Source organism: Mesoplodon mirus (genome assembly GCF_964341445.2).
Source record: "Mesoplodon mirus genome assembly, chromosome: X".
In the NCBI taxonomy this organism is placed as follows: domain Eukaryota; kingdom Metazoa; phylum Chordata; class Mammalia; order Artiodactyla; family Ziphiidae; genus Mesoplodon; species Mesoplodon mirus.
The window spans coordinates 139,304,422-139,366,593 of NC_138981.1; the positions used below are offsets into that span (position 1 = coordinate 139,304,422).

Consider the following 62,172-nt stretch of genomic DNA (forward strand, 5'->3'; position numbering starts at 1 on the left):
CTCCAAGGTGAAGATGGATTGCCAGGAGTGCCCTGAGGGCTACCGCGTCACCTACACCCCCATGGCACCTGGCAGCTACCTCATCTCCATCAAGTACGGCGGCCCCTACCACATTGGGGGCAGCCCCTTCAAGGCCAGAGTTACAGGTGAGCCTTGTACCAGACTGCCCCTACCCAACCCAGCGCGTGACACTCTGGCCACCTCTTAGCCTCTCGTGCTCTGCCCTGCAGGTCACCGTCTGGTCAGCAACCACAGCCTCCATGAGACATCATCAGTGTTTGTGGACTCCCTGACCAAGACTGCCAGTGCCCCCCAGCATGGGGCCCCAGGCCCAGGTTCCACCGACGCCAGCAAGGTGCTGGCCAAGGGCGTGGGGCTGAGCAAGGCCTACATGGGCCAGAAGAGTAGCTTCACGGTGGACTGCAGCAAAGCAGGTGGGTGTCCAGGCCCTAGCCTGGTTCCAGAAGATGAGGCTAGAAATAAGAGCAGAGAGCCAATGTCTGGGAACATGGGAAGGGGAATGAGGCGGGTCGGAATGCCTTTGGGAGCGGGCCACTTCCAGCCTGGGCCTCCCTGCCATCTCCTCTACCCTTCAGGAAAGTGCCCTGGAGGAGCTGGAGTTTCCTTTGCTGGTCTTGCTGGGGGCGTGGGGGGTTGCTCGCAGCTCTTTAGGAAGGGCTGTCACCCCAAAACAGGCGACGAGGTGGGAAGGGGAGGATACAAGACAGGAGAAGGGAGTCAGCGCAGTCACAGCTGAGGTGGGGGACTTGGGGCCTGGCACTGAGGCCCCTTCCCACCCCCCCAGGCAACAACATGCTGCTGGTGGGGGTACACGGGCCCCGGACACCCTGCGAGGAGATCCTGGTGAAGCACGTGGGCAGCAGGCTCTACAGCGTCTCCTACCTGCTCAAGGACAAGGGGGAGTACACGCTGGTGGTGAAATGGGGGGACGAGCACATCCCAGGCAGCCCCTACCGCGTCCTGGTGCCCTGAGTTCCGTGTCCGAGCCAGCCAGCGGCTCCCAGGATGAGAAGTGCCCCTGCGCCCGCCCTCCGCCACCCGAGCAGCACCCGCCCCAGCCCTGGCCAACCCTGGCCACCCTGTCACCGCAGCCGACCCTGCCCTGTGCTGCGCTCCCCTGCCTCCACTTGGGCAAAGGAGAGGGGCGAGCAGAGGCAGCCTGCCTGTCTTCTTTGCTCCTGGGAGGGGTGAGGGGTGGGGGTCTTGTGCACAACCACCCGCTAGTTCTCTTCTCTAGCCAAGAGGAATAAAGTTCTGCTTCCATTCTCCTGAGGGTGGCTCGAGCTTTCTGGCAAGGGTGCTGACACTGTAGACAGGCTGGATGGAAGCACGGGCCCAGACCACAGGCTGCTGGATCTCCAGGCCCGGCCCCCTCCCACTGCCCTGGCACCCAGGGGGTCCCGACTCGGGTCCCATCTGCACTGGCCTCCTCTCTGCCTCCCTTAGTTCAGACCAATGTGGGGCAAGGGGTGTGTCGTGCCCCCAGAACAGGGCCTGATGCTAGTGTGCTTATCCCAGACCCCACCAGCAACGGATGCTGTCCTGGGGGAAGGCCAGGCCATGGCCAGGCTACAGGAGGTAAAGTGCTGGGTGGGAGGACCAGATAAGCAGGACCTGAAATCACAGCAAGCCCTGGCCATCCCGCAGACAGCTTAAACGTGCCACCATCCCCTGAGGAGGGACTGTCACCAGGCCCCCCGCCCTGGGGGGGCAGGCTGTGGGTCTCCAGGCCCCTCAGTGGGCAGGTGGCAGCAGGTGGACGCATTCAAGGCATTGGCCACAGAGTCTGCCCCATCCCCACTCCACCTCCCTGCGTGGGCCCTGCCATGGGTCCCTCTTGCCTTCGGCGTGCAAGGGCAATCCCAGCCACTCAGGTCACTGTTGCTCTGCAGCCCTGTTCAGAGCCTCCCTCACCTCTGTGCCCAGTGCCCCACCCCGAGCAATCCACACTTTTCCGCCCTCTGCACACAACTCTGATGTCCCTCCTGCGGCCGCACAGCCACCCTGCTCCTCCCCTGGGTGGCAGCCAGCTTCACCCCCCCGGATGTAGGGAAGGGCCGTAAAGCCAGCCAAGGCTCAAGCTTTCAGGCCTCCTCTCCCAACTGGGCAGCTGAAAACATGCTGGCCATGCCCCCCTTCTGGAAGTACTTTTGGGCCACCATGAGCCCGGATTCAGATGACAGTTGCTTCCCAGCCACAGCCCAGTAAAAAGAGCATGAACTCGGGAAGGGAGAGGAAGAGGAGCAGGCAGGGGCCAGCGGCAGCTCCCCAACGCCCAGACCCAGGGCTCCCCCAGCCCCCAGCCCCTCATCCCCAGCATGCAGGGGGCAGGCAGAGCAGGGGCAGCCACTGATCTGCAGGAAAGGGGCATGGTCCCCACCGTTACTGCCCCTGGGCTGGCCTGCGGCCAGTCCCTGGAGACATCTAGAAGCTGCTCAGGTGGAGAAGGGGCAGATGCAGGCCCAGAGAAGTCCAGCCCCAGTTGGGGGGATAGAGGTCCCCCCAAGGCACCGCCTTCTCCCCTCGGCCCACCAGGCACCCCTCCCGCTGACTCGCCCAGAGCCTCCTGCCTGCTCCCCGTACCAGTCCGCCAGAAGGAGACAGTCCTGTCTCCCATCCTTTCCGAACCCCGCCTGCTGGACGGGCCCCCATGGGAGAATGGCCCCAGAGCCAGGATGAGCTTAACCAGAAGGCTCCGTCCCCGCCCCGGACTCCTCATCACACCCAGGCAGCCATGAGGCACGCTAGGCGGCAGCCCGGGGGAAAAGATGCACCCTGGAAGGGGGAAACAGGACCCTGACGACAGCCCTGAGGACAGAGGCCGCGGGACAGACCAGGCCTGAGCCTGAGGCCCGCCCAGGGAGGGGTCAGGAGGGAGCGAGACGGGGCGCCATCCCTGCCAGGGCTTCTGGGGGGGGGGAACAGGCAGACGGCACCAGGAAAAGGATCACCGAGACCCCATCCTGCTGGGGGCAAATGGCTTGGGACCTGGCCCCATTGAGCAAATCCCCCAGAGGACGCCCCAGCTGCTAGGAGACAGGGAAGTGCGAGGCCTGGGCCTCAGCCAGGTTCACACGCAGGATGTCCAGCCCAGGCCACCCACCCAGAGCCAGCAGGGGTGGTGGCTCAGCTCCAACAGGCCCCACGCCCACACCTGAGCCCCGCTCACCAGCAGGTGCCAGGAGCAGAGGTGAGGTCCCAGCCACACGCCGTCCCCCAGGCTGGCCCCATCTCACCTACTAAGTCTGGGGAGAGGGTGGCTGGTCGCCCCAGTTGGGAGCAGCCCCCCATCCTGCAGGTCCAGCTGCGGGCAGGGCAGGGCAGGGGGATGGTGGAGCTGACCACCCACACCCCACGGCCAGCCTCCACCCCTGCTCTGGCCACACCTCTGCACCCAACCCTCCCTGCTGCCCGCTCCCCCAGGAGGATGGGAGGGACCCGGCTGAGGAAAGGGGAGCACCGGCCCCTCAGGATGGGACTGCCGCCCACCCGACAGTGAGGGAGCCCCAGCACTTCAACAAGGGAGACAGTAGTCTGAAGACCCTTGGAATTCCCGTGCAGGCCCCCAGCACAGGCGGCCTCACCCAACTCCAGGGCACAGGGCCAGGGCGCTTCAGGGCAGCCACCTCCACACCCCCCAGGAACCCTGATGAAGGCAGTGATGGGAGTGTGTGTGTGTGTGTGTGTGTGTGTGTGTGTGTGTGTGTGTGTCTGGAAGGTCCCCACAAGCCCATCGAGGCCTCAGCCAGGGGAGCAGGACTGAGGAAAGCGCTAAACAATGGGCGGAGCTGGGGGACTGCCCTTGGGTCAGAGCACCTACTGAGGACGGGCCAGGTACAGACGCCCGTGCTCAGCGGGGGAGGCACCCAAGTCCTCAGGCGGGGGGCGGAGAGGGTGAGGGCCAAGGATGAGCACTGCAGGTGGCGGGCGGCTGGATGGGGACAGGGCCTGGCTGCTGCCCTGATTATGCCCATCACAGAGCGGGCTGCTAGGAAGAGCTCCCCCGGGCAAGGGAGGACCAGCGCCCACGCAGTGCCCTGGGCCCCCATGGGCAGGCCGCCTCAGAGGGAAGACTGCAGGGAAGCCGGGCCCGCCTTGTCGTGCCTTCTGCCCAGGGCTGAGGGACTGGAAGGTGGCTCTACTTAGGGGGACAGTCAGATGGCTCAGGAGTGTGGGGCTGCAGCGGGCCCGAGCATCTCCCGGAGCCCCAGGACCCTGCGGCCCCACATCCCGGCCCGAGGGTGTCCCCGGCAGCCACCACCACAGCCACGAGGCCGGGCCCAGCAAGCACGGCCTCGGCCTCGGCCTCTGCTCTTGGGACGGAGAAGAGAGCCCGGCTCTCCTGACACCCACGGTCCTGGGGTTCAAGAAGTGCATGGCGGCCTCGGACGGGGCCAGGGAGCTATCGCCAAGGGCCCTGGCGTTGCCCAGCAGCGAGACCCAACAGGAAAGGCACTCACCGCCCCCAGAACCTGCGTGACAACTTCAGAGCCACCAAGTGTGTCATCAGGGAGTCACGTCCGAGTCCCAGGCAAGAAGGATGCGGCGGGCACCTCTCCCTTGGCCACAGTGGGAGCCCCTTCCTGGGACCAAAGGGACACTCGGCTGCCACCCCGGGCTGGCACCTGCCACTGCTGAGCCATCACAGCCCAGCCCGGGGCTACCTGGCATGGTCACTGAGGACAAGGGGCTCGCCAGCCTGCACCCTCACGCACCCTCACAATGGGGCCCACCCCTCTCTGCTCCCTGCCCCTACCCACTTCCCAGCTGCATGGTGGGAGGCTGGTGGGGTGGGGAGGGGAGCGGGGAGAGGAGGGCCTGCACCTATGGCCAGAATATTCGTGTACAGGTTTTCCTGTGGTCAGAAGTTTCCATTTCTTTGGCATGCCTGCCCAACAGTGCAACTGCTGGGTTCTAAGGAGGTGGAAGTTTAGCCTTGGAAGGAACTGCCAATTTGCATTCCACGGTGGCTGGACCATTTTACACGTTAGCAACCCACATATATTTAAAGCACATAACTGAAAATGTTTACAGAACATTATCTTAAGCAAGACTGTTAACAGTTCTGTTTCTCACTTCTAGCTATGTTCTTGTATGCAATCACCAACATGGTTATACTCACACAGTTTTAAAAAACACAAACCCTGTACATTCAATTGTGATTTTCTTTTAACTAGCAATAATATAGCTTCGAAATTCTTCCATGTCAGTACAGAAACATCTAGCTCATTTCTTCTCTGGCCACGCGGTATTTGATAGAGTACACGTCCTATAATTTACATAACAAATCCCCAACTGATAAACTTTTACCTTTTCCCTTCTTCTTCTTCTTCTCCTTTTTCTTTGTTTTTGCTACCTGCTCTGAACATGTGTCAATGTCACCCTAGAATAATTACCTCTAAGTGGACCTGCCAGGTCAAAGCCTATGGGCATTTACAGTTTTAATGGACACTACATAACTGCCTCCCCAAAAGACCCTGCTTGTCATACACTAGGGCTGTTAGTCCTTTGTTCCATGTGTTGTAAATATTTTCCCTCAGTCTGTCTCTTGTCTTGAAAGACTAGGCTGGCTGGTTTGGGCTGTCAAGAAGTGATACAATTTTATATGACCAAATTTATTAAACTCTCAGTTGATGATTTCTGGGTTATGTATCTTGGGCACAAAGGCCTCCTCCCATGTGTGAGGAGAGTGATGCGACTGCCGGGGGGTGGGTGGGGTGGGCGGGGGGGGATTTCTGAGTCCCTACAGCAAATTCCTCATTGACCCTGGCTGGCAGGTCGGCCTGCTGGCCAATCACTCTGGGGGGCGGGGGGGTATGCGCGCGCGCGCGCGCGCGGGGACAAATTGGGGGGAGGTGGTGTTTGTCACATGACCCCACGCTGTGTAGACCGGGATTGGGGACAGTGCCTCTCAGACACCCAGCCCCTGCCCTCCAGGGGTGCCAGTCCACTTGGGGAGAAGACAAGGAAATGTGTAACAAGAAGAGTTTAGCTATATTATTTAAATGCATAGGTGGCCCGCAGGGGAGCGAGGGAGATCCGTGGGGGAAACCGCAAATGGAACCAGTGGGGTGGCTGGGGCCGAGGCTGGGGCTGCAAGAGGAGCTGCGGGCGGGCTTTCCGAGGGACTCAGAGTTAATGGGCCACAGAAGGTGAGACAGCAGAACTGAGAATCCGCCTGAAACCAGCGCTCCTGAAAGGTCACCTGCGCAGTGACAAGGAAGGACAGGGCTGTAAGACGCAGTGGGTCCATCCCAGCACGGGTCTGAGTGAGCAGGAGAGGAGCTCCCTGCCCCCATCATCCACAAGCTGGGGCTGCCTCCCCTTCCCCCGCCGCAGACAGAGGGGCTTCAGAGAACCGCAGGCTGAGAGAGAGGACGCCCACCGCCCCCCATCGTGGTAGTACTGCTGGGCTCCCCGAAGAGCAGCCGCTCCCTGGAAGGGGACACCTCACCCCCGGCTTCCCCCTCGGGACTCCCAGAGGCCCAGCCGAAGATGGGTCTGCCATCTCAAATTGAAGACACCGCCCACCCTCATGAAACATCGGACGACTGGCCCTGTCAACGTCCTGTCCCCAGGGCATCCCTGTCAGAGGCCACGTAATATAGTTTTCGGTGAGGGCTGCGAGTGTCGGCTCCGTGCCTGGACTCGTCCATCCCACCCTCGCGGTGGCCCTAGGAAGTTGGGAGCGTGTCATCCCCATTCTCCAGATGAGCAAATGAGGACAACACGACACAGAAGGGTTGAGTAGCTCGTTCTGAATCACTAGCTAGCAGGTGGCCGAGGCGAGGTGTGGGTCAAGGACACTGGCCTCTAAGGCTGACCTCCTTTTGCGGGCTAGGCGCTACATCTGGATCGCTCCCTCGCAGGGAGGCTCCTGGGCCCTGGTGCGTGTGGCACATCAGCTTGTCCTGAAGGCATCAGAGGTGAGTCCTGGTGACTATCCCCGCTCTGGCCTTGGGCCAGCCCATAAAGGGAGGAGGGTGGGAAAGAGAAACCCCTTATATTCTTGTGCTTAATGCGGGGGGGGGGGGCTTTGAAACACAGACTGACATTACCTTTGGATTCTCCTGAGATCAGAGAGCAGTTCTCATGGGTATTTACAAGTCGGTTGCATTATTGTGCTAGAAGGCTACTCCAGCTCCCCAAATCTTCAGCAGCCTCCAAGACACAAAACAAAGATACCAAGGAAGGAATCACAAAGATAAGACTAATTTTAAAAGCCCAGGCCGATTTGAAAAAGAAAAAGAACTTTAGAAGTTAAAAACAAAGCCACAGTCCTTGAAATAAAAATCTCAACAGATGAATCAAACCACAGATCGGATGCCACCGAAGAAGGAACCAGTGACCTGGAAGATAGGTGGTGCCTCGGAAATCACCTCCTGCCCCTCCTGCGCCGTTCCCCCTCTTAGCCGATGCTGTTGCTTTCTCCTTCCCTGAGAAACTGCAGCAGCCCCTCCTCAGAGATCCAGCCTCTGTTCTTCAAGGCCCCTTATCCTGGCTTCTAGGCTTCAGATGACGTCAACGCCCTCCCTTTTTCCCAGGCTCTGGGGGTGGGGGGCAGCTTCTTCCTGTACCATCTCTGTTCCTCCAGCCCTCCGATCCCTGAGTAACCAAGTGGGGCTCGAGGCACCCGTGACCTGCGGGGGCCTCACCACTCATCAAGCTCTCCCCTGCGGTTGACTGGGATGAAGGGCCAAGTGCAGCAAGTGCCCGGGGGAGCCGCAGCGGCTGCTGCCCTGAACTGTCGTGGAGGGGACGCTGGGGATCAAGGCTGTGCTGTGGGGTGACTCCAGAGTGTCCCCGGGAGTGCACAGAGAAAAAACTGACAAGGTCAGATTCCTTACCTCTCAGCTCAAGGCACAGTACACAGCCAGAGCACTTCCATGGCAGCCCTAAAAATTCTCTTCCTCCTGTACCTGCAGGGCTGACGGTGCTGGAAATCAAACACTACAAACACAGGCAAAACCTGCATCATTGTGCGGGTTGCAGAATCCCAAAGTCACCTGAATTCCCAGCCTCTCCATGTTTCTCGTGTGAAAGGTACGGCCCTGGCTGGAGGAGCGGGACCCTGAAGCCTAGAATCGGGACATCTGGCTGCCCTCGGTGGAGGCTGACAATTGGGAAGCCCCGGTCCCCTAGAACCTCCCTTGCGGGTGGAGGTAGCCTGCCCTCCCATCTCCGGCAGGCAGCTGTTCTCTCCCTTGAGGACTGTGTCATCACCTCACCTGGCACAGATGCCTTGCAAGGGGACACCCGCTGTCCTCCACACCCTCTGCCACCACACCCTGTTGCCATCAGACCCATAACTGAGGCCCAATCACAGCATGATCCGGGGGGACAGACCAAAGCCTGACCCTATAGGAAACAGCTCATACGTCAATAAATATTTTCCATAAGGATATTAAAAAAATATTTTCCAGACTTCACTGATATCTACCAAGTGAACTGTATTTGAACATTTGTGGTAGTAGGTTCTCAGGGTGTGCGACTCAGTAGGTGAGGTGGGCCACTCGATGGGGTGGATTAACTGATAGTGTATTTACTAGAGGTTCCAGATTAAAAGTATTAGGACAGGGACTTCCCTGGTGGCACAGTGGTTAAGAATCTGCCTGCCTAGGGACTTCCCTGGTGGCGCAGTGGTTAAGAGTCCACCTGCCAATGCAGGGGACACGGGTTCAAGCCCCGGTCCGGGAAGATCCCACAGGCCACGGAGCAACTAAGCCCGTGCGCCACAACTACTGAGCCTGAACTCTAGAGCCCGCGGGCCTGCGCTCTAGAGCCCGCGAGCCTGCGCTCTAGAGCCCGCAAACCACCACTACTGAAGCCCGCATGCCTAGAGCCCGTGCTGCGCAACAAGAGAAGCCACCGCAATGAGAGGCCCGTGCACCGCAACAAAGAGTAGCCCCCGCTCGCCGCAACTAGAGAAAGGCCGCGCGCAGCAACGAAGACCCAATGCAGCCAAAAATAAATAAATTAATTAATTAAAAAATAAAAAAGTATTAGGACATACAGCTGGTGTGTAGTCTAGCACCTCACATGCTTGGCTTGGACCTACTACTGACCTGCATTTCATGGGTTTTGATGCCACAAATGCCCTGACAGGAGGTGCAGGACAGAATCCATACGCTTAGGGAGAGAGGAATTTGAGAATAGATTCATCGTATCTAGCCTGAACACTCCATCCCCCAACTGTGTTCCAGGGATCGGTCCAGAAGCAGCTCTTTTCAGCAAGGCGCTGAGAGAGCCATTAGAGCAGGAACACTAGCGTGAGGACTAAGGACCAGCAAAAGCGAAGGCCCCGACCCCAGGAGCAGTCTGGCATGTTCCAGGAAAAGCAAGAATGGTGGGCTGGAGCCAAGTGAGCAAGGCGCAGAAAACGAGCCTCTAGGAGGGAAATCGTTGGGCAGCCTGCTACAGGACTGCTTGATGCGTATAACCCTAAATCCTCTAGTTCTGGGAGCAAAAACCTGACTTGAGTTGCCCCCGTGGAGAGTCACACCTTCTCACCTAGTTTGCAGACCCAGAGCCCCCTGATGGAAGGGGAGGCCGTGTTCCCTGGGAAGGACCTGGTTGCAGCATTGCTGGAAGCGCACACCGCAGATCTTCCCAAGCCTTCCCAAAGGACCCATTCACTAAAGTGAAAGGTCGTCCTGGAGAAGAACAGGTGTGTCACACCTGTCAAGTGACATGGGGAAGACTTTGTTACCTTCTTGCTCTCCCCACCTCTAGAAGCGTGGGCACCTCGGGCGGATACGTAGATCCCTGGTGGTATGGGTACTAGCTCTGGACACTTCTCTGGATGCTATTCTCGGGCGGGCGGGGGAAGGATCCGTGCTCTATCTTAGAACATCTCAGAGACGCACTCAGGAGGCCTGGAATTGAGTGGGCGGGGAAAGAACTGTGTGTGGGGGTGGGTGCCACACTCTGGGCCCTGGGAGGGTGGAAGCTCCCAGGAGTACAGATCAAGGCAGCTCTCAGAGGCCAGGACTGGGGCCCAGCCGGACAAGGAGTGACAGTGCTCGTTTGCCCTCTGGGTGGGGTCGCCACCTTCCTCTTCCCCTTCTCCAAGTCACCCTGGGGAGCACAACGTCTCTTTTCTCTGCCGGGTCAGGGTGGGCCCAACGGTGCTCATGGGATCTCCTGAGCCCTGGATCTTGGGGTCGGCTTTTTCTTGGCCTTTCTTGCGGGAGGGCGCAGACCGCCTGGGGCCGATGCAGGCCCCAGGTCTCCAGGAAAGGGGGACTTCGCGTACAGCTCGCAAACAAGAGGGCTCAGGACTCTTCGGTTACGGCCGGGGGGCTGCGGAGGCGGGACGAGGGTGGGCCTCCCGCTCCGGCCTCCCCGTCGACAAATGAACGCGGGCGGAGCCTCCAGCAGGGCGCTTCCCTGCTGGGCTCTGGAGCGCAGGGGAAGGTACAGAGGGCTTGTCCCGGGCTCCGCCATGCCCGGGAACACGCGCGCGGCCGCCGTAAGCCCCATTCGGCATTTTCCTTCTTTCAACTCTAGGAACATACGTCTTTCATAGTTACGGCAAAGCCTCGGGCAAGAGTTCTACGCCCCAAATCGCCAGCCGGAAGCCGGCTTCTCTCGCCGATGTGGCGAAGCCCCATTCGCCAGCTGGCCGCCTGCGGTAGGGGACCCAGCCGCCTCCCCGCTCTGCGCTTGTGCCCAGCCACTCTTGTACCAGACGCAGAGCGTCGCTGCGACTATGGTCCGGAAGTGTGACTATCTGCCCTCACCCAGACTCTATGGTTCCTACGCATGAAGATACATGGCCTATATAAGGTCTGTGCAGGCGTAAGAGCATCTCTTTCCCTTCGGCGCGGTGAGTAGTCGGTGCTTGCGGCTAGTGCGGTGCACTTGACATTTCTGTCTCCTAGTTCGAGGTCTGTCTTCGATTGCTCTTCCGATCTTGTATGTTTTGTTGCAGCCACTGAAGATCTTGGTGTCGCCATGGGCCGCCGCCCCGCCCGCTGGTGAGTGTCTGTTTCGCTGCTGGGGAAAGGGGGGGGAGAATTGCATTTGGCTGCTAAAAGCAACCGTGGGGTGGGGTCTCCCCAGTGCGGCTTTCCTGTCTTGGGAGCGGCCCCCGCGTATTCCCCAAGAACTTGCAGATCGCTTTAGGTCTTTGTTTGTACCATTTGGTTTTATAAATTCATGCTGGTGTTTACCGCTTCCCCCTTTTTGTTGGAGTGCCGGTTGACCCAGATCTGCATCTGTTAGCCCCAGTTTAGGGCTACAAGCGACGTCCGCCTTGCATCCCGCCTTCAGAGCTGAAAAGTCGCTTGCTTTTCAGGTTCGGCGCCCTCAGGGCCTTTGTGTGCCATCCCCGTCTTATTTCCAGGCGATGTGCCGTGTGGGCTCCTTGGACACCAAGGGCAGTCCCAGAAAAGCGTGTTCAGCTGCCTCGTGTGCCCCGCAGGGGGCGCCCTTCACGAGACTTGGAGGCCAACTTAATGCCACGTGCCCAAAGGACTTTAGGTGGATGGCTTGAAGTGTGTTACTCTTCGCGGTATTTAAATTGAGAAAGTCCGTTTCAGGATGTTAGCCTTATAGGAAGTTGAAAATACAACAGGGCATATAGGGTGGTATTTTTTTTTTTTACTTTTATAATCTAGCATAGGTGTCCTAATTTCTGGCCACATCTTGCTTTAGCACCAATTTCCAGGAATGAAGACCAAGCTTAGAGATGACATGTGTCATCTCCCCCTCTCCCAACGCCCCTTTGCTTGTAGATTGAGGAAGCACTCAAAGTGCCTATTGTGGAGTTCACCTGTGAATCCCTGCTAACTTGGGTTCCTCCCCTTCCCCGCAGTTACCGGTATTGTAAGAACAAGCCATACCCAAAGTCTCGCTTCTGCCGAGGTGTCCCTGGTAAGTGGTGCGAAAGCTCCCAAACTGGTTTGGCTGCACTGACCCAGTTGCTATGGCACAGCCACGCAATAACCAGATTTTTTTTTAGATGCTAAGATCCGCATCTTTGACCTGGGGCGGAAGAAGGCAAAAGTGGATGAGTTCCCACTCTGTGGCCACATGGTGTCGGATGAGTATGAGCAGCTCTCCTCTGAAGGTGAGGCAGGTTTCTTTGTTCACCATTCCTGGTCCCTTGTATGTGCTCCCCCAGCCAGACCTAGAGCTCACTGCACTGGAATTATCAGGTCATTAATCACGAGCACCCAATCATGAGCCTCTTTACTAAGCTCACCCAGCCAATACAGATGTTCCCAGAGAGCCATGGTAAGTGCTGCTGTGCCATTTTGTCTCACTCTGCTGCCTCCCCCACCCCAATAGCCCTGGAGGCTGCCCGTATTTGTGCCAACAAGTACATGGTGAAAAGCTGTGGCAAAGATGGTTTTCACATCCGAGTGCGGCTCCACCCCTTCCACGTCATCCGCATCAACAAGATGTTGTCCTGTGCTGGAGCTGATAGGTGAGCTGGGTCCTGAGACTCCTGGCCTTTTCAGATGTTCTCCCATATCTTAAAGCCTGGGCTTGATTAGTTTTTTCATCAGTTAGGGCAAAGAGGTGGCCTCACAAAGACTCAACCACCCATAGCAAAGCCATACCAAAGGGCTAACAAGTGGACTTCAGTGGACAACCCAGAGTCCCAGAGACAAACACAAAAGGCACCATGGCTCTGGGAACAGGTAGAGGGAGGGGCTTCTGTCGGGGTAGCTCCGCTTTGAGCCTAATGACATAACCTGCAGGCAGGCAGGTTGCTGGCGTGGTCACAGGTTGGATGGCTTTCAGATGAGCCCAATAGCGCCTTGCAGGGATTCTAGCTAGTCTGTTTTGGGGTTCTCTGTTCTTTGCAGCCAGTTAAGCCGACTGTGCTCTTTTCCCCATGGGGGCCCAGTGTGCAATGGCTGCAAACAGCAGCCTCCTCGGTAGTGTATGCAGCCTGTTGCCTGTATGGGTTGCCCTAAGGGACCTTGGAGACAGCCCTTTCCAGTGGACATTAATGACTGGCATGCTGTCCCCAATCTAGGCTCCAGACAGGTATGCGTGGTGCCTTTGGAAAGCCCCAGGGCACAGTGGCCAGGGTCCACATTGGCCAGGTCATAATGTCCATCCGCACCAAGCTGCAGAACAAGGAGCATGTGATTGAGGCCCTCCGCAGGGCCAAGTTCAAGTTCCCTGGCCGCCAGAAGGTATGTAGTGCTGCAGCCTTGGTCTCACCTTTCCCTGCTCTTGTCCCCAGGCCTCCTGACTCAGCTGTTTGTCTCTCTCTAGATCCATATCTCCAAGAAGTGGGGATTTACTAAGTTTAATGCAGATGAATTTGAAAACATGGTGGCAGAAAAGCGGCTCATTCCAGATGGCTGTGGGGTCAAGTACATCCCTAATCGTGGCCCCCTGGACAAGTGGCGGGCCCTGCACTCCTGAGAGCCTTGGCGCTGCCCCCTCCCTACCCACGCCCACCAATAAACTCTACTTTCTTTTCCCTGTCTTTGCATCTGGATTCATGGGGGGTGGGGAGCCTCTGGGAGTCCTAGGGTTGCTGTCCCTTCTCTTCAGAAAAAGGCTGACAACTAAGCTGGCCAGTTGGTACTTAGCAGGGCCAGCACCAGGACTAGCACTTGGACCTGCCTTAGATCCCAGGCGGTAGGTTCACAAGTCCCCCTGCATGTGCGTGGAGCACTTCCTTAGTAAAGTACCCACCCTGGGTGATGGAAAAGGGCCTCAGGCAGCTGTGGAAGCTCTTCCCCAAGGGTTCCAGACCAGGACGGGAACATTGTTGGACACTGGGAGGAAGGAACCAGACCAGACATGGTTCTGGCTGTATTTTCACCAGTTACCCCTGGAGTAAACATTTGTCCTGGGCCTGACCACATTTCCCTGTCTACAGAGTTGAGAAATATCATCACCCCACCCCATCCTAAGCCTAACCCACTACCCCTTACAGGGCCTCACTCCCAGGGCCCTTTACTTCTGATATCAAGCTCCTATGGCTGAGATAGGGCTTGGCGACAAGAGACCTTTGGGCAAATAGTGTGCAGTGCCCTCTTTGGCCCAGGGGATCCTGGTGTGCTATCTGACACCAACTGCCAGGGCCACCCTGCTGTAAGACCAGCTGAGTCCCAGAGCTCTGCTAGGTGGGGTGGCCTGAGGCTGTGAGCCCAGGAGAAGAGGACCCTAAAGGGATTCGGTTCCAGAGCCCAGCATAGTAGCCGGAGAGCCTTGCTGCAGTCTGGCTGTGACTGCATGCAGCACTCGGCCCCTGAGAGGCCTCTGGCATTTTGTAATCCTTAGCAACTGCCATTTCTAAAGTTTAAAACTACCTTTTAACCTAAAGTTGATGCTTCTAAATCATAAAAACATAACTTGCACTTAAACGGCTCTGATGTCCTAGCCGTCTGACAGCATCCTGGGTGGTGGGGGCAAGACTGCATGGTGGTTCTGAACATGGACTTGACCAGAGGTGCCAGGGCAGCTAGCTGGGTTACAATGAACTTAAACCATTTCCTGTTGAGCGCGCGCGCGTGTGTGTGTGTGTGTGTGTGTGTGTGTGTGTGTGTGTGTGAGAACTGCTTATCTCCGTCCTTGTATCTAGTGGGGTCTTGGTTCATATGAGTCCCACATATGATAAAGACCCTTTGCCATGTCTGCTACACATGTGTAATATCCCTGCAATGTAGCTTTCTGTTCTCAGCATGTATGGTCTTGTCATACAATAAAAATTTATTTATTTGGCTGCATCGGGGTCTTAGTTGTGACATGTGGGATCTTCCCTGTGGCATGGGGGATTCCCCGACCCCTCCCCCAGCCCCAGAGCCTGCTTTTTGTCCTCACTTCTTACACTTGCTGGGGGAAGAGTGGCATGGTTCCAGCCTCAGGGCCCCTGCCTTCCTCTTCCACATTCTAACGCCAAGCACAGGCCCAACCAAAGAACACGAGCCAAAGCAAAGGCACGTAGAGGAGTGGCGGGCAGGACAGAAGGGGGGTGGGGGTTTGAGTCCAGAAAACAGCATAGTCCTCGCGTCTGTGGGCAGCTGGTATGCAGTGGCTTCAGGCCACCAGGCCCAGCTGGGGGGACAGGAGCAGCAGCAGTGACAGTAACAGAGTGGCCAGGCTGAGGGGCTGGGCCCCGTGCACCGCACAGCTCAGCTCCACCTCCACAGGGTAGTGATCACTGATGTTGAGGGCCTGGGGGTGGGCAGCGGGACAAAGCATCAGTCTCGGGGCCTAGGGGCTTCCCCGTGAGCCCGTTCCTGCCTCACCCCTTTACCTCCTCCTCGGTGAGCCCAAAGCTCCGGGGGAAGTTGAAGGCTGCTGCGCCGCGCAGCAGGCTCTGGAGATGCTCCCCGTGTAGCACTATGCGGTCGTAGGCGCAGTGGGTGCTGGCCCGCACCGTGGTGTCCACGCCATCAGGGATGGCCCAGTGGAAGCCAGCCTGAGTCCGAAGGACTAGGTCATCCAGGTGCTTTTTGGTCAGCGAAGCACAGTCAGCATTGAAGTCCCCAAGCAGGATCACGTCCTGGAGAGGGAAGCAGCAGTCGGGCCTGGCCACCTGGCCGTCCTGTCCCCCTCCCTCCCATACAATTGGCCCGGCCCTACCTCACTCTGCCAGCGCTGGGAGGCGTCCAGAAACACATGGTACAGGGCGTTCAGCTCCATCTCTACGGCCTTCGGCGTGGTGTGCAGTGGGACCAGCGCCAGGCTGGGAAGGACTGCAAGGCCCCAGGGACAGAGGGCTCCCAGCCACTCCTGGCCCTCCTCTGCCCAGTCCCCCCCAAGGCCCCGTAGAACCCACCAGACCCCCATTCCTGCTCCCTCATAGCGGGCCACCCTTCATCCCTACCTACCCTTGCTGGGCAGAGAGAACCGGCACACAAAGGGCTCCCGGGCAAAGAGGTCATCCTGATCGTCGTACACGTAGGAATCCAGGACCTGCGTCTTGTGTGACCTGGTGGACCACTGGTTTCGGTTTGCAAGTGCCCACATTAGACCTGGCACTCAGGGAGGGGGCCCTCCACCAGCAGCTCCATTTCATGTAAGCACAGCCTGCCTAGCCTTTCTTTCTAGAACTTCTTTTAGATTGAGATATAATTTGCACATCGTAAAACTCACCTGTTTAAAATGCACAATTCAGTGGCGTTCAGTACATTCACAAGGTTGTGCAACCATCACCACAATCCATTTTAGAACATTCTTATAGCCCCAGAGAAACCTCGCCCATGAGCAGTTCCCGTTCCCCTCCCCGCCAGCCCCTGATCTGTCTTCTGTCTCTGTACATTCACCTCTGCTGGACATTTCATGTGAATGGAATCCAATAATACATAGTCTTCTGTGTCTGGTTCTTTCCCTTAGCACATGTTTCAGGTTCATCCAGGCTGCAGCCTGGCTCAGACTTCCTTCCTTCTTAGGCTGAATGATATTCCACTACGTGGAGAGACGGCCTTTTGTTTATCTGTTCATCAGCTGACGGACACTCGGATCATTTCCACTTTGAGATTGTTATGAGCAGTACTGCTGTATGGGCGTGTCTCTGTTCCCCCATCATTTTGGAGTGAATTCTAGACATTATGTAATTTCATCTATATATAGGAACAGGTCTCCTTCCCTGACTGCCACCCTTGCCCTCTCAATCCTGACCCCCGCCCCCCAGGCTATCCTCCCAGGGACTTAGGGCTGTTTCTGGAAACTGGGTCTGCCCAGGACCCACGACAGGCCCCTGGTGAGCCTCTTCCCAGAAACTGCAACCAGTCACTCCCAAAGAGGGAGCCAGCCTCACCCCGAGCCCCTGTGGCTTCCACAGGAGAGAGGCGGGGGGCCCCACATCTGTACTTGCAGAAGGAAGGCCACCTGCTGGAGGGACACATGGGCAGTAAAGCTGTCTGGGGTAGAGGACAAGAAGACCCCAGGGTAAAACCACTGACAAGAAAAAGTGTGATGCGGAGGTGAGGGCCACCCTTGGGGCTATTGTGCCACCGCACACGGGGCCAAGTGTCCAGACCGCCCTGGTCACCATCTGCACTCACCGGTAGATATACACGTATTTCTCCTTGTACGTGCCACGCCCCAGCAGGAGGCTGCTCAGGAAGCTGTAGGGCCCAGAGTCATCAAATCTGCCAGGAAAGGGGAACCTCGGGTCAGCAGCCCTGAGGCTCTGTGGGGCCCCCAGTTTAGACCCACAGAGCCCTCCTCACCGATTGAGTTCTCGAAGCAGGAGCGGGATGGCACTGCCAGTAGAGTCCACTACCTCCTGCAGCACTGTGATGTCACAGCGAGCCAGGATCTGCAGGACACCAGGAAGGCCAGCCCCACTCAGTGCCAGCCACCCTGGGAGAGGGGTGGTATCCCTGGGGACCTGGCACCAGCGCGGCCAAGGGTGGCATGACACGCTGGCTGCAGGCCCAACAGAGCAGCGAGGCTAGAAGGGACCCGGGAGAAGACTGAATGCCATCTCCACCACCACCACACCCACTTTACAGAGGAGGAGACTGAGGCCAGCGACAGGGAAGGAAGGTGCTCCATGTCTCCACACCGTGTCTCCTGATGTCCCCTCTTCTCTGGCACATGCCCCTGGTCAGGTAGGGCTAGGGGCTTTGGGCCATGGTCCTTGGGGGCACAGCTTCTCTGCAGTGATGAACCTACCCGAACTAAGGTGTCCAGCACAGGCTCCCTGGCCACCTTGTTGAGTGTCAGCCGCTGGGTGTTAAAAGCACAGATGTGAAAGGTCTCAGCCCCACCAGCCAGGAGGAGGAGCAGGAGCAGTGCATGGCCGTGTATGGGCTTCTGGAACCCTCCAGAAGAATCCAGGTTGCTCCAGGTTCAGGTCCCAGTTGGGCTCAATTCTGGTTCCAGAAGGACATGGTAATATGCGACAGAGAAAGTGATGCCATCCTGCTGCTGCCCAGCACCAGCCTCCCAGAGCTGCCAGCATCACACATTTCCTGCCTTTCTTCCTTGTGGACACCTTCCAACATCAGCATGTATGGTTCAATCTCGTTCTTTTTAATTGCGGTCAAATACACATAGCATCACGTTCACCATCTTAACCATCTTTAAGTTCAGTGGCATGAAGCCCCTTCACATTGTTGTGCAACCATCCCCACCATCCATCCCCAGAACTTTTCCATCTTCCCAGACTGAAACTCTGCCCCCATTAGACACTAATCCCCACCCCTCCTCCCCCAGCCCGTGCCCCCCCACCCTACTTCCTGTCTCTAGGAATCTGACTGACTCTAAGCAGCTCATACAAGTGGAGCCACACGGTATCTGTCTGTCTGTGACCGTTTGATTTCACTGATCATAATGTGCTCATTTCATCCATGTCAGAATGTCCTTCCCTTTAAATTCTAAATAACATTCCACTGTATGGATGGACCACATTTTGTTCATCTCTTCACCTATCCATGGACACTGGGTTGCTTCCACTTTTTGGCTACTGTCAATAGCGCTACTGTGAACATGAGTGTACAAATATCTCTTCAAGTTCCTGCTTTCAATCCTTTTGGTTAGATACCTAGAAGTGAAATTGCTGGAACATATGGTAATCCTAAATTTAATTTGTTTGAGGAATTGCCATACTATTTTCCACAGTGGCTGCCCCATCTTACATTCCCGCCAGCAGTTCACAAGGGTTCAACCTTAGAGTAGATTCCAACTTTTCACCGCCATTAGCAACTAGAAGGACCATCTTCGTACATCTCTGTCTCCTCACTTGGCAGACATTATGCTTAAGACAAACTCCCAGTAGTATAATTGTTGGATTCAAGGGCGTATGCATTTAGAATGATCTCGGATACACCAACTCACCACACTGCAGTGTGTGATGGAGCCCCTCTCCCCATCCCCTCCACTACTGGTGAGCCCTACTTGTTCATCTTACCAGCTGGAGCCCCCCTCTTCCTGAGTGTCTTTCTCAGTTTATCTTTCTCTCAGGCTCCCAGGCTTTGCCCTGTCTTTTGGGCTCAGGCCTTTGCTCAACTCCCTGTTGGTGTTGCCCTCATACAGCGACGTAAGTCCCTCTACTTCTGTCTGCCTGCTTTTCTCTGTTGCCTTGTCACCTTACCCCTTGGTTTCACTTTCTGCCTGCCTGGGCTCCATGCCTGTTTCTCCCTAGCCACCTGCTCTGTCATTCATGCTACTTTGGGTCCCCTGCCCTGGTATCTATTCTGGGATGTATGTAGGCTTTTAGGCAGCCCTGGGCTGGCAAGGGCAGGCTTGGAGGCTCTGGGGCCAGGGGCTCCCAGGTGGGCGGAGGAAAAGAACTAGAGACTTCCTGGCCTCAGCCCAAAGTCGGTCCGGGCTCCCAACACCAGCCCTTAGCCCCAGCCCTGGGATTCCCTTCCCCTCTCGCCTTCCCTCACAGGCTGGGGGCAACTTCCTCCTTCCCTCTGGCCAGAGGGCTCCCATACCTGCGCAGACCGGGTCGTCTCCACACCACCTTCCTGTGCTGTGAGCGGATCGCGACTCCCCACGGAATCACAGGGTCTGCCTAGGCAGAGACCACAGACGAAAAAAGAGGAACAGGCTCTCAACTCTCCCCACCCGTCCAGGCTGGTTCGGCAGCCCCACCCTTCCAGGTGGGCGGGTCCGACCCTGGCTCCGCCCCGGAGGCCGCAGGGAGGTTGGACAGCTGGCCTGGCGCGGACCTGGCCGCCCACTTTTCCGCCAGACCCCGCCTTCCCCGCCCGGGTGGGACAGGGCGCTAGCGGAGGCGAAGGCGGGGGAGGGTTTGAGCAGATGACCGAGCTGTGAGTCAGAGTTTTTCCAGTGCCCAGGGCGCGCGGCGAGGAGCTGCCGGCGCCCGAGCGCAGACTCTGTTCTGCGCTCTCCCAGGCCCGGCGCTCAGCCCCCGTCCCCGGCCGCCTGCAGGAAGGATACAGTGGGGAAGACTCCAGAGCTGGAGCGCGTGCCCGAAAAAGGGAAGCCCCACGGCGAGCCTGGGCGCCCCCGAGGACAAGAGCCTTCTCTCCAAGTCCTCGGGCCGGGCCCGGTGTGGCTGCGCACTCCTGAGCGTTCTGAATACCCAAAGCGAGCGACAGTCGGCGCAGGAACTGGCCACGGTGGTGGAAGCCGAGGGCGGACTAAAAAACTGTACCTGAGAGATTAGAGCGCTGGCAGCTCAGTGCCCCGTGGGGGTCCTGCACTGTCGCTGCTGGGACAAGTGGGGGACTCAGGCGGTGTCTGCGGGCGGGCGATGGGTCCTTACTGGATGGTTGTAGTGCGGTCTTCGGGGCATTGTCCCCGTTGGCAGGACCTACGTGCTAATGGATTGGGGGTGGTGATGAGCCGAAGATTGGGAATTTTTTTTTTCCGCGTCTTGCTGGATCTTAGTTCCGGACCAGGGATTGAACCCAGGCCCTCGGCAGTGAGAGCACCGAGTCCTAACCACTGGACCGCCGGGGAATTCCCGGGAAAAATAGTTTTAATCAATAAAATTATACTTTGCTTTAAAAATAAAAAATAGACTGCTTAACGACTACAGGGCTTTCTTTTTGGGGTGATGAACATGTTTGGACCTAGTTAGAGGTGGTGGTTGACAACACTGCGGGTGTACTAAACGATATAAAATACTGTAATATATATAGTATTTCCTATTGTATGTTATATGCTGCTATATATTACATATTGCATCACGTTACATTATATTACATACATACATTCGTATAGTACAATTCTGTAATATTGTGATTATATAAAGTTGTAGGGCTTCCCTGGTGGTACAGTGGTTAAGAATCGCCTGCCAATGCAGGGGACATGGGTTCGAGCCCTGGTCCGGGAAGATCTCACATGCTGCGGAGCAACTAAGCCCGTGCACCACAACTACTGAGCCTGCGCTCTAGAGCCCGCGAGCCACAACTACTGAAGCTTGCGTGCCACAATTACTGAAGCCCTAGTGCCTAGAGCCCGCGCTCCGCAACGAAAGAAGCCACCGCAGTGAGAAGCCCGCGCACTGCAACGGAAGAGTAACTCCCGCTCCATGCAACTAGAGAAAGCCCACGCGCAGCAACGAAGATCCAATGCAGCCAAAAATAAATTAATTAATTTTAAAAATTAAATAAGGGCTTCCCTGGTGGCGCAGTGGTTGAGAGTCCGCCTGCCAATGCAGGGGACACGGGCTCGTGCCCCGGTCTGGGAAGATCCCACGTGCCGCGGAGCGGCTAGGCCCGTGAGCCATGGCCGCTGAGTCTGCGCGTCCGGAGCCTGTGCTCCGCAACGGGAGAGGCCGCAACAGTGAGAGGCCCGCATACCGCAAAAATAAATAAATAAATAAATTGTATGTAGCTAATTATGTAAAATTACATAATGTAACATATACAATACATAACATATAACATTACATATGTTACATACATAAAATAATGTATGTAATATAAAATGCTATAAAATACTATAAAATGGTTAATTCCATGTTATATGAAATTAATGAAAACACAGGGGAAAAAAACTAAAGTAAAAGTGCTCTGCCAGCCCCGATCTTTTTTAAAAAATAAATTTATTTTATTTATTTATTTTTGGCTGCATTGGGTCTTCGTTGCTGCGCTCAGTGCACGGTTCTCTCATTGCAGTGGCTTCTGTTGTTGCGGAGCCCGGGCTCTAGGCACGCGGGCTTCAATAGTTGTAGCACGTGGGCTTAGCTGCTCCGCGGCGTGTGGGGTCTTCCCCGACCAGGGCTAAAACCCGTATCCCCTGCATTGGCAAGCAGACTCTTAACCACTGCACCACCAGGGAAGCCAGCCCCGATTTCGCGTGGTGTCAGGTAATCGTGCTGCGCAGCCCATGTTACTCACGGAGACTTCACCGGGGAAGAACTAATGAGACAAAACGTACCTGCAGCCGGCGGGCGGCCTCAAATCCGGGCTGCTCCGCGGTGCTTTGTGACCACCTAGAGGGGTGGGATAGGCAGGGTGGGAGGGAGGAAGACGCAAGAGGGAAGAGATATGGGAACATGTGTATATGTATAACTGATTCACTTTGTTATAAAGCAGAAACTAACACACCATTGTAAAGCAATCATATGCCAATAAAGATGTTAAAAAAAAAAAAACCAGGCTGCTCCGGAGCGGGGCGGGGCCATGCGGCCCGCGGGCCCGCCCCCGCTGCCGTCAAGCGGCCCGAGCACGTTTTGCGACAGACGGCCGTAGAGCCCGGCGCCGTCGCAGGCTCGCTTTCCGGCGGGTGCGGGGGCCTCGCGGCTGCTGCCCCCGTCCGCGCTAGTTCCTCAGTGCGCACCCCGTCTCCTGGGTCCAGGGCGGCTAGTGTGTGGCCAGAGATCGGGGACGGGCCCGGTTCTGGCCTGACCCACTAGGTGACCTTGGTCAAGTCCCCTGTCGCGGCGAGCCGCGGCGCCCGTCTGTGGCGCCGGCCTGTTAGGGACCCATCCCCCGAGCGGTTGAGGATACAGACCTAGATTAGCCCCACAGCCTGCCCCAGGGCAGGGGGAGCGCCGGGCCGCCGGGGGCGGTGGGGGAAGCTCGGTCGGGGGGGAGATGCCCCTACATGTGAAATGGCCGTTCCCCGCCGTGCCGCCGCTCACCTGGACCCTGGCCAGCAGCGTCGTCATGGGCTTGGTGGGCACCTACAGCTGCTTCTGGACCAGTGAGTGGACCCAAAGCCGAGGCAGGGTTGGCCACGGGTCTCCACGCCCAACCAGAGTTGGGGTTCGGGGTTGGGGGCGTTGGCAGGGGCTGGCTTGGCCGGGGGGCGGAGCCCTGGGCTCCCCGGAAAGGAGGCCAAGATCCCGACCCTTCCGCTCTCCCGCCAGAGTATATGAACCACCTCACCGTCCACAACAAGGAGGTGCTGTACGAGCTCATCGAGAACCGAGGCCCAGCCACGCCCCTCATCACGGTGTCCAATCACCAGTCCTGCATGGATGACCCTCACCTCTGGGGTACACGGGCCAGTGTGCTGGGTTTGGGGAAGCAAGGAGGGAACCTGGGACAGGGCCAAACACAAGCAGAACAAACTCACTCCTCACGGGCTGCTTTGCATAGCTCTGGCACTCCTGCCTCTGGGATGTCCTGCCCCAGGGGTGAAAGTTTGATTTGCAGCCCCTTCAGCATCCTCCTAGGGAGTGTAATTTGGAGAGGCCCTCAGATATTTGGACGGAGTGGCCGCAGGGCAAGGCCTGACAGCTTCTTTACTCTGATGTATCAGGCCCAATGTGTCAGACCCTCCATTCTCTAAACTGTTGACGGTTCCAAAGAGCCTTGGGAACAAATCTGAGGACCACAGAGTGTCCTGTCAAGGAAACTCTGGGCTAGGGGCTGGAAGACCTGTGTCCTGTTTCCAGGTTTGCCCCAGGCTGGGTTTGTAGCCTTCCACCAGCCTCGTTTGGGAGCCCGCTTCCCCACCTAGAAGTTCCTGCTCTGCTGACTTCACAGGGAGTGGCTTGGCTCCAGTAACCCAGATGGCTGGGTACAGGGGTGCCCGGGGCTCCCACTGTTGAGCTCAGGAGGTTATAGACTAGGAGGTAGAGCTCGTGGGGAGCCATTTGGTCAAATCAGAGACTTTCTTAGGTCACCCTTGCCGCCGGGCAGAGCACGGCCTGCAGGGTGCCACAGGCAGATTCCAGGAGACCAGGAAGGAGGCTCTAGAGCCATCCAGTAACCTGGACCAGGGTGGTGGCAGTGACAGTGGGGGAATGGGTAGAAGAATAGGCAGCGTCAGAATGTATCGGGGAGGTAGGCAGACCAGCTGTGGTGACTAATAAGACACAGGGGGTGGGAGAGAGGGAGGGGCCAGGGAGAACTTGGGGGTCCAGCCCAAGTGTCGAGAAGATGCCACTTTGGGCCATAGGGAAATGGTAGTGCTGCTGTCCATGTCCCTCATTCCCCGAAACAGGATGACAGAAATCGACGCCCCCTAGGCACAAGGTAAGTTGGGGCATGGAGTCTTTCCTCTCCTTCTCCAGGGATCCTGAAACTCCGCCACATCTGGAACCTGAAGCTGATGCGCTGGTGAGGAGCAGTGGGCCCTGTGGGGGCCGCAGGCTTCACCCACCTCTGCCCAGGTCTGCCCTCCCCCTACTGTGCCCAGGAGGAGCCTCCAGCAGTTCAGGCGGGGCACGAGGTGGGGCCCCGCAGGCCCTCCTGTGCCTCCATTCTGCACTGCCCACGATGTCAGGCGTCATGCTGGGGGCAGGACAGAGAAGCAGGGTGCAGGGGAGGCCGCAGTGACCGCGTCTGTCCCCGCTCCAGGACCCCCGCGGCCGCAGACATCTGCTTCACCAAGGAGCTGCACTCCCACTTCTTCAGCTTGGGCAAGTGCGTGCCCGTGTGCCGAGGTGAGGTGCTTCTGGGGACTTCTCTGGCCTCCCTTGGGGCCGGGAGACTGGTGGCCCATGCCTCTGGCTTGGCAGTGCTGGGAGTAGAGAGGGACCCTGGTGGGACAGGCAGCCAGGGAGCCGGGGGCCGCTGCCTCACCTGCGTGAGGCCCAGCTTCTTCCTGCGGCAGGAGGGGTGGCGGTGGCTTCCTGCAGAACACTCCATTCCCTGCGACTGCCTGAGGATTGTGTGCCTCCGGCTCCGCTGTTAGAAGTGGCCGAGGCGTTATCCACGGTTCCTTCGTTCCTTCCCTTGAGGACGTTGCTGAGAGAGACTCAGTGACGGCAGTGTGGTGTCATCAGCGTGTGATGGTGGTGGCCTGTGCTGTAGGGCGAGGGGTGTGACGTTGAGTGATGACTCAGCACCTCTCGAGAGCCTCCGGAGGTGGGGCCCATGTTCATCCCCCTTCTCCAGAGAAAGGAGCTCAGAGGGATAAAGGTGCTGGCCCAAGGTCACAGGGCAAGAGGTGGCAAAGCCAGGATGCAAATCCAGGTTGCTTTTTCCTCTGGGGAAGCAGGATTTTTCCAGGGAGAGTATGAAAGGAAAGGCATCCTAGACACGGGAAGCATGTAGCAGACACTGGAGAGGTACGTGATGAAGGTAGAAAATGTGCATTGCAGGCTGAAAGTGAAGGTTCTGGAACAATCATGTGAAGAATTTGGGCTCTGCTTTCTCATCTGGGTAGTGACGGGGCTTTCGAGTGTGGTTAGAGAGAGAGCCCCTGGCTGCAGTGTGCCTGGAGGGCAGAAGCGGGGTCGAGGATTGTAGCTGGGCCTCTGGGGGTCACCACGGAGGGCAGAGACGAGACGGCTTTGGGATACGCTCTGGAGGCGGAGTGGACAGGACTTGATAGGTTGGGTTTAGGAGGGGGCGAGGAAAAGAAAGCGCAAAGATGCCACTAGGTGATGTCTGGTAACAATGAGCCACTGGGAGGATGGGACTAGGGGAAGGCAGCATGGTGGTTGAGGGGAGCCTGCCACCTGAGGGGGGAACGGTCCAGAGACAGTGAGATGCGCAGCTCTGGAACTCAAAAGAACGCTTGGGAATAAAGATACCGGGAACTCAACCGCAAACAAAGTCACAAACACAGAAGTGAGGTGGTAGACGGGGAGAACACGGAGAGAGCAGGGGCAGCACCTCAGCACAGAGGGAGACACGAGCCACCAAGACAGCAGAGGGCAGTGGCCAGAGAGGAGAGAAGCAAAGCAGGGCCCCTCGGTACTGTGGAAGCCTCCAGGGACCCTGGAGAAGCCATTTCTCTGGCCTGACAGCCACAGGAGCTTCGGGGCAGGGCATGGGGTAGACAGTGGGGTGGCCACTCCCCCCAGAGGTTGGGTTGTGAAGAGGAAGTAACCAAAGGGCGTTGGAGCTCAGGGAAATCTTATTTCTAGTAGGTGGAAGTAAAACATGGTAAAATCCAATAAAGTAACCTCAAATAACAAACAACATTCTTTAATGAAAAGCTGCAGCACCCACCCTCCAGATCCGCAGACCTAGTTACTCCCCAGAGATAGCCACCTGGAACACTTTCTCTTTTTGCTGCTTTTGGAGGTGGCTTCCTTTCACTAAAACACAAGCAGAGGCTACAGTGTCATGGCAGGTGACCGTGGCATTGTCTATCATGCACTGCTCTGAGAGATGGCGACTCTGCTCATGTACCCCATCCCTGAATCTCAGTTCTTCCTTTCTGCAACCTCAGAGGCCTTCCATGTCCACTTCTAGTCTCAGTCTTCTTTTTGACCCGCATCTAAGTTTTATTGCACAATAAAAGCAGCAAGTGAAATCTTAATCCTAAGCACCTTCTGGTGAGAGAAAGTGGGCAGGGACAAGCTGTTTCTCAAATGCATTTGATGTGCAGCAAAGATCTAACAACACGTATCAAAGCAAAGGAAGTATCTGGCATATGTTGCTTCTGTGTTCCAGAAAATTCCCCTTTCCCCCCAAGCATAGGCCTTGTGATAGGACGTGAAGTGTCAGAGTGATCTTGCACAAGCTATACAAGTGAGTAGAAGTAGCATTTGCAAAAGCTAAACATTAGGAAGTGTTGCTCCCAAAGCACGGTATTTGTAAATTTTGATTCCAAGCTGGATGGCTCGGTTGCACCAGTGGGTTTTTGTAGATCAGGAGCCTGCGCCCCTGCAGCCCACCCCCACCGGCTAATGCGAGCCCAGGTAGGGAAACTGCTGCTCTCAGCCGCGACGCCCTGAGAAACTGCAGTGGGTGACTGCTCCCCAGCTCCAGCCCCTAAGGGAGCTGCCGGGCCGGGTTCCCATTTGGGTTGAGTTGAGACTCCTGGATCCCTATCGAGCACCTTCCAAAGACTCCACCTTGCAGAGAACAGGTTGAAAGTCCATTTCTTTTGTTTTTTGCGGTACGCGGGCCTCTCACTGTTGTGGCCTCTCCCATTGCGGAGCACAGGCTCCGACGCGCAGGCTCAGCAGCCATGGCTCACGGGCCCAGCCGCTCCGCGGCATGTGGGATCTTCCCGGACCGGGGCACGAACCCATGTCCCCTGCATTGGCAGGCGGATGAAAGTCCATTTCTTAGTGCATTGGCCCAAATAGTCCTGGTGTCCATCTGTCTGTATCTCTCCCTCTTTGTGATGCAGCTCTCTATTCCTTACTTGATAACATAAGGATATTTACCCCGCTTCTTCAACCTCCCCCCGTTCTCTGTCTCTGTCTACTCTACGGACAAGGTTGACGAGTGAGGCTCTTAACTGCGCTTGGGTACAGATTGCCCCCATGTGCCTCCAAGTCAAGAGCCAGCACGCGGCATTAGGCATTCATGTCTGTGTTGTTGCTGACCGCTGGGCCACCTGGGTCCAGTGTCGTGGTCTCAGGGCAACTCCAAGGCGAGTGTTGCTCGCATTGGGGGCAGTTCAACCCTGCTGTTTTCCATGTAGCAGGTTTGAGTTTTCCCCAACTCTCAGTGACACTGTGTTCCGTCAAATGTTCTCCCGTTCCCGAGAGGCCTAGCCGAGGGTGAGTCTAGTTTTCACGGGGAGCCCTTCAAGGAAGGGGCCAGCAGGAGGCAGGGCCAGCAGAGGCTGAGGGCTCAGGAAGGGCCGGGGGGCCTGTGAGGAGTGGCTGTGGGAACTGGCCTGGCAGAGACCCCGGGGAAGGGCCGCTGTCCAGAATCTGGGGCCCAAGTGAGGCTGGAAATCACGAACAGACTGGGCCAGAGGCAGCAAATGGTAGGCTCGCCCCAGGGTGGCTCATCCTAAAGCTCCAAGAGCCCAATCAGGGAGGCAGCTGAGCAGGCCCGAGAGGGACCGGCCTTGGAAGGTGAACTTGTGGGACGCCCGCTGGGGGCTGGGGAGCTGCTGCTTCGCGCCCAGGGACGGTGGAGGAGGGGCCCTGGAGGATGGAGACTGAAGGGAGGGACTGTCTCTTGGCAGGAGATGGCGTCTACCAGAAGGGAATGGATTTCATTTTGGAGAAGCTCAACCACGGGGACTGGGTGCACATCTTCCCAGAAGGTCAGTGGGGCTGGCAGGGTCGTGACCCTCTCAAGAATATGGGTGGGACTGCGCCCCTGTCGCCGCCCGGCAGCCCCCAAGCCTCACCTCCATCCTGCCTCTCAACAGGGAAAGTGAACATGAGCTCCGAGTTCCTGCGCTTCAAGTGGGGTAAGAGCCACTGGCCGTCTCCGTTTGGGTTGGACTGTGGCAGGCGGGGCAGAGGAGCGTGTTGGGAGCAGCAGGAAGGGCAGGTGCCGGCCCAGGGCAGCTGCTCTTGACTGGGGGCGGGCAAGAGTGGCCCTGGCCGTAGGCTGGCACCGAAGCTCCACTCATGCCACCATTTCTGCCTCTCCCTGGGGTAGGAATCGGACGCCTGATCGCCGAATGTCATCTCAATCCTGTCATTCTGCCGCTGTGGCATGTCGGTGAGTCAAGGCTGCGGCCCAGGGAAAGGGGCTTCGCTCGGTGGTATTGGTGGGTGGGTCTCCTCTGGGTGGCAGAGAGGGGGTGCCCGAGCTGCCCTGCTCCACCCCACACCTGCTTCCCAGCCTTCTGTCTGCTGTGCTACAGGAATGAACGACGTCCTTCCTAACAGCCCGCCGTACTTCCCCCGCTTTGGACAGGTGGGTAAGGCTGCTGACCTTGTCTGTCTGTCTGTCTGTCTGTCTGCCATCTGCCCCGTGGCTCCCACTCAGCACCACTGAGGCCAGATTCAGGAGGCTGCAGCAGGGGGAACGGAGTGAAGCGGGGCGGGGGGGGGCCTCCTGGCACCAAGGCCGGGGCCGGTGCAGGGGCAGGGGCGGGCCTTGGGATTGGGACAGGACAGGATGGGATGACTAGGGCATGGACCCCGGGACTGGGATGGACCTTGGATGTCACTGAGCCCAACCACCTCGTTTTAAAGAGGTTGGAGTGGACCCGAGGGAGTACTCAGCAAGGTGGGGACAGGATTTGGCCTCTGGCTCCCCAGGGTGCTGGGGCTGTGGGCACCCCCCGCTCCTGTCACCCACTGGTGGCCCGTCTCCACGCAGAAAATCACCGTGCTGATTGGGAAGCCCTTCAGTGCCCTGCCTGTGCTCGAGCGGCTCCGGGCAGAGAACAAGTCAGCTGTGAGTTTCTCCCCCAGGCCATCCCAGCGCTGTCCTAGCCCATCCCAGCGCCCTTGGCCTCCCAGGGACCCTGGGCGAAGCTCCCTGAGGGCTGCAGGCCAGCCCCAGTCCTTCCCCTCAGGTGGAGATTCGCAAAGCCCTGACAGACTTCATCCAGGAGGAATTCCAGCGCCTGAAGAGCCAGGCCGAGCAGCTCCACAACCACCTGCAGGCCGGGAGATAGGCGCCACCCCGCCCAGACCCCGCCCAGACCCTGTCCCGGCTTCCTCTTGGACTGGGGCGGGGGCGGGGAGGGGCTGCGAGGCCTGGGACAGAGGCAGCTCTGGGACCCGAGTCCCAGCTGCCAGGTGATTGGTGCCGCCTTTGGGTTCTGGCCCTGCACAGAGCTGGGCTGGGGAATAGACTGATGCTTTGAGCTCAGATACGGTTTTTTAGACAGATTTGTTCAGAACCCTTAACGGGTGCCCTCTCCTAGTTGGTGAACGTTCCAGCTCCTCTGTGGTTTTTCAGCTGAAAGAAGGGTCTCAGCTGCTCCTCCCACTTGGCCATCAGGGAGGAAGACATTTAGGCAGGGGCCTCCTTCCTGCTTGCCTTCAAGGTGTTCTCTCCCAGGGCCGGGCACTGGAGGGAGGGTAGTTGAAGCGGGGCGTGGCCAGGCCTGGCTTCTACCCGCCTGCCCTGATCCAGGAGCTGCTCACCACTTCCTCAGGGATGGCCGTCAGCCACGTCTTCCTTCTGCCCGTGCTCCCCACAGGCGTGGGACCCTCGGGCAGGGCCCAGCCCTGGGCTGCAGGTGGAAGAGCTGCCCTTTTCCAGAAGTGGAGCCCAGCCAAATGGAGCCTGCAGCAAGGGCCCAAGACCCGGCCCCTTGCCCTCATGCTGGGGCCTACCGACTTCTCCGTCCTTTCCGCCTCCCTGGCATCACTTGAATCCCCTGGGGCCTGGGTTTTCATGTTTTATAAACAATAAAGCATATGTGTTGTGCTCTTTTATATCTGGCCTCTCTGTAGGGGTGGGGGTGGGAGGTGACCCTCTGGACAGGAAGGCTGGACCTTAGAGCTCTGGGCACATCAAGAGTACTTGACCAGATGGGCTCTCAGTCTGTACCAGTCACCTAAGACTTCAGTCATTGTCTATAGTCCCCATACAACCTTGCAAAAATAGGGATTAATCTCATTCTGCAAAGGACGCAGAGCGAGGTTAATGGACTTGCTTCAAAACCCAAAGATTTGTAATACACGTAACTAACGCACGGCTCACACCCAGAATAAATAAAGAACTCCTATAAATCAGTAAAAGGATAAACAATCGGTTAGAAAAATGGGAAGATTGATGTGAGCAGGCATTTCATACAAGAGGAAACAATGGCAGAGCTGAAAATACATGTACTGTATGAGTTTGCTGTAACTGCAGTAACGAAGCACCCTAAACTGATAGGGTTAAAACAACAAAAGATTTATTCTCTCACAATTCTGGAGGTCAGAAGTCCAAGGTCAAGGTAACAGGGCAGCAGGGTTGGCTCCCTCTGGGGACTCTGAGGAGGGATCTGCCCCTCTCCTAGCTTCCAGTGGTGGCCAGCAGTCCTTGGTGTTCCTTGCCTTGAAAACACAAGTTCACTCCAATCTCTGCTTCCAGCTTCGTATGGCCTCTTCTCTGTGTCTGTGTGTCTCTTTTTCTCTTATAAGGACACCATTCGCTGGATTAGGGCTCGCTACTCCACTATGACCTCATCTTAACTAATTATACTCACAAAGATCCTTTTTCCAAATAAAGTCACATTCGGAGGTTCCAGGTGGACATGAATTTGCGGGGACACTATTCAACCCAGTACATACACCCTATGACCTGATATATATACCCACTGAAATGCACGTATACGTGCACCGCGTACGCAAGTATTGGCAGCACCCCTAGCCGTGCTGGCTAAAGTGGGAAACCACTCAAATGTCTCTCAGCACTAGACGGGCTCAATGACTGGCAGAATATCTAGGGGAATAGCAGTCATGTCACTGTTATGCAATGACTCACATTAACCTCCCAATTGTTTTTTAATGTTTATTTTGGCCATGCCGGGTCTTAGTTGCAGCACGCAGGATCTTTGTTGCAGCATGCGGACTTCTTAGTTGTTGCTTGTGGGATCTAGTTTCCCGACCAGGGATCAAACCCGGGCCCCCTGCACTGGGGACGCAGAGTCTTACCCACTGGGCCGCCAGGGAAGTCCCGAACCTCCCAATTTTGAGCACAGAATCTAGACACAAAATGTAATACTGAATAATTCCATTTATATAACGTCCGAAAACAGACAAAACAAAATCCTCATATTGAGGGATGCCTGCTTTTCTCATGCGATGGCCTGGATGTTTGTGTCCCCGCACAAATTCACTGAAACCTAATCCCCTAATGGTATTAGGAGGTGGGGCCTGTGGGAGGTGCTTAGGTCATGAGGTCATGGGGGTGAGGTCCTCATGATGGGATTAGTGCCCTTATAAAAGAAGCTCCAGAGAGTTCCCTCACCCCTTCCACCAGTGAGGATACAATAAGTCTGCAACCTGGAAGAGGGCCTTCCCCCACCCTGATGGTACCCTAATTTCTGACTTCCAGCCTCGGGAACTGTGAGCAATAAATTTCTGCTGTTTATAAACGCCACAGTCTGTGGTACTTTGTCATAGCATCCTGGACGGACTGACACAATTGGTAAAATTATAAAAACCAAAGAGATTACCACAAAAGTCAGGTTTGTGGTCACTTTGGTGGAAGGGAGAAGGAAGTGATGGGAGGGGGATGAGGGGATTTGGGGAGGTAGACATTTGAGTTCTTGACTTCGATGATGCCAAGGGAGTGTTTGCTCTGTTAAGTCATTGCGCTGTACACCTGGATTTTGCAACATTTCTTTTTTTGGCCAGCGTAGGGGTGGGGGGCAAGGAGTGTGGGGGGAAGGCAAGCCTGGGAGGGCTGAGCGGTGGTCTGGGTGAGCAGGCTCAGGGTGTGGACTCCACCTTGCCTGGGGACACACTTCAGATGATGTGGGATGCAGGGGTGAGGCGGTGGCGCCCTTCCCACCCCTTCACCTGTCTCACACCCAGCACAGTATGGAGTTCAGTGCTTCAGCAGCAATGTTCCAGTGCCTAGTCACTTGCTGTGCGGGTGTTGTAACACTCCCACAGGGCCCCTGGTGGTCTCCTGATCCCCGGATCCCAGCTACGGTGGGGTGCCCTGGAACCTGTCTCTTCCAGTGTGTCTCCTGCCTGGCAACTGGCAAGGAGGGGTGCTCCTAAGGGAAGGGGGAGACTGAATCACTGTGAACGACGGTGCCGTCTGCCACGGCCCCTGAGACACCTTGTGTTCGTAGGTCATGAAAAGCCTCCCGGCAAACAGGGATGGTAGGGAGCACTGGCATCTGCCAAGGGGAGAGTGAAACCAGGGGTCGCGGAAGGCTCACCACCAGACTAGCAAGGATGGCACGATGCTACCCGCGTCCCCTGCGTAGGACTACGAGCAGGACGATGCCATTTCGTCAAGCTCAAGTACGAGCAGACTGAGCAGTAGACTGTTTAGGGGGACATACTGAAGTGGTCAACCTGTAAGAGAAAAAAAGAGAGAATGATAAACAGCAAATTCAGGGTAGCCATTACTTCTGGGTGTGGGGCAGGAAAAAGGGATTGGGGGAGACAGATTCTTGCCCAGGAACTGGCAGCGCTCTGTCAAGTCCGGGGTGGGTGATGAGGGCTCCTTTTATTGTATATTTCACATACAATAACGTATCATGTGTAACGTGTGTAAGACACAGGCCACACGTGTCTACGTAACGTAGCACACAGATATTACACGTATTTTTGGATGTGTCCAATATTATATTAAAACAATTTAAGAAAACATGGAGGTGATGAGGGCCCAGAAGGGTTTTAATGAAGAAATGCTTTTACCCTAAAAATGAAGCACCGGACAGAAGGTGCTTGTGGGTGCTATCAACATTTAGTGAGTGACTCAGCTTAGATGTCACCTTGTGGTCAAAGCAGACTCAGGTGGTGCCCCTCTTTGTGCCTCCCTCCCAGCCCTGTGTCTCCCCCTTTTGAACATCCATCACCCTGGGTTGTGACCCACTATTCTGCATCTCCTCCAGATCAGATTGTGAACTTGAGGGGCAGGGTCCGAGTCTGACTCAGTGCCTGGCCCATAGCAACCGCTTCAGGAAGCCTTGAGGGTCACCACTCCAGGGACCTCCGGGAACTGAGGGAAGAAGGAAAGTAGCCACGGGACTTTCTCCCTTAAGGATCGTGAGCAAGAGACTGCTGGCCAGCAAGGTCACACTTTTGAGAAAGTCTTTGCCTTGAAACTTTATTTAAATGGTGCCCTTTGTGTTTCTAAGTCTACCCATGGCCACTGGCTCTTCTTTTTTTTTTAAATATTTATTTATTTGGCTGCATCGGGTCTTAGCTGCGGCATGTGGGATCTTTAGTTGCAGCATGCGGGGTCTTTAGTTGTGGCCTGTGGGATCAAGTTCCCTGACCGGGGTCGAACCTGGGCCCCCTGCATTGGGAGCACAGAGCCTTAGCTACTGGACCACCACAGAAGTCCCATCGGCTCCTCTTGTCACCCTGTGTCACTGTTCTGATCCCTGGGGCCTGTGTCCCTTCTCTCGACAGCTTTCACTCTTGTGGCATCATTATAGAACTTTCCTCTCAAAACGTGTCCCTTGCCGGGTCTGTCCTGGGCCTGGAGGACTTTGACTTTACTGTGATGCCCCAATTGGGGGTCCTCATTTTTTCGCCCCCAGGCGCTGGGCTGAGCAAGATTTCTAGGACTTCGGTGAGTGATGGAATGACAGACCGAGGGGATGCAACTGACCCCCAGGGCAGCGAGTGAGAGCAAGAGCAAGCAAGGCCAGGGAAGAACTTGAGCACGAGGGGAGCTGGTTTCCCCACCCCCCGCTGGCTGCCCTGCCTTCGACCGCTCGCTGCAGATGCTCCTGGGGTCCTTGCCCCACCATCACGCCACCTGGTCGAACCTCAGTCCCACACCAACACTGAGGCAGTGACCTCTGCATCTCTTGCCTTCCCTCTCTGCCCCTCCATCACCCTGGCCAGGCCCCCATCATCTTTCTCCCAGATGATGGCAACAGCGTCCTCCTGGTTTCTGCTGGCGCTCCCAGCCCTGTCATCTGCTCCCACAGCCAGACCCGCCTTTTCAAATACAAATCAGATCGGGGCACTAGGACTTCCAACCTCTCCCAGGGCTCTGGGGACACAGCAAGCTCCAGCACAAACCTCTCCCCTCAGCTGGCCCGGACATGGCCAGTTGGGGGCCCCACAAACAACCCAAACTTAACTGTCCACAACTGATCTCATCTCCCAGTCCCCAACTCAGAGACATCCAAGAGGCACCTTCAGCCACTATCCTCCCTGACCATGGCAAGCCCACCTCCTGTCTTCAGCTCAACTGCCACTGCCTTAGTCCAAGCCACATGTGTGACAAGCATAACTACAATCTCATAAGCAGTTTCTCAGACAAGTGCAGGTGATCAATGCTCTGTCAGCTCCGCGGGGCTGGGTGGGAGTCACTGTGTACACGGTGCGGTGGCTCCCAGCATCTAGTCCCCCTTCTCGTGTGCTTTCTTGTGCTGCGTTGAGGGTTCTGCACGCAGACTGAATCCTGCCAAGGAGATGGTGTTTGAGGGGCAGGGGCGGCAGCAGCAGTGGCGGGGCACAGTGTCCCAGTGTCTAGTCACAAGTGCCCACATCTTTGCAACTACAAATGGCGCTGCAATGGATCTCTTTGTATGTGCATCTTGTGCTTGGCTGAGTATTTCTGCTGAATGGATCCCTAAGAGGGAAACTGCTTGGTTAAAGGTCATACACATTTTAGTTTGTTAGATGCTGCCAAATTATCCTCCAAAAAAGTTCTACCAATTGATACTCTCACCACCGTGTAGGTAAGATTCTATTTCCTAACATCCTTGCCAGCAATGGGCCTGATCAAACTTTCATCTCTCTCTCTAATATATATATATATATTTAAATACATTTATTTATTTATTTATTTATCTTTGGCTGCGTTGGGCCTTTGTTGCTGCACGCGGGCTTTCTCTAGTTGTGGCGAGCGGGGGCTACTCTTCGTTGCGGTGCGTGGGCTCCTCATTGCGGTGGTTTCTCTTGTTGTGGGGCACGGGCTCTAGGCGCACGGGCTTCAGTAGCTGTGGCACGTGGGCTCGGTAGTTGTGGCTTGTGGGCTCTAGAGCGCAGGCTCAGTAGTTGTGGCACATGGGCTTAGTTGCTCCGCGGCATGTAGGATCTTCCCGGACCAGGGCTCGAACCCGTGTCCCCTGCATTGGCAGGCGGATTCTTAACCACTGCGCCACCAGGGAAGTCCTTCCCTATATGTTTTATTATGAAAAATATCAGGGCCTCCCTGGTGGCGCAGTGGTTGAGAGTCCGCCTGCCGATGCAGGGGATACGGGTTCGTGCCCCGGTCTGGGAGGATCCCATATGCCGCGGAGCGGCTGGGCCCGTGAGCCATGGCCGCTGGGCCTGCGCATCCGGAGCCTGTGCTCCGCAACGGGGGAGGCCACAACAGTGAGAGGCCCGCATACCGCAAAAAAAAAAAAAAAAAAAAAAAAAAAAAAAAAAATATCAAACATATAGTGTGTTAGTTTCTCAGGGCTGCCATAACAGATTACCACAAACTGGTAGGCTTAAACCAACAGAAATTTATTCTCTCCCAGTTCTGGAAGCTAGAAGTCCAAAGTCAACAGGGCTGTGCTCCCTCTGAAAGCTCTAGGGAAGAATCTTTCCTTGCCTCTTCCAGCTTCTGGTGGCTCCAGGAGTTCCTCAGTTGGCAGCTGCCAAAACTCTGTCTCCATCATCAGTTGGCCTTCTTCCCTGTGTGTCTGTGTCTAAATTTCTCTCTTCTTATAAGGACAGTAGTCACTGGATTTAGGGCCCACCCTAATCCAGCATGACCTTATTTTGATCACATCTGCAAAGATCCTGTTTCCAAATAAAGTGATATTTACAAGTTCTAGATACACATGAATTTTAGGGGGATACTCTTCAACCCAGTACATGTACCAAGGTCAAAAAAAGCTTACAGGGCTTCCCTAGTGGCGCAGTGGTTGGGAGTCCGCCTGCCGATACAGGGGACATGGGTTCGTGCTCCCGGTCCGGGAGGATCCCATATGCCGCCACGGAGCGGCTGGGCCTGTGAGCGGAGCTTGCGCGTCCGGAGCCGGTGCTCCGCAACGGGAGAGGCCACAGCAGTGAGAGGCCCGCGTACCGCAAAAAAATAAAAAATAAAAAAAAGAATTTATTAAAAAAAAAAAAAAGCTTACAGTGAACACCCATATACTCACCTGCTAGATTTCAATGGTCACTAATATGAGAAATAAAAAATGGCACAGATGGGGACTTCCCTGGTGGTGCAGTGGGTAAGACTCCTTGCTCCCAATGCAGGGGGCCGGGTTTCGATCCCTGGTCAGGGAACTAGATCCCACATGCATGCCGCAACTAAGAGTTCACATGCCACAGCTAAGGAGCACGCCTGCTGCAACTAAGGCCTGGCACAACTAAATAACTAAATAAATATTTTTTTTAATGGCACAGAAAAAGATGAAAGTCTCCCAATTTATTTGAGGTGGTGTCTCTCATCTTCTGACTCTAGCTGTCACTCTGTCTCTTTCCTCTCTTTAAGGCAAACTCCGAGAAAGGACAATCTATACCGTGTCTCCACTTCCTCACACTGACATCGCTCTCACCAAACTGGTGTTGCTAAGTACAAGAAAGTTTTCTGTCCTCATCTTACCTGCTTCCTGGCAGCAGTCGAGAATGACGTTGTTAACCATGGTGTGCTTGAAACTTCCCTGGGTTCTCCCCTCCTCTTTGATGCTCCTTCTCCGATCTCTCTTCTGGATCCTCCTCCTCCCTGCCTACGGTAAGTGCTGGTGTTCCTCTGGACGCTATCCTGGGCGTCCTCTTCTCTCCCTACCTGTATAAAGGAGGGTCCATCTGCAGGAAGAAGAAACCACTCTTGCTACTTTAAGCATTAAGAAGATTAAAACAGGGAAAGGGGAAGCTGTGCGTGTGGGAACAAGCGGAGCCCGCTCCACCCCGTTCCTTCTGCAGGGTTGGAACCCGCGGTGTCCGCAGAGGGGCAGGAGGCTGTAGGAGCCGGCGGAGCTCGGTTCCGCCCCCTTTCCTACTTGGAGCGTGCGCGCCTGGAGACACGTACAGCCAACCAGTGAAAAGGAGAGGCTGTGAGTGGCATCCACTTCGCCCAATCACCTGAGGGTCTGGAAAGCGGTCTTGCTCCCGGGCCAATGGCGGCTCGAGGCGGAGCTCGGGCGGGGGCGACGGTCACCTGATCTGCGGCGGCCGCGGCGGGTCCAGGCAGTGGAGGCCGAGAGGTTTTCATGGCGGCGACCGCGGTGGATCGAGTGCGGGTGGGGATGCGGCGGGCCCCGGCGCTCTGGCAGATGCCATGGCTGCCGCTAGTGATGGTGGCGGCGGCGGCGGCGGCGTCGGAGCAGCAGGTGCCGCTGGTGCTGTGGTCGAGTGACCGGTGAGCGGGGCGGGCCGGGGCGGGCTGCGCTGCGCGCCGCGTCGGCTGAGGTGCCCTCGCCCGACTCCGGGGCTGTCCTTGGCGAGGGGCGGCGGGGCCCAGAGGGGTACTGTCCCTTGCTCGGCGGCTTCGTAGCGAGTGGGCTGGGTCTGAGTTCTGGGCCCCACGCATCAAGCTGGGAGCCCGTGGGTTTCCGATCTCAAGCCATGAGCCTCCGCTTGACAGCACCTTTTCTGTCCGCTGCCAGAGACCTCTGGGGTCCTGCGACCGACACCCACGAGGGCCATATCACCAGCGACATGCAGCTCTCTACCTACTTAGACCCCGCCCTGGAGCTGGGCCCCCGCAACGTGCTGCTTTTCCTTCAGGACAAGGTGCGCCTGCCACAGCCCTCTCTCCCTCGGTCATCAGGAGGCAGGCAGGCCCTCTTCCCCCCCCCGGACACTGAGGCCCATTCCTCAAGGGAAGCTTCAGTGACCTTGTCCCAACTCTAGGGAGGTGTGGTTACTCCATTGGGAAGGCACGTAGGAGAACGTTCAGTGGGAATGGTGAGGGCCTTGAAATGGCACCCACCTGACTGGGGGAAATAAAGGGTCAGAGGCCAGATGCCCAGTGAGTGCCAGACCCTTATCTGATCTACTCTACATGGTGGGGATGATGAACCCTGTTTACAGATCAGAAGAGTGATGCCCAAGGATGGCAAATGACTTGCCCAAGGTCATACAGCTAATGGGTGGCAGAGTCGTGATTCTAACTGTAATCATCGTAAGAGAGAGAATCGAAGAATGATCACTTACTGAGTGCTTCATTTGCACTATGCTGAGCTGATGTCATTATCTCGGTTTTACTGCCAAAGAAGGATTGGCTGAAGTTGTGTGGCTTGTGCAAGCCACAGCTGGTTCCAGCCTGAGTCTGTTGGACACCCCTCCACCCCAGGTTTGTGCTCATATCCAGCACACTGTTTACCCTCCCATCTGGGTCTTTCTGCTCCCAAAGCAGGCATGTAGACCACAAGAAGGTTCTAGGGCACTGTAGGATTGTCGTTTGGGAGGTTATCTAGCTTCTGCTTGTCTGTTCCTCATTGGTGGCCTGTATGGCTCATTCCCCTTTTGGTCTTGCTCTGTTGTTCTATGGGCAGGTGGTGGTGGCTGTGCTGGCCTGTAGTCTTTCCAGGAGGTGGTAAATAATGTAGTCAGACTGGAACTCAGTTCTAATTCTACTACTTACTGGCCTTTGGACACGTGAAATACTCTGCAAATGCCCCTTCCCGCATCTGTAAAATGAAGACACCACTGACATCAGAGGGCTGTGAGGAACATTTCTCACAGTCCATGTAAAACATGTAGCTGGCATCCCCACCCTGTCTTATGGCATTCCTTCAATTCATTCATTTGTCAAATATGGACTACCTACTGTGTACCAGGTATTAAGTGTTGGGGACACAGCAGTGAGCAGAATAACCCAAGCCCCTACCCTGGAGAAGCTGACATTCTCGTGAGGGTGACAGGTAAATGCTAAGTTGGTGTATGATATAATGTCAGTTCTGTAGTCCTTAGAGAAGAAGGAAGCAGACTAAGGGGACAGAGCGACTGGCAATGCTGTTTAAGATAAGGGTGACCAGGCAAGCGCTCGCTGTGGAGGTGGTATATCTGAGCAGAGACCTAAGTGGAGGGAGGGATGGAGCTGTGTGGCTGGAGGGGAAGGGCATTCCTGACAGAGGTAACAGCAGGTGCAAAGGCCCTGGGCAAGGAGCGCTCCTGGTGAGCCCGTGGAAGAGCTGATGTGGCTGGAGTATACTGAGCGAGAGAAAGGGGTAGGAGATGGTCAGCCAAGGAACCAGGAGACAAGCGGGGAAGACACTGGTTGCAGTTCTAAATGTGGCAGGAAGCCTTCGGTGATTTCGAGCAGGGAGTGCCATGAGGACACAGCGGTGGTTCCTGGGCTTTCAGAATGAGAGCTTAGGTGGCCAGACAGGGTCAACATTCCTGCCCAGAAGGGAGAGGAGGCCGGGCAAGTATGTATACTAAACAGAATGAGGTTAGGGAAGCTGATTGTGATCTTCTCTGGGCCTAACTGGGAAGAGCCAGAGGAAGCTGGGAGTTGGGATGGAGGGGCAGAAGTTGAAGGACATCTCTACGTTGCAGAGGAAAAGGGAGGGGGTTGGGGTTACTGTGGTCCAGAGAGCTCAGAAGACTTCAGTGCTTTCCCCAGCATGTTCTGAGATCCTCACCTCTCTCTCCCCTTCCACCAAAACCAGGCAGGGAGGGCCACTTCTCCCCCTCCTTTGCAAATGGTTCCATCCAAACCAGACGGACGCGGCTCTACCTGTGGCAGCTGGCGCGCAGGCTCTCCTTGTCTCTGACTTCTGCCATGGGGGGCGTGCAGTCAGTGCTCCTGGCCACCCCCTGGCTCCTCCCACAGCTCCCCTCTTCCCTCCGCGGCTCCTCCCATCTGCTTGCGGGGGGCGGCTGACTCTTACTCCCGAGGTTACTGTGAATCAGCTGCCCACAGACTTCCTTCCAACCCCGTGACCACCCTCCTTGTTCCCTCACCCTGCCGAGAGGGTGCTGGAGAAAAGAGAACCTTCCACCACCCCACCCCACCCCTAAAATGCACCGTCGCTCACTCCTTGGACCAGATCAAATTTGACTCTAAGTGAGATTCTGCTGGCCATGCCAATGCACAGGGAAGGTGTCTGCCCCCTGCCCTGGCCCTGGCCCAGCGTTCTGAGGCCGTCTCCCTGCTTCCCTACTAGCTGAGCATCGAGGACTTCACAGCATATGGTGGCGTGTTTGGAAACAAGCAGGACAGTGCCTTCTCTAACCTGGAGGTAAGGGTCCTCTCCCAGCTGCAGGCCCTGGAGGCCATCCTGTGCCCCCTCTCCCAGCACAGCAAGAACTGCCCTCAGGAGCCAGAGACGCTGGCTGAAGGTAGAAAGGCCTTAGTGTCAGGGCCAGGGGTGTGGGGTGTTTTCTTTGTCACCTGGAATGAGAGCCAGTGTGGGTGTGGGCGTGGCTTTCCAGAGAGGTCTGGGAGGCTGGCCCGGGTCCACTGGCCCCTTGCTAACTCATCCTCTCGCCTGCCCCTCCGTCTCCAGAATGCCCTGGACCTGGCCCCCTCCTCTCTGGTGCTTCCTGCCGTCGACTGGTACGCGGTCAGCACTCTGACCACTTACCTGCAGGAGAAGCTCGGGGCCAGCCCCCTGAACGTGGACTTGGCCACCCTTCGGGAGCTGAAGCTCAACGCCAGCCTCCCGGCCCTGCTGCTCATCCGCCTGCCCTACACAGCCAGGTACGGCCCGGCCTCTAGCCTCAGGGCCTAGGCTCCGGTGGCGCAGCTCAGCCAAGGAGAACGGTCCTCCCGTTAGCAACTTGAGGCCCTCCCAGAAGGTGCCTGTGTGGCCAGAAGAGGCGGGAAGGACCTCAGCCTGTCGGGCCTCCTGAGACAAGGCAGACGTGGGCCTTGCTGGCGGGGAGCCGGCCCACCTAGCAGGGACCATACATGGAGCAGGTGGCAGGGACTTGAGCCGGACTCCGAAGCTGGGGGAGGAGGGCCGGGGGATTCCAGGCAGGGCTGTGAGGTGAGCAAAGGTACCGGTGGTGGGAGTGAGCCCCCAGCTCGAGCATGCTAGGTGGCAGGGCTACCAGGCAAGGACGGCGGCCCAGGGCCGCGGAGGCCATTTGGATTTGGGCGTCTCTAATGTTCTGTCTCTTCCCCAGCTCGGGTCTGATGGCGCCGAAGGAAGTGCTCACAGGCAATGGTGAGTGGGGTCGGGGCGGTGCACGGTTTCTGTCCTCATCCCACCCTTGGCCGCAAGGAGCTGGCCCGCACTCCTCAGCCCCTCTGCCCTCCCAGGGTGGCCCCCCTGCTTCCTGGCAGCAACTGGCCAGCTGAGCAGGGCCCCGCCAGTCCCCAGGCCTCGGCCCTCTCTGGCTGGGCCCAGCCTGGCAGAGCTGTTGGATGTCCAGGGACCTTCTGCATGCAGCCTGGAGCCAGTTTCCACTCAGGCGGCCTGAATCCTAGGGTTTGGGCTTGAATATACCAGCAACATTTCAAAAAACAGTTCCAAGGACTGGTCTTCCTTTGGCTGTAAAGGAAAGTCATTCCTCCTGGCAAGGTCACTGGACACTTTCCGGGGGTAGAGTTGGAGTTTTCTGTGTCTGTCTTTCCCTCTTCCACTGAGTTAGGATGTGGCATTAGGGACTCAGTGACTGGGTCCACGGTGGCCGGGGGGAGGCCAGGGCTGGGGGGGTGATGAGAAGTGTCTGCTGGAAACAGCAAACACTAGTGAAGGTTGCTGGGACCCGGCTCTGCGAGGGTGTCAGCGTTCCACCAGAGGACGTGCCGGTTGCCGGCGTATGCAGACTGCACAGGGCAGACATCCGGTGCTCCCCACCTCAGCATGGTGATCCCACTGAGCACCACCCAGAGAAGGCTCCGGGAGGGGGCATGGAAGGGCTCAGCCTTGCCCCTGCCGTGCGACAGTCAGACGGGTTCTCGGGCAGTGGGAAGCGTGGCCGTGAGTGGCTGCCTGTGACTTGCTTCTCTCCTCTCCGCGTTGCTCCTCAGATGAGGTCATCGGGCAGGTGCTGAGCATGCTCAAGTCAGAGGACGTTCCGTACACGGCGGCCCTCACGGCAGTCCACCCTCCTAGGGTACGTGCCCTTGCCCGGGGCTCCGGGAGGTGTGGCTGGGGGCCTGGAGTGGGGCCAGCTTCTCCTCTGGGCAGATGTCGGGGTGGGGGGCATGGATGAGCCGTGAAGTCCTGCTTCCTCCTTCCAGGCGGCCGCTGCCCATCTCACCCCAACAGCCTTACTGGCTGGCGTATTCGGACAATAAGTCCAGGTGTTCCTAAGGTGCAGAGACGAGAAACATCACAGAGGCTTAGGGGCCACCAGGGGAAGGCTTCGCAAAGGAAGCTTTGAGTATGAGCGTGACTGGTGGGACTTGAGATGGTGGAGAGACTGTGCAGCGGGGACCGCGAGGCAGGCCGCTCGGTTCGGGGCCTGCTGAGAGAGCCAGGGCTGTTGAGAGAAGGCTTGTGGGCTCTTTCTGCAGGTGGCCCGCGATGTAGCCTTGGTGGCTGGGGGTCTGGGTCGCCAGCTGCTGCAAAGACAGTCGGCATCGCCTATGAGCTTTTCCCCTGTGAGTTACAACGACACTGCCCCCCGGATCCTCTTTTGGGCCCAAAACTTCTCGGTGGCATATAGGGACCACTGGAAGGACCTGACCTCCCTCACCTTTGGGGATCAAGACCACCTCAACCTGACCGGCTCCTTCTGGAACGACTCCGTTGCCAGGTAAGGGCGAAGTACATGCCACTGAGGGGGTATGTGTTGGGGGCTGTTCACTGTGGGGATGCAGGTGGCATTGTGGCGGGGGGAGGCTGGCGGAGGGCTCCTGAGTGGGCGTTGTTCAGAGTTCTGCCTCCTCACGCCTTCTCGTCCTTGGCCCGACCTCGGTGGTTAACACCTTGGATCCTGCTGCTTCCCCCTTGGGCAGCCTCAGCAATCCCAAGGGGGAGCTGAAGGGGGTGGTCGTGGGTTCAGGGGAACCAGAGGGAGGAGCTCTCAGCCGGAGGTGGGGAACCTGTGTGCTGGCTGGTTCCTGACTTAGGGTGTGATGGGGCCTCAGTTTTCCTATCTGTCAAGTGGGGGCACTGCCTCTTCAGGTGGCTGTGAGGACCCCGTACAGCTTAGGTAGAAGGATACCTGAGGAACTTGCTCTAAGATGTTCAAGGCCATCCCAGAACGTGAAAACTCACCTCTTCCTCTGACTCCGCAGGCTTGCGCTGACCTACGAACAGCTCTTTGGTACCACAGTGACATTCAGGTGAGTCCGAGAGGCAGGTGCAGGTGGGCTCGTGCGGCTCCGGCCTCTCCAGATGCCTGACACCTCCACGGCCTCCCCCAGGTTCATCCTGGCTAACCGCTTCTACCCGGTGTCCGCCCGACACTGGTTTACCCTGGAGCGCCTTGAAATCCACAGCAACGGCTCCGTCGCCTACTTCAATGCCTCCCAGGTCACGGGGCCCAGCATCTATTCCTTCCACTGCGAGTACATCAGCAGTCTGAACAAGAATGGCAATCTCCTCGTGCCCGGCACACAGCCCTCTCTCTGGCAGATGACTTTTCAGGACTTCCAGGTAGGAAGGGGGAGGGACCGCGCCTGGAGGTGGGGAGCCCAGGTTGGAGGTAGCCCAGTACTGGGAGGGGCTGGGGGAGCAGAGGCCTGAAGAGTCTCAGTGTCCTTTGGGTTAGGGTTAGGGCTTGGGAATGTAGTTGAGAGTCCTGTCCCCTTGGTGCTCCCACGCCCTTACTGGGCCTCCCTGTGTGGGGCCACTCGGTTCTTTCTGTCCCCCAGATCCAGGCCTTCAACGTGACGGGGGAGCAGTTCTCCTATGCCAGTGACTGTGCAGGCTTCTTCTCCCCGGGCATCTGGATGGGGCTGCTCACCTCCCTGTTCATGCTCTTCATCTTCACCTACGGCCTGCACATGATCCTCAGTCTCAAGACCATGGACCGCTTTGACGACCACAAGGGCCCCACCATAGCTTTGACCCAGATCGTGTGACCCTGCGTCTGTGGGGGGTTGAGGGCGTGCTGGTGTCCAGGTCGTCGCGTTCCCACCAGAGGCATGCTGGACAGGAGGGCTTCCCCTCTTCCTACGGTAGCATGACTCCTGGCTCCCCTTAGCCTGTCTGGCTCTCTGTTCAACCTGCTGAGGGTCTTCCCTGGGCTGCCCACTCCCCATCTCTGTCACCAAGGTGTATGTATTCTGCGTAGATAGTAGGCAAATTTCCCAGGCTTGGTCATTGTGAAGGAAGGGGCCGTGAGTTCTAGGGCCCGTCCTCCTACCCCTTTCTCCTTATTTATTCTGATTTCTCCACCTTCGCCCCTTGCTGTTTATAAGTGCTTTAGTGTAGCCAGTGCTCCCTCCCCAGGCTCTATGGGGCTCCTTGTAGCAGCCAGGAGCTGGAAGTTCCCTGAGTTTGGGGGGTGTGGAATTACTATTTGACTGTCTGTCCTGCTTGGCTGGTGTTATTGTTTTTTGGTGATGTTGTGCTAGGGATAAGCAGTGCACTGGGTTTTGTTTTTTTTTTTTGGCCTGAGAAGGAAGGGACCTCCATGGCAGGGGGGCTGGGTGTGATCACTGGGTGCCTGGCAGGAGCCTGGGGTGCTCGTGGTTTCCTTCCTAATAAAATAAAGACGGGTCGCCATGCTTGGGCCTCTTGTTACTCATTTCTGCGCTGGGCACAAGGGAGGATGCGCTTGGCTGAGGGCTGCCGGAAGAGGCGTGCGAATGTACCCGTAGCCTAGCGCGACCAAGAGGGAAGCGGGAAGGTCTCGCACGGGTCCGTCCTGCGGGCTGCTTTTCCGGGGGCCAGGGGAGGCCGGGAGGGTTGTTAGCAAGCTGCATCCCTAACCGACTAAAGGAGGGCGGGGACGGTCAGCGCCCGGGAAGGGGGTGGAGACGGCCGCGACAATGGCCGCCCCCACGTCCCTAGGGGGCCGCCTCAGGCTGCCGCAGTGGCGCGCACCCAACCCGCGGGGCCGCGCTGAGCTTCCCGGGGGGCGGGGCGCGTGCGGCTCCCGCGCACGGATCCCTCGCGGACCTCAGCACCGGCTGCCGAGCCGAGCCGCGCCGCCCGCCCCACCCGCCCCGCCCCGCCGCTGTCCCCTCAGGGCCGTTGGCGAGCGGGCGCTGCCCGCAGAGCCGCGCTGGTGCTGGGGCCCGGGCCCCAGCAACCCTCACGGGAGACAACCCGGGGAGGCGGTGGCCCCGGTCGGCGCGGCGGGGGCGGGGAGGGGCCGGGACTCTTTGACGCGGCGGAGGGGTCGGGCTACGGCCGAAGCGCCGCCATCTTTGGTCCAGTGCGGCGGCGGCGGCGGTGGCGGCGACGACGGCGCCGGCGGCGGTAGTGAAGGAGGAGGAGGAGGAGGAGCCGACGGGCGCTGACACCGAGGCCTGACCATGGACGAGGAATATGATGTGATCGTGCTGGGGACCGGCCTCACAGTAAGTGCGGCCTCTGGTGTCCGGGGCTCCGCATCACCCTCTCCTCCCCGGGATGCTGCAGCCCTCGGCCCCATCCTTCCATCATTGCCATCGCGGCGCTGCCGCCCCCGGCGTTCGTGTCCCCGAAAAGACAGCCCCATGCCCATCCCCCCTCGACGTTGCTTCTACCCACTGCCATGGCTCATCTCCAAGAAGCGGCCCCTCTTCTGGCCGCCCCCCCAACTCCCCGGGCCCCGACCCCTGGCCCCTCCCGTCCTCCCTATTCCGGCCGGCAGGGCCGGAAAGCGCACCCCCGCTCGCCCCGATGTCTCCCGTTGCTCCCTGACCCCGCCCACCCGGCCCCCACCCAAGGCCAGCCCAGCATCACCTACCATCTTGCGCTAATTCTGGTGAGGATGTAGTAGTACTAGGACCGCCGGTGAGGTCGGGGGACCTCCCCAGGATGGGCCCTCATCCCGCCTCCCCGGGTTCTTATGGGGCCCGGGGACCCATGGAATGTTCCAGAAGGAGCAGCAGTGGGGGCAGTGATCACATTCCCGTTACCCCACCCCGGTTTCCCGTGGAGACCTCAGGCTGAGTCGTATTTGCAGCCTTTGTCCTTGGGCTGGTGACAGTGACTGGTGAGGGTGTTTACCCTCCCCCAAACCCCCTCGGACTGCTGCCTTGAGAGATGCATCCCCATCAGCCGGGTGCAGAAGCCCCTCCCGTGGCTGGGAAGGCTCACGTCAGGGGCTCCTCTTTGAGGAAAGAGCAGCCCAGGGTGGGGCCTGGGATTTCAGTACCACGCTAACTAAGCCTTTCTTCGCTTCCCTTTTGGGTCCCTTTGGCTGTGCAGCTAGGCCTTCCCTGTGGTTCATTGTGTTTTATCTGGTTTTTTGTGGGGCTCTACGTAGGTAGATGATTTTCTTGGTATCTGGGTTGCTGGAAGACCGTGCGTGTGTCTGCTGGATACTCTCTTCCTTGTTCACCTTTTTGCCTAGCAAGGTTATGAAAGGAAACCGTGGTCAAATGAAGCACCGCCCCCAATTTTAGGCCAGGCGACCAGCCACGGATGGAAGGAGCTGTCCGTGGGGCACAGTCCTTCCAGCTTTGCTCTCCTCTCAGGGTTGGGGTGGGGAATACATCAGGGCTGCTGGTGGGAATGTGGGCAGGTAGGAGTGCAGTGAACGTCGCCCCTCACCCAGGAATGTATCCTGTCGGGTATCATGTCCGTGAACGGGAAGAAGGTGCTGCATATGGACCGGAACCCCTACTATGGGGGCGAGAGCTCCTCCATCACCCCCCTGGAGGAGGTAGGGTGCTTGGGCCCCAGGCCCATCCTTGTTAACCTCTCGCGTGGGGTGTAGAACGAAGCAGCTCCCCAGGTTTTCTGGGTGGGGGGTGGGGGCGGGAGGGGGGGGTCCTTGTGGTGCATCTCTGTCTCTCTCTCCTGCCTGCAGCTGTATAAGCGTTTTCAGTTGCTGGAGGGGCCCCCTGAGACGATGGGCCGGGGCCGAGACTGGAACGTTGACTTGATCCCCAAATTCCTCATGGCCAATGGTGAGGGAGACGAAGGAGGTATTATGGGGGGTGATTGGGATGACCAGAGGAGGGTCAGGCTCCAGAGAAGGGCAGCCAGACCAGCTAGAGCTTCTGGAGTGAGCCACGCTGACTCTGTTGCCTTGCCCACACCACCTCGCAGGACAGCTGGTGAAGATGCTACTGTATACAGAGGTGACACGCTATCTGGACTTCAAGGTGGTGGAGGGCAGCTTTGTCTACAAGGGGGGCAAGATCTACAAAGTACCGTCCACCGAGACCGAAGCCTTGGCTTCTAGTGAGTGTGGGTCCCCTGAGCCAGGGAATCGGGTTGGGGGGCAGCTGTCCAGAGCAGGGCGCCCCTTGCCCAAGGTCACATTCCTCACGCCGTACCAGAAGCCCCTTGCTCTGTCATCCCTCTGTGCCCTGGGCCACGCCTCCCACTGGTCACCAGGAGGGGAGTCCGTGTGCGCAAGGGGCTCCACCTCGTTAGTGGAACGTCCCCAACTGTCGGAGCCGGGAGGCCCTCAGAGCCTGTCCAGCCCGACTCGCTCTTCGTACATATGGGGAAACTGAGGCCAAGAAGCACAGAGGGGTTAATCTGAGGTTACGTGGGGGTCAGCAAGAGAACTCAGCTGGGAGCTAGGGTGCCCGCTTGCTCCGCCTGCTTGGTGGGATGGAGAGTTTCATTGTCTGTGGTGCAATGATTGTTTTCATGTTGCTCGCGCAGACCTGATGGGCATGTTTGAGAAACGGCGCTTCCGCAAGTTCCTGGTGTTTGTGGCAAACTTTGATGAGAATGACGCCAAGACCTTCGAGGGCGTTGACCCCCAGAACACCAGCATGCGTGACGTCTACCGGAAGTTTGACTTGGGCCAGGATGTCATCGACTTCACTGGCCACGCCCTGGCGCTCTACCGTACCGATGAGTGAGGGGAAACTGGCATGGCAGACCCCCCCTCGCCCGGCCCTCACCCTGCCCTCCCTGCCCCTGCCTGCTGTTCTCTTGGCCCACACCTCTCGTACTCAGCCTCGTGCTCGCTTGCCTGTCGCCTTTTCTGTCCCTTCCCTACATTTGACCCGTGGTCTTCCCCAGGCCATTGAGGGTGGTGGGAAGGCTGGCCTGGTGCCTGGGTGGGCCGAACTGCAGGTCCTGCTGTTGGAGCCTCTTCTGACCCCATCCCCCCAGCTACCTGGACCAGCCCTGTCTTGAGACCATCAACCGCATCAAGTTGTACAGCGAGTCCCTGGCCCGGTATGGCAAGAGCCCGTATCTGTACCCACTCTATGGCCTTGGCGAGCTGCCCCAGGGCTTTGCAAGGTAAGGGTGTGGCTTCGGTCAGTTGGCGGTCCCAAGAAGGACTGAGGCCAGCGATGGAAACGGCCCCCTTGGGTATCTCCACAGCCTTTTGTACTTTCCCACTGTGGTCCTAGTTCATTTCACAGCATCCTTGGGCGATGGCACCACAGCGGGGTGTTGACGTGCAGAGTTGAAGAACCACAAATGGGGCCTGCTTGGCGCCTGGCCTGAGTCAGGCAGCGCTAGGACTGGGCACGGGGCCTGGAAACCTCAAGTCGGCTTCTCCAGAGCCCTTCGTTCTGTTTCCCAGAACGTTTCTGTGAGGAGCCCCCCTCACGCCAGCCCTTCGCAGAACATTCTGGCGTTAAGCTCCAGAGAAGAAGGAGCACTCCAGGTTCAGTCCTGAGTTTGTGGCAGTGACAGAGTTGGGAAGGACCACCAGGTCTCCTGAGCTCTGCCTGCCTGGGGCCGCCTTCCCTGCAGCCTCGTGCTGGTAGGGGCAGGTGGTGCAATGTCACTGGTCCCCGTTTGTCCTGGGAGGGCACCCTCACCGTCACTCTCCCCACCACAGGTTGAGTGCCATCTACGGGGGCACCTACATGCTGAACAAACCCGTGGATGACATCATCATGGAGAACGGCAAGGTGGTGGGCGTGAAGTCCGAGGGAGAGGTGAGCCGTCCCTGCCGCGCAGGCACGCTGGTCTGGGCGGGATTCGCCCCCTCCTTAGAGGCGCTTTTCCCAGTGACCCTGGCTCTGCTGGGTCTGCTGCTGCTCGGCTCTGAGGGTCTCAGGCTGGGGACCGGGGCTCCAGAAGAAGACTATGTAGCCGATCCTGTTGGCAGACATCTGCGTATCAGGGCCCCCCTCCCCGAGGTGCAGGAGGAAGCTGCACGTTGTGGGTGCGTCCTGCCTGCTGGAGCTGCCAGCCCTCATTGTGAGTCTAGGCCCTGAAACCCCGAGGGGTGTGATTGGATAGGGACAAGGCCTTTTGGTGCTTTCATAGGTGGCCCGCTGCAAGCAGCTGATCTGTGACCCCAGCTACGTTCCAGACCGCGTGCGGAAGGCTGGCCAGGTTATCCGTATCATCTGTATCCTCAGCCACCCCATCAAGAACACCAACGATGCCAACTCCTGCCAAATCATCATCCCCCAGAACCAGGTCAACAGGAAGTCAGGTAGGCCAAGTCCCACGTGACTTCCTCCAGCGTGTTCTCCTTGGTGTGGCTTGTGCCCCTCCCCCTCAGCCTGGGGGCTGGCTCTCTGCCAGATCTCTCCATGGAAGAGCAGGGACCCACACTGCAGTCCCCGTGACCTGATGTTCTAGGGATTGGCTGGCTTGGCCTCTTCTCCTCTGTGAGGGTGGCAGCTTGGATGCTGCCTGCTCTGCAGGGCTGGGGAGGGTGGGCGGGCCAAAATTGAGCTCGGCCCCCCACATGCCTGCGTTAATGGAGCCCTTCCTGTGGGCAGACATCTACGTGTGCATGATCTCCTACGCACACAACGTGGCCGCGCAGGGCAAGTACATTGCCATCGCCAGCACCACGGTGGAGACCGCAGAGCCCGAAAAGGAGGTTGAGCCGGCCCTGGAGCTGCTGGAGCCCATTGACCAGAAGTGAGGGGCTGGGGGGCTGGGGCTGAAGCTGGGGGGAGAAAGGAAGCCAAGGAGCCGGAGGGTGGGCGTCAGGGAGGGCAAGGCTGGTTGTGAGACCTGTCTCGTCCCTTCCATCTACCCGTCAGGTTTGTGGCCATCAGTGACTTGTACGAGCCCATTGACGATGGTTCCGAGAGCCAGGTAAGCCACCTGTCGCGGCCCTGGCTCCTGGCTGCCCGCCCAGGGCCCCTGCCCAACTCACCTCAGGCCCCGGGCGCTGGCTGTTTCCAGGTGTTCTGTTCCTGCTCCTATGATGCCACCACACACTTTGAGACAACCTGCAACGACATCAAAGACATCTACAAGCGCATGGCAGGCTCCGCTTTTGACTTTGAGAACATGAAGCGCAAACAGAACGATGTCTTTGGAGAAGCTGACCAGTGATTGCCGACCCCCGCCGCAGCCCCTGGTGCCCTCTGCCCCAACCTGAGCCTGTCTTCCTCAAGGGCTGGGGAGATGGGCGTGGCTGGGCACCCCGTTTCCAGCATCTTCTGCTTCCCCCACCACATTCCTGTCATCCACCTCATTGATTCACTGACCAAATCCTTAACCTTAGTGATGGTTTGGGAGACGGGGGGGGGGGGTTGGTTAGTATCCTCTTTCTTGGCCCTTCCTTATCCTGGGAGAAGGGGGTTCCTCTCCTTGTGTGCGTCTCTCCCCCCACCCCTAATTCTTCTGCTCTGTTCGGGAGGAACGTGGAGGAAAAGCTGACTTCTGCCCCCACCGCTCTTACCCCTGCTCTAGTGGCCTTTGGAGATGCCCCCTGCCTCCCCCCACCAGCTCTTGTGTGTTGGAGAGAAGGGGCCCTCCCAGCACAAAGTTGCAGTCCTTTCCCTACCCCACCCCCGTAATTTATTCTAATTTATTAACTTTGGCCCACCCTGTGTGAGAAGGGAGCACTGTGCCCCACAGCCTCACGGTGCTGCCTGGGGCTGTGGAGCAGCTACCCTGGCCTGGCCTTCCTAACCCTGGAGACCCTGGTGCAGCCTGGGAAGGAAGAGGGCTTGGGTGTGGCCCCATTGGAGGTTGATTTGGTTTTTGTTTCTTGTCTTTGTGTCTGCTGGTACTTGCTGAGAGAGAAAAGACATGTGAGCAAAGCAGAAGGAGGTGGGAAAATGGATCCAAACCCCATGTGCCCTGCCCTATTCCTTCCCCTTAGTGGTGGGAAACCCTTATCTTGCAAAGTGAATGTGTCCCCTTCCCCAACCTCTAGTGTATTTCACAGAAAACAAAACCTCCCAATAAAACTGTGTTGAAACCTGAGCCCAGATCGTTAGTTTTATTTCCCCAAAGCTGCATCTGGGGCGGGGCCTTGGCTCCCTGGGCTGTCCTGCTCTCCTACCCAGGCTTGGGACTGCGTGTGGCTTAGCTTTGCTCCTGATGGCTATAAGAGGTGACTTTCTTCATCAGGAAATTGCAGAGCCCCTGAACTGAAAGGGCCTATACAGAGGAAACAGGTCACATAACCCTGCCCAAGGGGTCAATGTGAGAGGAATCCAGGGAGAGGGGTCTGGCCTGGGGTGGGGGCTGAAGGGGAGGAAGCAGAAGCGCAGGCCCAGCCTCATGGCCTGGGGAAACGCGGGGCTGGGGCCCAGTCTTGGGAGGAGAGTCAAAGCCAAGGAAGCAGGGGGAACCGGGACTCCCTCAGGCAGGGAGGCAGCGGGGGGATTGGGATCTGCCCTTAGGCTGAGATCAACATCGAGGAAGTGAATGGCCCGGGGGCCCAGCCTTGGGGTCAGCCAGAGGGAAGCAGGACTGCGGACCCAGCCTCGTACCGGCGGTTATTGTTGAGGAACTGACGGGGAACCTATAAAGAAAGGGACCGGCGTCCAGCTTCCGGCGGCCGGCGGGGCGGGGCCGCTAGCGGGGCGGGGCTGGGCGGCGCGCAGTCATGTGCCGGGGGCGGGGCGCGGTGGCAGCGAGTCGCCCGGTAGCCGACGTCACGGCGCTGGAGTCAGTTCATTGCACGGCCGCTTCCACAGCCGCCGCAGCCCGTGAGACTCGGCCGGACCGCTGTCGCTGTCGCTGTCGCCGCCGCCATGGCTCAGTACAAGGGTGCCGCGAGCGAGGCGGGCCGCGCCATGCACCTGATGAAGAAGCGGGAGAAGCAGCGTGAGCAGATGGAGCAGATGAAGCAGAGGATCGCGGAGGTGCGGGCCGGGCCGGGGCGCCTCGGGGCATGCGCGCGGCCCGCCCCCTGCGCTCTGCTCCCGCTGCCCGGGGTCGCGCGGGGCCCCGGGGAGACCCGGGGAGCGGGAGCAGAGCCCGGGCGGCGAGTGGGGGTGGGACCCTTGCTCGCTGATCTCTAGCAAGGGGCGGAAATGAGCCGGCGACAGTCTGTTCATCTGTAAAATGGGCGCAGAAGGCTGAGAGGAGGTGGGTTGTGACAAGCCTCCAGCAGGAAGGAGCCACACTCAGTGGTTACATTTTTCGCATTGGGGCGACTCTCGAGGGCACAGAGTATTCTTTGGCCCTTCAGCCCTGAGAGTCAGGCTCAGAGCCAATGGATATCAGGAAGGGTGGGCCCCAGCCAATCCACCGGACTCATTCTGGAGCCCTTTTCACGGGACAAACGCAGGCAGGAAGGTCTGGGGTGCTTGCGGTTCACTAAGGGCTTCAGTGAGTGGCCAGTGGCAGTGGGCCGTCAGGAAGGAAGGAGCCCTCCACTTAGGCCTTTGGGGGAGAGTCGGTGGAAGAGCAGGGACTCGGCGCAAGGGGAGGGCAGGCCTTAGGTACTGTGGCAGCCGGGCCCAAGGAAGTGGCTGCATGCTGCGGCCCAGTGCTGCCTCGGTTTACACTTGTGCCCCAGCCCCACTGTCTCAGTGCGAACTCAGTGGCGGGACGGAGGTACATTTCTCTGCTGGCCACGTCCTGTGGAGGCTGCTGGCCAGAGAGGGACCTACTTGGTACCAAGTGGGATGGGACTGGGCTGGAGTGAGGAGGCCTCGTGGGACGCTGTTGGCAACATCTGGGGCCAGGAGGGACCAGCATTGCTCGGTGAGGGACCAGGCCGCCAGCCACTCTCTGCTCCCTCCTGGCACTCCTTGCCTTGGGTCTCCAGAGCTTCAGCTTAAGAGCTGGGCGTGAAGAACACCAACGGCAGGGAGGACCCACGGCTCCAGACCGCTGAGTGAGCTCTGGTTCCCAGCGGGACCTGTGGAGGGGCCGGAGCAGCGCAGATGGCCCGGGGAAACAACTCCACTTGGTTCCCGCGGCACCGGAAGAGCCTCTCACAGCCCCGTGGAACCTTCCATCAGTCAAGGGAAGGGGACATGTCTTTCCCAAGGTCACATCATAGTGAGACTAGGGACACACCTGGGACTGGAACCCAGGTCCCCACTTGCATGGTGGGGTGGCAGGTGGCCCTCACTGCTGCTTTCCCTCCCGGACAGGAGAACATAATGAAATCCAACATTGACAAGAAGTTCTCTGCGCACTACGATGCCGTGGAGGCGGAGCTCAAGTCCAGCACCGTGGGTGAGCAAAGCGCTCGTGTCCCCACTCCCGGGCTGAGGCCGGCTGCACGGCTGACTCTGGGTGACCGCCTCTTGCCCCCGCGTCTCCTCACCTCGCAGGTCTTGTGACCCTGAACGACATGAAGGCTAAACAGGAGGCCCTGGTGAAGGAGCGGGAGAAGCAGCTGGCCAAGAAGGAGCAGTCGAAGGAGCTGCAGCTGTGGGTCATCTCCTCCCAGCCAGCCTTCCCCTCCGGATGGAGCTCGTGCTTGGGGGCGGGTCTGGCTGGTCCTGCACGTGGAAGGGGAGGGGGACCCTTTTTCATCATCAGAGCCCTGCCCATGAACCTGAAGTGCCCCGGGCCAGTAGGACTCCTCTGGGCCTGCGCTGAGTGGGACCCGCACTGAGCACACAGTTGGCTCTGGGTCGGGGACATGTGTGACAGCCACCCATGCCTTGGCAGGAAGCTGGAGAAGCTGCGAGAGAAGGAGCGCAAGAAGGAGGCCAAGCGGAAGATCTCCAGCCTGTCCTTCATCCTGGAGGAAGAGGACGAGGCAGGCGACGAGGAGGAGGAGGCGACCATGGACGACGAGGAGCTGGAGAGGGAAGGTGGGGGTGGGCTGGGGGCGGGGACGGGTCCCGCCGGCAGAGCTCTGTCCTGGCATCTGGCTCTTAAGTGAAGAAGCACCTCTGCCAACAGCCTTGACTACCCGCCATATTCGGGGTCCCGGACCTCACAAGTTGGGGCAGGAGGGAAAGGGCCAAGCCTTCACCATGGCAAAGTTGAGTGGGGGGCTGGCTTTCAGTGGCCGACTGAGTGGGAACCAGCTGTGCGGTCCCTGGGCAGGTGTGTGGGGCTTGTGTGGCTGGGCACCAAACTTAATTCTGTTTGAATAATTTCAGTGTAAATTGACCCAACCTCAGAAAGTAAGCGGCTGCTCACTGGACAGTGCAGGCCTTGCCCAAGGGAACAAGGGGCCACAGGAACGACTCGGGAAGGCTGAGGCCACCGTGGGGCCCCTGCGTGCTGGGCACCCGCTCACGGCCGGGCCAGGGCCAAGGCAGACGGACAGGAGCTGGGCGCCGTCCCTGTCCTGGTAGGAGACACACAGGGAAGCATGTGTCTCGCCGGGGCCAAGGGAGGGGAGAAAATTGAGTTGGGCCTTCAGGGTGAGGGGAATCTAATTAGCACCCAGAGAGAGGTGGGTGGGGAAGCATGTAGAGTCAAGAGATGAGCGTGCCCAGAAGCAGAGCGGGCAGAAGTGGACACATGTGAGGACCGGGGAGGATGCAGTGCGGGCCTGGGCTGGGTTAGAAGGCGTGATGGCCAGGATGTGGTGGCCTGGGATCGGTGTTGGGGAACCAAGGCAGGGGATGGCACTGGGACCGCTCTGAGGGGAGCGGCCGGTGCTGTCAGGAGGAAGAGGCTGCCAGCCCCCCGGGGGAGACCCCTGGGGTAGTCTCACTACTATTTAGTCACAGTAACTGTCTAGTCATATTTGGTATCTAAAATATTCCCACGGGCAGGTCAGTTGCGTTTGGTGTGAGCTGCGCATCTGTATGGCAGAGGCCACCTTTGGGACAGCACGGGTCTGGGGGGAGGCTTTCAACCTCTCTGTGTGTCACTGGGGCTTTGTGGGTGCTTCCCTCCCCCTGGATGTTTGGTTTCCGGGGCCCGGCCATGGGTAGCTGGCGTGGAATTTTTGTAACTTGTCCAGGCGCTGGAACCCTTGCCCTGGAGTATGGGCTTGTCTTCTGGGTCGGTGGCTCTCAAAGAGTGCTCCAGGGACCCCTGGGGTCTCCGAGACCCTTTCGAGAGGTCTGCGAGGTCAAAGCCGTTTTCATAATTGTGCTAAGACGTTCTTGGCCTTTTGCACTCTTGTTCTCTCATGAGCGTGCAGTGGATTTTTCCAGAGGTCACGTGACATGGCATGCCGTCCTCCCTCCGACAGCTGATAGAATGCATGCTTTCATGTTCTCGAGTCTTTGGCAGTTCCCAGACTTAATTTCCAATTTGGTGACTGTCAGTGGTTACAACCCCCGGGGACAAGAGCTCTCTGGGGTCCTTGGTGACTTGTAAGAGTGTCCAGCGTGCCGAGACCAGCAAGTTGAAGAATCACTGTTCTCGTTCATTTGTGCCCTAATTGGGGAAAGTGAGTCGCAGAGTCCAAAATGGCAGGCCTGGCCTGAGCCCAAGTGGGGCCTCTCCTTCCCTCCTCCCTGCGGGTTCTGATAGTAGCAGCCATGGGACTTTGGGCTTCAGCTTTGTCTCCTGGTAAAAAGGAATGTTGTAACCTTTTGAGGCTGTCGTGAAGAGTGGATGAGACGTCAGATGTGGATGTCCTGCCCCTCTGGTGCAAAGGACCTTCGCTCCCTCTGGTGCTGGAACTGAGGCCTTAAGTCCCCTGAGGCGCTCCGGGTCACAGCTGATGGGGCAACAATTAGGTACCAGCCTCCTGTTCAGCTGCTGGCAGCGGAGACCGAGGTGAAGGCCCTTGGCGAGGGCGCCTTTCATAAAGGTTTCCATAGGTGCCGTGAAGAGGGCTGTGCGTCCCGGCCAGGACAGTCCAAGAAGCCTCCAAGGAGGTTGCGTTTGAGCTGAGGCCTGGGTGACAAAGGTCTGGGGTGCCCCGCAGGCAAGGGCTGTCGTGCCGCTGACCCCTGTGTTTCCTTTTGCTCCAGAGATCACCACAAAGAAGAGGAAACTGGGGAAGAACCCAGATGTGGACACGAGCTTCTTGCCTGACCGAGACCGGGAGGTAAAGGCGGCCTGCCCCCGACCCTGGCAGAGGCTTTTGCTCAGGAAGTGGGGCCCTGCGTGCCCCCTGGGCGGCCCTGGGCCTCCCTCCTTGGCCTCTTTCTCTTCCAGGAGGAGGAGAATCGCCTGCGGGAGGAGCTGCGGCAGGAGTGGGAAGCCAAGCAGGAGAAGATCAAGAGTGAGCACTCGTGGGGCGGGACGCACGCGGCCGGGGCTGGCAGCCACAGCCGCTCTCCTGCCGGCGCTGCTCCGGGCAGTGCCCCGAGCCCCGGGGAGCTGGCAGGGAGTGTGGACACGGGGGTCTGGAGGCCAAGCGGCAATTCTGTTTTGTAGGCGAGGAGATCGAGATCACCTTCAGTTACTGGGATGGCTCTGGGCACCGGCGTACAGTCAAGGTGACGCTGCGGGGCCTGCACCCCGCGCCCCAAGCCCCTCGCCCCTCGGGCCCAGCCTCCTTTGGCCTCGGTGGGAAGGAGCTGTCAATCCCTTGGTATGGGTGGCCCCTGGGGGTTTGGGGGGAGCAGGGAGGAGGGTTCCGGGCTTCCGTCCTCCGTTCCCAACACCTCGGTTGGTTTCCCCGCACGGTTTCCCTCTCGCCTCTTCTCGGGTCACTCACACAGATGAAGAAGGGCAACACGATGCAGCAGTTCCTGCAGAAGGCCCTCGAGATCCTGCGCAAAGACTTCAGCGAGCTCAGGTGGGGCTGTGCGGGCGTGCGACGGGGTGCGCCAGAGTCTGCAGCCTCAGCCCTGGCACTCGGGACCCCAGGTGGCAGCTGCTGCTCATGGCACGCTGGGCGCCGCGCTCCTGAGAAGGGGGCCGGGCCCCCTTTCCCATCCCCCTCCCAGCATCGCGGGCCTCCGCCTCCTGGCTCTGGTGCCTCGGTGTCCTTGGCCACCTGCTTCCTGGTCCTTTCTCCCTCAGGTCGGCAGGGGTGGAGCAGCTCATGTACATCAAGGAGGACCTAATCATACCTCACGTGAGTCCCTTCTCTGTCCCTGCAGCCCCGCCTGGGCTGCGGGGAGGGTCTCGGGCCGTGGCACGCCCGGGGGCTTCGAGGGGGGCCCTGCCTGCTCTGGGTCTTCGGCTCAGGTGGGCAGGGCTGGAGCCCAGCTTGCAGGCGGCCGAGATGGCTCACCTGCCGTCGCTTTCCTGCCCTCTGCTCCTAGCACCACAGCTTCTATGACTTCATCGTCACCAAGGCGCGAGGGAAGAGCGGTGAGTGCGCCTGGCCCCGCCCCCCGGCCACTTGCCCGTGTCACAGGGCGGCAGCTGAGGGGGCCTGGCCTCTTGTCTCCTTGTCCCTGCAGGGCCCCTCTTCAATTTCGACGTTCACGATGATGTGCGGCTGCTCAGCGACGCCACCGTGGAGAAGGACGAGGTACGGTGGGCAGGGGCGCTGTGCTGGTAGGAGGGGTCCAGCCACGTGGCCCTGAGCCCTGAGCCGCAGCGCCCGGCCCTCCTCCCGTCCTCAGTCACACGCAGGCAAGGTGGTGCTGCGGAGCTGGTACGAGAAGAACAAGCACATCTTCCCCGCCAGCCGCTGGGAGCCCTACGACCCTGAGAAGAAGTGGGACAAGTACACGGTACAGAAGCCCTCGAGCGCTGGGTGGGAGCTGGCCTGCCTGCCTGGCGGGAGGCCCGCCCGGCCCTGCTCAGCTCGCCTTTCCTTCTCTGTCCCCTCGCCCTGCACCAGATCCGGTGATGTGGCAGCAGCGCGGCCCCCGCCCTTTCGGCTCCCTGCGGCCCCAGGATTCCGGGCGCCCAGCTCCCCGCTCTCGAGACGTGACGGGGCCTGCTCAGCCCCTGCCCCTGGCGCTGTTGTTTACCGCCTTTTTCTTTTACGACAGAGATATACGCGTCAGAGCTGGAGCATCTGTTGTGCGTTTTTTTTTTTAATTGGAGTATAATTGCTTAACAATGGTGTGTTAATTTCTGCTTTATAACAAAATGAATCAGTTATACATATACACATGTTCCCATATCCCCTCCCTCTTGCGTCTCCCTCCCACCCTCCCTATCCCACCCCTCCAGGCGGTCACAAAGCACCGAGCTGATCTCCCTGTGTGATGCGGCTGCTTCCCACTAGCTATCTACCTTACGTTTGGTACTGTATATATGTCCATGCCTCTCTTTCGCTTTGTCACAGCTTACCCTTCCCCCTCCCCGTGTCCTCAAGTCCATTCTCTAGTAGGTTTGTATCTTTATTCCTGTCTTACCCCTATGTTCTTCATGACATTTTTTTCCTTAAATTCCATATATATGTGTTAGCATACGGTATTTGTCTTTCTCTTTCTGACTTACTTCACTCTGTATGACAGACTCTAGGTCCATCCACCTCATTACAAATAACTCAATTTCGTTTCATTTTATGGCTGAGTAATATTCCATTGTATATATGTGCCACATCTTTATCCATTCATCCGATGATGGACACTTAGGTTGTTTCCATCTCTGGGCTATTGTAAATAGGGCTGCTATGAACATTTTGGTACATGACTCTTTTTGAATTATGGTTTTCTCAGGGTATATGCCCAGTAGTGGGATTGCTGGGTCGTATGGTAGTTCTATTTGTAGTTTTTTAAGGAACCTCCATACCGTTCTCCGTAGTGGCTGTACCAATTCACATTCCCACCAGCAGTGCAAGAGTGTTCCCTTTTTTCCACACCCTCTCCAGCATTTATTGTTTCTAGATTTTTTGATGATGGCCATTCTCACTGGTGTGAGATGATATCTCATTGTAGTTTTGATTTGCATTTCTCTAATGAGTAAAGATGTTGAGCATCCTTTCATGTGTTTGTTGGCAGTCTGTATATCTTCTATGGAGAAATGTCTCTTTAGGTCTTCTGCCCATTTTTGGATTGGGTTTGTTTTTTTGTTATTGAGCTGCATGAGCTGCTTATAAATTTTGGAGATTAATCCTTTGTCAGTTGCTTCATTTGCAAATATTTTCTCCCATTCTAAGGGTTGTCTTTTGGTCTTGTTTATGGTTTCCTTTGCTGTGCAAAAGCTTTTAAGTTTCATTAGCTCCCATGTGTTTATTTTTGTCTTTATTTCCATTTCTCTAGGAGGTGGGTCAAAAAGGATCTTGCTGTGATTTATGTCATAAGAGTGTTCTGCCTATGTTTTCCTCTAAGAGTTTGATAGTGTCTGGCCTTACATTTAGGTCTTTAATCCATTTTGAGCTTATTTTTGTGTATGGTGTTAGGGAGTGGTCTAATCTCATACTTTTACATGTCCCTGTCCAGTTTTCCCAGCACCACTTATTGAAGAGACTGTCCTTTCTCCACTGTACGTTCCTGCCTCCTTTATCAAAGATAAGGTGACCATATGTGCATGGGTTTATCTCTGGGCTTTCTATCCTGTTCCATTGATCTATATTTCTGTTTTTGTGCCAGTACCATACTGTCTTGATTACTGCAGCTTTGTAGTATAGTCTGAAGTCAGGGAGCCTGATTCCTCTAGCTCCATTTTTCATTCTCAAGATTGCTTTGGTTATTCGGGGTCTTTTGTGTTTCCATACAAATTGTGAAATTTTTTGTTCTAGTTCTGTGAAAAATGCCAGTGGTAGTTTGATAGGGATTGCATTGAATCTGTAGATTGCTTTGGGTAGTAGAGTCATTTTCATAATGTTGATTCTTCCAATCCAAGAACATGGTATATCTCTCCATCTATTTGTATCATCTTTAATTTCGTCCATCAGTGTCTTATAATTTTCTGCATACAGGTCTTTTGTCTCCTTAGGTAGGTTTATTCCTAGATATTTTATTCTTTTTGTTGCAATGGTAAATGGGAGTGTTTTCTTGATTTCACTTTCAGAGTTTTCATCATTAGTGTATAGGAATGCCAGAGATTTCTGTGCATTAATTTTGTATCCTGCTACTTTACCAAATTCATTGATTAGCTCTAGTAGTTTTCTGGTAGCATCTTTAGGATTCTCTATGTATAGTATCATGTCATCTGCAAACAGTGACAGCTTTACTTCTTCTTTTCCGATTTGGATTCCTTTTATTTCCTTTTCTTCTCTGATTGCTGTGGCTAAAACTTCCAAAACTATGTTGAATAAGAGTGGTGAGAGTGGGCAACCTTGTCTTGTTCCTGATCTTAGTGGAAATGGTTTTAGTTATTCACCATTGAGGACAATGTTGGCTGTGGGTTTGTCATATATGGCCTTTATTATGTTGAGGAAAGTTCCCTCTATGCCTACTTTCTGCAGAGTTTTTATCATAAATGGGTGTTGAATTTTGTCAAAAGCTTTCTCTGCATCTATTGAGATGATCATATGGTTTTTTTCCTTCAATTTGTCAATATGGTGTATCACGTTGATTGATTTGCGTATATTGAAGAATCCTTGCATTCCTGGAATAAACCCCACTTGATCATGGTGTATGATCCTTTTAATGTGCTGTTGGATTCTGTTTGCTAGTATTTTGTTGAGGATTTTTGCATCTATGTTCATCAGTGATATTGGCCTGTAGTTTTCTTTCTTTGTGACATCCTTGTCTGGTTTTGGTATCACGGTGATGGTGGCCTCGTAGAATGAGTTTGGGAGTGTTCCTCCCTCTGCTATATTTTGGAAGAGTTTGAGAAGGATAGGTGTTAGCTCTTCTCTAAATGTTTGATAGAATTCGCCTGTGAAGCCATGTGGTCCTGGGCTTTTGTTTGTTGGAAGAATTTTTATCACAGTTTCAATTTCAGTGCTTGTGATTGGTCTGTTCATATTTTCTATTTCTTCCTGATTCAGTCTTGGCAGGTTGTGCATTCCTAGGGATTTGTCCATTTCTTCCAGGTTGTCCATTTTATTGGCGTAGAGTTGCTTGTAGTAATCTCTCATGATCTTTTGTATTTCTGCAGTGTCAGTTGTTACTTCTCCTTTTTCATTTCTAATTCTATTGATTTGAGTCTTCTCCCTTTTTTTCTTGATGAGTCTGGCTAATGGTTTATCAATTTTGTTTATCTTCTCAAAGAACCAGCTTTTACTTTTATTGATCTTTGCTATCATTTCCTTCATTTCTTTTTCATTTATTTCTGATCTGATTTTTATGATTTCCTTCCTTCTGCTAACTTTGGGGTGTTTTTGTTCTTGTTTCTCTAATTGCTTTAGGTGCAAGGTTAGGTTGTTTATTCGAGATGTTTCCTGTTTCTTAAGGTGGGATTGTATTGCTATAAACTTCCCTCTTAGAACTGCTTTTGCTGCATCCCATAGGTTTTGGGTCGTCGTGTCTCCATTGTCATTTGTTTCTAGGTATTTTTAAATTTCCTCTTTGACTTCTTCAGTGATCACTTCGTTATTAAGTAGTGTATTGTTTAGCCTCCATGTGTTTGTATTTTTTACAGATCTTTTCCTGTAATTGATATCTAGTCTCATAGCATTGTGGTCGGAAAAGATACTTGATACAATTTCAATCTTCTTAAATTTACCAAGGCTTGATTTGTGACCCAAGATATGATCTATCCTGGAGAATGTTCCATGAGCACTTGAGAAAAATGTGTATTCTGTTGTTTTTGGATGGAATGTCCTATAAATATCAATTAAGTCCATCTTGTTTAATGTATCATTTAAAGCTTGTGTTTCCTTATTTATTTTCATTTTGGATGATCTGTCCATTGGTGAAAGTGGGGTGTTAAAGTCCCCTACTATGAATGTGTTACTGTCGATTTCCCTTTTTTTTTTTTTTTTTTTTGCGGTACGCAGGCCTCTCACTGTTGTGGCCTCTCCCGTTGCGGAGCACAGGCTCCGGACGCGCAAGCTCAGCGGCCATGGCTCATGGGCCCAGCCGCTCTGCGGCATGTGGGATCTTCCCAGACCGGGGCACAAACCCATGTCACCTGCATCAGCAGGCGGACTCTCAACCACTGCGCCCCCAGGGAAGCCCCGGTTTCCCCTTTTATGGCTGTTAGTATTTGCCTTATGTATTGAGGTGCTCCTGTGTTGGGTGCATAAATATTTACAATTGTTATATCTTCTTCTTGGATCGATCCCTTGATCATTATGTAGTGTCTTTCTTTGTCTCTTCTAATAGTCTTTAAAGTCTATTTTGT

At 56.8% G+C, this 62,172-nt stretch overlaps 7 protein-coding genes and 1 long non-coding RNA gene across 11 annotated transcripts in view; 6 read left to right on the forward strand and 2 right to left on the reverse strand.

Moving 5' to 3' along the window:
* The window catches only part of FLNA (filamin A), a 25,452-nt gene extending 24,159 nt beyond the window's left edge, over positions 1–1,293 (forward strand). For both annotated transcript variants that reach the window (XM_082610107.1, XM_082610108.1), the window contains 3 exons: positions 1–146; positions 231–434; positions 806–1,293. The exon at positions 1–146 is cut by the window's left edge and continues 73 nt beyond it. In XM_082610107.1, the coding sequence (XP_082466233.1) occupies positions 1–146; positions 231–434; positions 806–993 (538 nt within the window). In that variant the 3' untranslated portion in view covers positions 994–1,293. The remainder of the gene's footprint in view (positions 147–230; positions 435–805) is intronic.
* Positions 1,294–10,780: 9,487 nt separating this feature from the next.
* Positions 10,781–13,474, forward strand: RPL10 (ribosomal protein L10). Its single transcript, XM_082609767.1, has 7 exons — positions 10,781–10,849; positions 10,955–11,000; positions 11,840–11,898; positions 11,987–12,094; positions 12,316–12,454; positions 13,013–13,175; positions 13,258–13,474. Exons 1-7 carry the CDS (start codon positions 10,786–10,788, stop codon positions 13,408–13,410), a joined length of 732 nt encoding a protein of 243 aa, XP_082465893.1. The 5' UTR covers positions 10,781–10,785; the 3' UTR covers positions 13,411–13,474.
* Positions 13,475–14,694: 1,220 nt separating this feature from the next.
* Positions 14,695–22,358, reverse strand: DNASE1L1 (deoxyribonuclease 1 like 1; the record flags this gene model as incomplete). The annotated part of the gene is made up of 11 exons (XM_082609373.1): positions 14,695–15,171; positions 15,254–15,502; positions 15,583–15,695; positions 15,831–15,931; positions 17,007–17,093; positions 17,175–17,263; positions 19,389–19,468; positions 20,075–20,240; positions 21,808–21,862; positions 22,100–22,232; positions 22,355–22,358. 11 exons carry the CDS (start codon positions 22,356–22,358, stop codon positions 15,034–15,036), a joined length of 1,215 nt encoding a protein of 404 aa, XP_082465499.1. The 3' UTR covers positions 14,695–15,033.
* TAFAZZIN (tafazzin, phospholipid-lysophospholipid transacylase) lies at positions 21,893–29,730 on the forward strand. Its single transcript, XM_082609766.1, has 10 exons — positions 21,893–22,575; positions 22,742–22,870; positions 23,894–23,939; positions 24,180–24,265; positions 27,706–27,786; positions 27,895–27,936; positions 28,131–28,193; positions 28,339–28,391; positions 28,800–28,877; positions 28,999–29,730. The coding sequence occupies exons 1-10, from the start codon at positions 22,467–22,469 to the stop codon at positions 29,098–29,100; spliced, it is 789 nt and encodes a 262-aa protein (XP_082465892.1). The 5' UTR covers positions 21,893–22,466; the 3' UTR covers positions 29,101–29,730.
* Positions 29,731–31,142: 1,412 nt separating this feature from the next.
* LOC309796666 lies at positions 31,143–37,014 on the reverse strand. 2 transcript variants are annotated; one of them, XR_014292486.1, is made up of 2 exons: positions 36,672–37,014; positions 31,143–32,455 (listed from the first exon to the last, which is right to left on the reverse strand). It is a non-coding gene; the product is annotated as an uncharacterized lncRNA (long non-coding RNA). The 2 variants fall into 2 exon arrangements; XR_014292487.1 differs by lacking the exon at positions 36,672–37,014 and adding an exon at positions 35,962–36,236.
* A 209-nt stretch (positions 37,015–37,223) lies between these two features.
* On the forward strand, positions 37,224–44,648 carry ATP6AP1 (ATPase H+ transporting accessory protein 1). Its single transcript, XM_082610709.1, has 10 exons — positions 37,224–37,427; positions 37,675–37,801; positions 40,183–40,257; positions 40,525–40,718; positions 41,147–41,187; positions 41,997–42,082; positions 42,486–42,727; positions 43,212–43,259; positions 43,341–43,572; positions 43,791–44,648. Exons 1-10 carry the CDS (start codon positions 37,279–37,281, stop codon positions 43,998–44,000), a joined length of 1,404 nt encoding a protein of 467 aa, XP_082466835.1. The 5' UTR covers positions 37,224–37,278; the 3' UTR covers positions 44,001–44,648.
* A 454-nt stretch (positions 44,649–45,102) lies between these two features.
* On the forward strand, positions 45,103–51,180 carry GDI1 (GDP dissociation inhibitor 1). 2 transcript variants are annotated; one of them, XM_082610755.1, is made up of 11 exons: positions 45,107–45,446; positions 46,631–46,738; positions 46,886–46,985; positions 47,128–47,262; positions 47,695–47,893; positions 48,154–48,285; positions 48,836–48,935; positions 49,270–49,441; positions 49,734–49,878; positions 50,004–50,058; positions 50,149–51,180. In XM_082610755.1, exons 1-11 carry the CDS (start codon positions 45,402–45,404, stop codon positions 50,299–50,301), a joined length of 1,344 nt encoding a protein of 447 aa, XP_082466881.1. In that variant the 5' UTR covers positions 45,107–45,401; the 3' UTR covers positions 50,302–51,180. The 2 variants fall into 2 exon arrangements, with proteins under 2 accessions (XP_082466880.1, XP_082466881.1); XM_082610754.1 differs by having other exon boundaries at positions 45,103–45,446; positions 50,004–51,180.
* A 678-nt stretch (positions 51,181–51,858) lies between these two features.
* On the forward strand, positions 51,859–58,133 carry FAM50A (family with sequence similarity 50 member A). The gene is made up of 13 exons (XM_082610264.1): positions 51,859–52,067; positions 53,310–53,394; positions 53,493–53,592; positions 53,836–53,981; positions 56,055–56,131; positions 56,242–56,308; positions 56,464–56,525; positions 56,751–56,827; positions 57,055–57,109; positions 57,300–57,348; positions 57,441–57,511; positions 57,606–57,716; positions 57,827–58,133. The coding sequence occupies exons 1-13, from the start codon at positions 51,957–51,959 to the stop codon at positions 57,833–57,835; spliced, it is 1,020 nt and encodes a 339-aa protein (XP_082466390.1). The 5' UTR covers positions 51,859–51,956; the 3' UTR covers positions 57,836–58,133.
* The last annotated feature ends 4,039 nt before the right edge of the window (positions 58,134–62,172 follow it).

What these genes read in the sequence shown, in the direction of transcription:
- RPL10 (XM_082609767.1), top strand. Translation starts at nt 10,786, where the DNA reads ATGAAGATACATGGCCTATATAAGGTCTGTGCAGGCGTAAGAGCATCT. An exon ending in CTTCTGCCGAGGTGTCCCTG is followed by an intron (nt 11,899 to 11,986) that starts GTAAGTGGTGCG and finishes ATTTTTTTTTAG; the next exon opens with ATGCTAAGATCCGCATCTTT. An exon ending in TGAGCAGCTCTCCTCTGAAG is followed by an intron (nt 12,095 to 12,315) that starts GTGAGGCAGGTT and finishes CCACCCCAATAG; the next exon opens with CCCTGGAGGCTGCCCGTATT.
- TAFAZZIN (XM_082609766.1), top strand. Translation starts at nt 22,467, where the DNA reads ATGCCCCTACATGTGAAATGGCCGTTCCCCGCCGTGCCGCCGCTCACC. An exon ending in CTACAGCTGCTTCTGGACCA is followed by an intron (nt 22,576 to 22,741) that starts GTGAGTGGACCC and finishes CTCTCCCGCCAG; the next exon opens with AGTATATGAACCACCTCACC. An exon ending in GGTGCACATCTTCCCAGAAG is followed by an intron (nt 27,787 to 27,894) that starts GTCAGTGGGGCT and finishes GCCTCTCAACAG; the next exon opens with GGAAAGTGAACATGAGCTCC.
- ATP6AP1 (XM_082610709.1), top strand. Translation starts at nt 37,279, where the DNA reads ATGGCGGCGACCGCGGTGGATCGAGTGCGGGTGGGGATGCGGCGGGCC. An exon ending in GTGCCTTCTCTAACCTGGAG is followed by an intron (nt 40,258 to 40,524) that starts GTAAGGGTCCTC and finishes CTCCGTCTCCAG; the next exon opens with AATGCCCTGGACCTGGCCCC. An exon ending in CGGCAGTCCACCCTCCTAGG is followed by an intron (nt 42,083 to 42,485) that starts GTACGTGCCCTT and finishes CTCTTTCTGCAG; the next exon opens with GTGGCCCGCGATGTAGCCTT.
- GDI1 (XM_082610754.1), top strand. Translation starts at nt 45,402, where the DNA reads ATGGACGAGGAATATGATGTGATCGTGCTGGGGACCGGCCTCACA. An exon ending in CAAATTCCTCATGGCCAATG is followed by an intron (nt 46,986 to 47,127) that starts GTGAGGGAGACG and finishes ACCACCTCGCAG; the next exon opens with GACAGCTGGTGAAGATGCTA. An exon ending in CCAGGTCAACAGGAAGTCAG is followed by an intron (nt 49,442 to 49,733) that starts GTAGGCCAAGTC and finishes TCCTGTGGGCAG; the next exon opens with ACATCTACGTGTGCATGATC.
- FAM50A (XM_082610264.1), top strand. Translation starts at nt 51,957, where the DNA reads ATGGCTCAGTACAAGGGTGCCGCGAGCGAGGCGGGCCGCGCCATGCAC. An exon ending in AAAGACTTCAGCGAGCTCAG is followed by an intron (nt 56,828 to 57,054) that starts GTGGGGCTGTGC and finishes TTTCTCCCTCAG; the next exon opens with GTCGGCAGGGGTGGAGCAGC. An exon ending in AGGACCTAATCATACCTCAC is followed by an intron (nt 57,110 to 57,299) that starts GTGAGTCCCTTC and finishes CTCTGCTCCTAG; the next exon opens with CACCACAGCTTCTATGACTT.